Source organism: Monodelphis domestica, chromosome 6 (genome assembly GCF_027887165.1).
Source record: "Monodelphis domestica isolate mMonDom1 chromosome 6, mMonDom1.pri, whole genome shotgun sequence".
NCBI classification, from domain to species: domain Eukaryota; kingdom Metazoa; phylum Chordata; class Mammalia; order Didelphimorphia; family Didelphidae; genus Monodelphis; species Monodelphis domestica.
Genome location: NC_077232.1, coordinates 17511207 through 17581438, shown reverse-complemented (window position 1 = coordinate 17581438; position 70232 = coordinate 17511207). Strand labels below are relative to the sequence as shown.

The 70232-nt window shown below is 46.8% G+C and overlaps 3 protein-coding genes across 5 annotated transcripts in view; 2 read left to right on the top strand and 1 right to left on the bottom strand.

Annotated features, from left to right (window-relative positions):
* Window positions 1-26, top strand: part of LOC100027382 (FAM111 trypsin like peptidase A) — a 2560-nt gene extending 2534 nt beyond the window's left edge. Inside the window, 1 exon segment of the mRNA XM_007497524.3 lies at window positions 1-26. This exon segment is cut by the window's left edge and continues 1636 nt beyond it. The gene's annotated coding sequence lies outside the window, so the exon portion shown is untranslated.
* A 21032-nt stretch (window positions 27-21058) lies between these two features.
* DTX4 (deltex E3 ubiquitin ligase 4) lies at window positions 21059-46965 on the top strand. Its single transcript, XM_056801694.1, has 9 exons — window positions 21059-21584; window positions 28872-29589; window positions 33328-33389; window positions 34595-34756; window positions 35508-35569; window positions 36418-36570; window positions 38012-38173; window positions 39427-39516; window positions 43146-46965. Exons 1-9 carry the CDS (start codon window positions 21368-21370, stop codon window positions 43377-43379), a joined length of 1860 nt encoding a protein of 619 aa, XP_056657672.1. The 5' UTR covers window positions 21059-21367; the 3' UTR covers window positions 43380-46965.
* A 1367-nt stretch (window positions 46966-48332) lies between these two features.
* On the bottom strand, window positions 48333-59665 carry MPEG1 (macrophage expressed 1). Of its 3 annotated transcripts, none has more exons than XM_056801692.1 (4): window positions 59379-59665; window positions 54757-54899; window positions 51546-52233; window positions 48333-51311 (listed from the first exon to the last, which is right to left on the bottom strand). In XM_056801692.1, exon 4 carries the CDS (start codon window positions 51192-51194, stop codon window positions 49014-49016), a length of 2181 nt encoding a protein of 726 aa, XP_056657670.1. In that variant the 5' UTR covers window positions 51195-51311; window positions 51546-52233; window positions 54757-54899; window positions 59379-59665; the 3' UTR covers window positions 48333-49013. The 3 variants fall into 3 exon arrangements, with proteins under 3 accessions (XP_056657670.1, XP_001377766.2, XP_056657671.1); XM_001377729.5 differs by having other exon boundaries at window positions 51546-51726; XM_056801693.1 differs by lacking the exon at window positions 54757-54899 and having other exon boundaries at window positions 51546-51726.
* Window positions 59666-70232: the final 10567 nt, after the last annotated feature.

Sequence of the window (70232 nt, the reverse complement as noted above, 5' to 3'; positions counted from 1 at the left end):
CTATCAATAAAGCATATCATATCCCACACCTGTTTCCAGACATTTTTGGTTAGTAGCAAAAAAATTTTTGATTCTTAATGTTATCCCCAAAAGAAGGGCATCAGGAAGTGCTTACAGGGTCATTATAGGACTATGCCAAGGGCAGGGAATGGGAATTTCCCATCATCAGATGGTGGAGTCATGGCACAGGGAGAAATTCACCAAGCCACAGAATCAACCAATCAAAAAGCATCGATCAAGTGCCAGGCAAGGTGCTAGGTGATGGGGATGCAGATACAAATGATCTCTCATCCCAAGGAGATCCCAGCTTCATGGCGGACAGAGTAAGCCCATGCGTGGGCTTTCACACCCATGCACATGTATACATCCCTTTGCAGAAATATATGATTCTGTATAACATAAAGTAAATAAATGCAAGTAGTTTGGGGAAGGGGACAAGCTTCAATTAGGCACCTACGATGTGCCAGTCACTGTGCTAAGCACTTTACAAATATCTCATTTGATAAGCCCGAGTGCTTTTTGGTGTAGATACTACTATTATCCTCATTTTACAGATGAGGAACATAAAGCAGAGATTAAATAAATGACTCACCCAAGGTCACAGTGATGAGATGTCTGCTGCAGGATTTGAACTCAGGCCTTTCTGACCCCAAATCGAGCCCTAAGATAACTGTTGGGATAGTAGGCAACAGTTTACAACATTTTAAGAAAGAACTGAGTCTTGAATTCTCTCCTTCCCCACTGAGAGAGTAAGCATTCTCATACAGATTTTACATGTGCATTAACATAAAACCTTTTTCCATATTAATCTACCTTACAGCTCCCCTTACAGATGAGGAAACTGAGGCAAACAGGGCTAAGGCTGCCCAGGGCCACATAGACAGTGAAGGTCTGAGGCCAGATCTGAACTCAGGAAGATGAGTTTCCAGACTCCAGGCCCAGCACCCCATCTAGCTACCGGATCACCCAGCTGCCCCAAGAAGTACAAGTATCCGGCAGGTAGCAGAAGTATCTGTGTGGCTGATAAAATGTCTTTTTCACAGAATTGATCCCACATGTAAAATCTCCCTAAATAACCAAGACTTTAAAATATAAAATATTAAAATTAAAAATATTATAAATAACATAAAAGATGTCTAAAGAGAAGATAAGAGTTTAAGGGAAAAACGTCATCATCATGAGCTGCTTCTGTTGAATAGTGCCCATTCCATGTCCCAGGTCTCTCAAGGCATAATTCAGTTTAATCAATAATAGTAATAGTGACAAGAATAGCTACATTCGTATAAGCTGGGCTGAGGGCCAGGCTAAGTGCTTTACAATGATTTTCTCATTTGATCCTCGTAGCCACTCTAGGTGGGTGTTATTGTTACCCCCATTTTACAGATGAGGAAACTGAAGCACAGTGTAGACATACTCTGAGGAACAACACACTTTGTGGTTTTGTAGGGCAGCAGGCAGCAGGGATATCATAGATCAGCATATCCTTGTCCACTCTGCACAATTAGTGGATGGTCCTCAATGAGCTCTGACAGCCCTTCCAGCTTAAGATTCAAACCTAGTTGTTGGAATGTCGTCCCTCCCATTAGACTGAACTCCTTGAAGGCAAATGCTGTTTTTTCCCTTGGCTCCCATGAAAAATATCACAAGGTGGTAAGGGGTGTAAACCTTATGAATGTGTCCTGGGTCATTCCCTTCAACCCAACAGCCAGTGGCATGGTGCTCTTACTTGGTTTCTTCCCCATTGGTATGACAGAGTGGGCAGGATCAGCCAGATCCTGCTTTGACCATCTCTCAGTTACAGCTAGGAATTGGTCTCACGTTATTGTTGGGCTCTGATTTCTCTGCTGGGCATTTAGTTGTGGAGTTTCTCTCTGAAACAGCTTCCAGCTTCAGCTGGAAACCTCAGCAGAGGGGCTGCCTCTTTGCCCAAAGAGGAAGGGCACCCTCTTTTCACTTAGACCCTGATCTCTCAAATTCAGGTTTCTTAGGGAGGCTGAGCCTTCACCCACCCAGAGGATTTGACTTGGAAAACCTCGGAGCTGCTCTTCTTCCTATAAAGAGAATCTCTCTGCTGCTTTGGTTTGTAATATGCCTTTTTCCCTCTAGAAGGAGAATCTTTACCACCAGAGGCCATATTCTTTTGGAACATAGAGTACAAGCCCCATACGTAGCGCCCAAAGACATTTAATCTGTCTGTGAGCCTCTTCCTCTTGCTCACTAGAGCAATCAAATGAAAAAAGCTAATAAGCATTTATTTATTCATTCATTTATCCATTTATTTATGTATTTACTTATCTATCTATCCATCTATATCTATCCATCTAACTCTCCATCTCTCCATTTATATTTATCCATCCATCCATCTATCTATATCTATCCATCCATCTATATCTATCTCTCCATCTCTCTATCTATCTATCCATCTATCTCTATCTGTTCATCCATCCATCTATCTATCTATCTATCTATCTATCTATCTATCTATCTATCTATCTATCTATCTATCTATCTATCTCCCTTCTCTTCCTCCTTAGAATCAATACTGTGTATTGGTTCCAAGGCAGAAGAGCAGTAAGAGTTAGGCAACAGGGTTAAATGACTTGCCCAGGGTCACCTGGCTAGGAAGTATCTGAGGCCAGATGTGAATCCCGTTTCTAGACTTGACTCTTAGTCCACTGGGCCACCTAGCTGCTGCCCCTTCCTTTATTTATTCATAAGCTTTTACTATGTGCTAGGCAGAGTAGGTCTGTAAGGATGGATTGCAAAAGGGAAGATGGAACTTTGAATGAAGAACTGGTTAACAGCAAGTACTGTTGGGAGCAGAGGATGCTGGGAGAGAAGAACAGACGTAGAGGAGCTCCGTGAAGAATTCTGGGCTTTGGAATGGAGATCTCAAAGAGGCATTTTCCTTGCTAGCGATCTTGCCAAGAGCCATTGGTGGACTCAACCTGTGTTTGCCCTGTGCCTACTCTTACAAAGCTATTTCAACAACACAGCTCCTCTGAAAGCATCTTACCAGTGTCAAGACTCTTCAGAGAGGGTCGTGGACTCTGCTGGAGGGCCAGCTCTCTGTCCTTAACCTTTTGCACCTGCTCTGACCATTTCTTTGGCCCAGTAGTATTATAACAGGAGTGACTGAGATAGAGGGGAAGGGAAGGAGAAAGTCTGGTTGGCTTGACAGCTGTGCGAGTGCCAGACCTTTTAGGACCTAATTCAGGGACCCCGATTCTCCCATCCCAACTCCCCAACTTTCCTTATAGCCCATTAAACCTTTTATCTCGCAGTCAGGTACTTTTCAAGTGACTCCTTTTAGGAGCTAAGGAAGGTAATTTGCTGAGGCTATAGTTCAGCCTTAGCAGAGACCCCTCCCCTGCTGAGTCAAAGGACTGGGGGGAGTCTTGACTCCTTGGCCTCCTCCCCCAGGGAATCCGGGGGTACTCATTACTTCACCCAACAGGGGAGACCTTCCTTCAACTCCCCTTCACCCTCACATAACTGGGGATCCCCTAATTCCCCAGTAGCACCCCTTGACAGCATCACCCAGGAGGAGTGTGAGAGGGAGACTAGGAGCCAGCCCATCAAGGTTCCTATCACTCCACATTGACTCCCTTCACAACAAGCTCCTGTTTAGATCATCATTTATCATCTCTAAAGTAACACCAAAGTCAAGTTCATTAATAATCCTCACAGGTCTTAGAAATACTGTCTCTGTCCTCCAGGCGCTTATATACTTCTATCACAAGATCTCCGACCTGGGCTTTTAGCTGAATTTGCTTTTCAAAAAATCCTGCTCCTTATTGCTTAATTTCCAATTGTCAAATTACACTCTGTCCGAATCATTTTATTTATTTATTTATTTTTAAACCCTCACCTTCCATTGTGGAGTCAATACTGTGTATTGTTTCCAAGTCAGAAGAGTAGTAAGGGCTAGGCTATGGGAGTCAAGTGACTTGCCCAGGCTCACATAGCTGGGAAGTGTCTGAGGCCAGATTTGAACCCAGGACCTCCCGTCTCTAGGCCTGGCTCTCAATCCACTGAGCTCCCCCCCCCCCAAATCATTTTAGGGATATGTTTTTAACCAATGACCAAGGAATGGCTGAGCCTATGATGAGCCCCTTCCTCCCCACCTTATCTTCTAAACTGTGAGACCCTCCTGGTGTCCACTACACATTATAAGAGGAGGATCATAGAAAGATAAACTTAGATAAGGTTAAGTTTTAGAATATCAGATGCTGTCTCCAGAGCTAGCATGAGTTCATTCCAAGAATTCTGGAAGGGATCTTGGAATGTCCAGGAAGCTGGAGGAAGCTGTTTGAGTGAGCAACTGTCACTTCCTGTCCCTAGTTGGGAGAGGAAGGCTGCTCTCTTCTGAGTCTTCCCTACCTTAACCTTTTGTGGATGAAGAAACTTGTAAACTGCCTTTGGAGGTTCCTTTGTCACCGGAGAGAACTTCTCCCAGAAGATCTATCCATACCCGCTGTTTTTACCACCACTTCCTGAGAGAAAGTTTACCTGAAGATCCTGCTTGTGGGGCTCTGGGGGATTTCCTCAGAGCCAAACTCAGCTCTGAGTGAACTCAGCCATCTTGGGTTCATTCTTAGTAAATTTGGAGACAACTTCTGAGCTAACTAACTAAGCCAACAACTGAGGATTGTAGTCAGGTGGATTAGAAAGATTTTGGTGGGAAACTAGTCAGTCAGGAAGAATTAGAGTGGCCGGAAGACCTAAAGAGTCCATCGTGAGACGGATGTTGTCAAACAGAAAAAACGCAGAACTATTAAATAGTCAAAATCACTCTTTAATCAAGGGAAAAGGGGTTAGCGCTGCTACTACGACAACAGAGCTGCTCCCCGAGACTGCAGAGTCTGGATGCTCTGGCCACTGACCCTTGGGAGTGCCACCGCCTCAGGATGGGCTCCAAGGAACAAAAGAATTTGGGGAACCTATATATATATACCATTTGGGGAGTCCAGGGACAGGGAAAGATGATTGACATCACCATAGCTACAAGGAAATGGGAGAGTTCAAACTACACAGACAGGAAACAGTCAAGCTTGGGAAAGGAATCATAGCTAGAGGCTAGGGTGTAAGAGAAGGGGCTACTTACAATGGATACTGAAGGATGGTTCCTGCTCCAGTGTGGATCTTCTTGGGAAAGGTTCTAATACAATAGGGGAGACTACCCAAAACAAAGAGGGTCCTTAGCATATGCTTAGTCTCACCCAGCCAGGATCGTCATTTCCCTGAGGGTCTCCTACCCAGTCTAAAACTGCTAGCTTGGAATTCCCTTCAGGGTAGATTCCCATGGGAACAGGGAACAAGTACAAGTTTTGGGGTCTCCAATCTACAAGCTAAATCTAAAATTGGGGTTCATCAGATCTCACTAGGCCACAAGTTTGGGATTCCTAAATTCCATGTTGACAGTAGGTAGCTCCTTCCCTGACACCCCAGGCTCTGATTAGGATTCCTTTCCCAAGCTTGATTATATCCTGTCAGTATAGTTTGAACACTCCCATTTCCTTGTAGCCATGGTCATGTCAATCATCTTTCCCAGCCCCTGGATCTCCCCAAATGGGTCCCCCAAATTCTTTTGTTCCTTGGAGTCATCAATCTAGCATAGGTGGCTCTCCCAGGGCTGAGTGACCAGAGCATCCAGAGTTCAATCTTCGGACTCTGCGTGGACATGTGGCGCACAGCTCATGCAGCACTGTAACCCCTTTCCTTAATTAAAGAGTGGTTTTTCTGACGATTTCACAGTTCTGTGTTTTTTCCCAGTCAACAAAAAATAAAGATATTTTTTATACAATTTAGTCTCCAAGGCTTATGTGCGCTGGTCCAGTGAAGGAAGGCTCACTTTGCTTTCCCTTCACAAAAGGGAACTGAGATTCTTACACACAGCCAATCTAATCCAGCGTCCTATTGTGGATGTCACCATCTCTCTACATTATTTCTTCAACATGAAAAAGGAGTGAGAAGGATAAAGAGCAAAATGCTCCTTCCCCAAAAGGCTGCCAGAAGACCCTGCCCACCACCTCTTCAGTCCCTTTCCTCCTCAGCCCTGCCTTTGCTCTGCAACAAGCTCCCCTGTGTAAGGTTGGCAAAGGGTTTTCCATAGACCCCCCAGTGGGGCGAGTAGTGGGTCATTCCCACTTACAAATGATGAGGAAATGGAGGATCTGGTCGATTATGACTTGTGTAGTCACCCAGCTGGTAATGAATCCTTTAAGGACAAGGACAAAACCAGGGCACTGACTCCAGGACCAGCACACTAGTCATTCCCCAGTCTGGCCATAAAGACTTGAATGTTTTTGCTACCAGTGGTCTGGGTGGTGGTGAGAGCAACAGCTTATGATTCCCCTCAGAATTCACAAATCACTTTCCGGACAGCCACCCTGTGAGTGAGGCAGTGTGGATATTCTTAGCTCCCTTTTATGGAGGAGAAGATGGAAAAAGGTCACATAAAGCTCCCAGAGCCATTAACAAGTATCTGAGCCAGGATGCCAGGCTGTGGCTCCTTCCATCATATGCCACATTTTGTCCTGCCAAATGAAAAGTGGCACCACAAACGTTCTGAGCAATGGGATGAGGGAAGAAAGGAGTCCTACTGGCCATTTCTCCATGATGGCAGGTGAATCAGAGGGCTGCTCAAGAATTTCTCCTTCGTATTTGCTTGGGGGACATCTTAATGGTAAAAAAGTAGAACAGATTGTCCTAGGTTCTTGAAGACCAGTATGTCCAGACAGAGAAGCACTGGTATATCTTTTTTATTTTATTTTATTTTCTCTTGAATTCCATGTAAAAACAACTTTTAACACTCATCTTTTCAATTTTTTTAGTCCCCTATTCTTTCCCTTCCCATCCCTGAGCTGGTAAAGCAATCTGATAGAGATTTAAAATGTGAGATCATGTAAACCACTTTCCTATATTAGCCTTTTTTTGGGGAAAAAAACCAACCCTCCACTCCCCCAAATGAAGAAAGTGAAAAATAGTAGGCTTTGGGTTCAGACTCCATCAGTTCTTTCTCTGGAGGCAGACAGCAATTTTCATCATGAGTTTTTTGGGATTGTCTTGGATCATTGATTTATTGAGAATAATTAAGTCATTTACAGTTGCTCATCACACAATAGTGCTATTCTGGTGTACAGTGCTCTCTTGGTTCTGCTCACTGCACACTGCATCAGTTCATGCAGGTCTTTCGAGGTTTTTCTGGAATCATCCTGCTCATGATTTTTTATAGCACAATAATATTCCTTCAAAAGCATATACCACAACTTGTTCAGCCATTCCCTAGTTGATGGGCATCCACTCAACTTTCCAGTTCTTTGCCACCACAAAAAGAGCTGCTATAAATATTCCTGTACATATAAGTCCTCTTCCTTTTTTTTTTTAAACCTCTTTGGGATACAGACCTGGTCATTATATTGCCTATTTGTTATAGAGATAGAAGTACTTCTGAGAGATGGAGATAGAGAGATGCTGCTAGAGAGGTTGCTCTGGGATGCCTATTGATCACTAATAGATCAAACTATTTCCTACCCTTCCTCCTCTCTTCACCTCCCAGTTTTCCACCCAAAGCCCTCCTGCTTCCCTTTCCCCTACCCTGGTCTTAGTCAGTCACCTTTCCATATAACTCAAAGGTGAACTGTGAGATTTAGAGAAGATACTCTTGTTCTCTTTCTCAGGTAAGGAGGTTTACTGGGAAAGATAGGACAGGATGGAAATTGAAGGTGAGTGGGATAGGTGTGTCCCTAGTCTACAAGGAGAATTAGGAGGGTGTGGGAAATGTCAGTCCAGTCACAGCTGTGACTCAGGGACAATCAGAGAGTTTGGTGGACAAGTATCTTTCTTCCTTTCTTCTTTCTTTAGTCAGATAATCTCTGCTTGAGTAATTCAAGTCCAGACTCTGTCAAAAGCCACAAAGGTTTCTTTCTCTGCCTATTAGGAAAAGCCAGTCTCTCTCTTTTGGTCAGAAAACCCAAAGAGCCCAAATATCCTCAGTTCATCTCCCCTGGCCAGGCTATAACTGACTCTCCTGGGAACATTCCATTTGGAATCTTCACCTTGATTTGCAGATCAGGTCCCCAGCTTTGTTTCTTGCGTGCTTGTCTTGTCTTTTAAGTCCTTTTTTTCTTCATGCCTTTTCCACACACCCTAATTATCTGCCTCTTTCTTCTTTCATCCTGCCCACCCTCTTTTTTGGCCACTACTCCCCCCAATTTGCATTCCTTTCTATCACCCCCACTCCCTTCTTTTACTTATCACCCCTTCGAACTGTCCCAATAATGATAACATTCTTAAGATTTACAAATATCTTCTTGGGTAGGGAGGTAAATATTTTAACATTATTGAATCTCTTATGATTTCTCTTTCCTGTTTTCCTTTTTATGCTTCTCTTGAGTCTTATATTTGAGAATTATATTTTCTTTTCAGCTCTGTTCTTTTTATTAAGAATGCTTGAAAACCCTCTATTTCATTGAGTGCCCATTTTTCCCCCCTGAAGGACCGTACTCAGTTTTGCTGGGTAGGTGATTCTTGGTTGCATTCCTAGCCCCTTTGTCCTCCAGAATATCATGTTCCAGGTCCTTCAATTATTTATTTTTACAAATAAAACCCTTACCTTCCATCTTGGAATCAATACTGTGTATTGGCTCCAAGGCAGAAGAGTGGTAAGGGCTAGGCAATGGGGGTTAAGTGACTTGCCCAGGGTCACACATCTGGGAAGTGCCTGAGACCATATTTGAACCTAGAACCTCCCATATCTAGGCCTGGCTTTCAATCCACTGAATTATCCAGCTGCCCCCCTTTAATTCTTTAATGTAGAAATTGCTAATTCTTTTGTTATCATTACTGTGGCACCACAAAACTTGAATTGTTTCTTTTTGATAACTTGTAATATATTCTTCTTGACCTCAGAGTTCTGGAATTTGGCTATAATATTCCTGGGAGTTTTCATTTTGGGATCTTTCAGAAGTAATCAATGGATTCTTTCAATTTCTATTTTACCCTTTGGTTCTAGAATATCAGAATAGTTTCTAGGTTCTAGGTTCTAGAATATCAGAATAGATCACTCCCTGACAGATGAAGTGTAGGGTCTTTCTTTGATTCCAGTCTTCAAGTAGTCCAGTAATTCTTGACTAGCCCTTACCACTCTTCTGCCTCAGAGCCACTACACAGTATTGATTCCAAGATGGAAGGTAAGTGTTTAAAAAAAAATAAAGAATTAAAGGGCCTGGAACATGATATTCTGGAGGGCAAAGGGGCTAGGAATACAACCAAGAATCACCTACCCAGCAAAACTGAGTATAGTCCTTCAGAGGAAGTCACTTTGCAACTCTGGAACTCATATGTGACCATGTCAGACAGCGTGGGCTTGATGGCTTCCCACAAATGATCTCTCCTGAATCTATTTTCTAGCTAGGCTGCTTTTCTTTTTTTTTTTTTAATATATTTTATTTGATCATTTCCAAGCATTATTCGTTAAAGACATAGATCATTTTCTTTTCCTCCCCCCACCCCCCATATAGGCTGCTTTTCTAATGAGATATTTCACATTTTCTTCTGGTTTTTTCATTCTTTTTATTTTGTCTTGTTTCTTTTTTATTGGATTTTATTTTTATCAATTACACGTAGCAACCATTTTTGACAATCCTGACATTTTGAGATTCATATTCTCTCCTTCCCTCCCCCACATCCATTCCCAAAGCAGAAATAGTATGATATGGGTTATATCAGTGCTTTAATGCAATACATATTTCCATATCCTCCATGTTGTGACTGAAGAAATATATCATATATACAATAAAAATTTCATGAAGGAAATAAAGTGGAAGATGGCATATTTTGATTTGCAATCAGATTTGAACAGTTCCTTCTTCAGCTGTGGATGGCATTTTTTAAAAATTATGAATGCCTTGGGGTTATCATGGAACCTTGTTTTGCTCATAATAATGTAATTCTTCACAATAGGTCATCATTTAACATTTCTGTTACTGTATGCAGCGTTCTCTAGTTCTGTTCACTACACTTTGCCTCAATTCATATCTTTCCAGTTTTTTTGAACTCATCTTCATCATTTCTTATGGTGCAATAGTTTTCCATTACAACCATAGAGCACAACTTGTTCAGCTATTCCTTGAACGATGGATACTGCCTCAGTTTCCAATTATTTGCCACTACAAAAAGAACTGCTAAAATATTTCTGTACGACTAGGTCCTTTTCCCCTATCTCTGATCTTTTTGAGATACAGACTCAGTAATGGTATTGTTGGGTCAAAAGATATGAATAGTTTTATGGTCCTATGTGCATGGTTCCATATTGCTTTCCAAAATGGTTGAATCAGTTCACAGTTCCCATTAGTGTCTCAATTTTCCCACATGCGCTTCAATATTTTTCATTTTATTTTTTGTTATGTAAGTCTGATGGACATGAGATGGTATCCTAGAGGTGTTTTTAATTTGCATTTCTCTAATCAATAGTGATTTGGGGTATTTCCTCATCTGATGATAGTTTTAGTTTTATCATCTGAGCCTGTGTGTCAAATGCTTTATATTCTTTTAAATTTGATTCGGTTCTCTATATAGTTGAGAAATGAGGCCTTTGTCAGAGATTTACTATAAAATTTTCCCCAAAATTTGTTGTTTCCCTTCTTATCTATTTGCATGGGTTTTATTCATACAGAAACTTTTAAATTTAATATAATCCAAATCATTCATTTAATTTTTCATAATGTTCTCTATATCCTATATGGTCATAAATTCTTCTTTTATAAATGTCAGACAGGTAAATTCTTCCATATTCCCCTAATTTTTTTTATGGTATCACTTTATTCCTAGGTCAAGCATCCACTTTCACTTTGTCTTGGCAGATGACGTGAGATTTTAACCTTTCCTGACTTTCTGCCATATTGTTTTCCAGTTCTTCCAGAAGTTTTTTGTCAAATACTGAATTCTTCTCCCAATAATTTAAATCTTTGGATTTATTCAACACTATGTTACTGTGGACATTAACTACTGTGTGCTGATTTCCTAACATATTCAATTGATCCACTATTCTGTTTCTTAGCCAGTACTACATTGTTTTAATGATTGCCACTTTATAATGTAATTTGAGATATGGTTCAATGGGGCCTCCTTTCTTTATTTTTTTTTTCATTAATTCCCTTGATAATTTTGGCCATTTCTTCTTTCAAATGAATTTGTTATTTTTTCTAGAACTAGAAAATCATTTTTGGGTAATGTGATTGTTATGGGACTGAATGGGTAATTAATTTAGGTAGGATTGCCATTTTTATTATATTGACTCATCCTACCCATTGTGAATCTTAAAATTTCTCAGACTCTACTTCAGAAGATTTGATTAAGTTATTCCTTATTTTAAACAATGGAGGTACTTGATCAGGAATGTATTGGGAACTTTAAAATTACTTCACCCATACTTAGGCATACCTTAAGGGAAGATAAAGTTGTAAAACTCCTTACTGAACAATGAAAAAGTACTTAACCCATACTTAGAGTGAGGCAAAAGCCCTTCAGCTATATCTATTTTTAGATCTAATACAAAAGGGTGCTAAGTACCTATGAAGGTCAAATTAATCACTAAAAGGTCAAGCAAGCTTAGCAAGAGGTGTGAAGTTTTAGTCTACCGAGAGAAGGTGATAACAAGTGTGAATTAAGAATGGTCAGTCCTGTGAAAACATCTACTGTGATTAGTAGATGTGAAAATTTAGGGGAGGTGACATAAGAGAGAATTCTCTTTAAAAGGAGGTCAGGAACTGAGAGCTGGGATCTCTCTTGGTGAGGTCTCTCGGTGGTTGAACTTAGTTGAGCTCAGGAGCTGAACTGGAGGGTTTCTCTGAAGACTAGAGTTTTGCTTGGAAAGATCTTGTGGTGAGTGATTAAAGACTGACTTAGTTTCTCTCTTAAAGAGAAAGGCCTAGGCCCTAACCTTTTCCTATTTCCTCTTACTCTGTCTCTTTCCCTTTCCTTAATTCCTTCATTTATATTAATTAAAATCTCCATAAAACCCAGCTGACTTGGGTATTTCATTTTTGGGAATTTTTCCCATGGCGACCACTTATTTTTGATATAAAATCAAGACACTAAAAATTATCTTTACAGTTTGGGCAATTCACAGTCTTGAAATCCACATTTTCACAGTCGCAGTTTATGGCAACCACTCTTTTAACTGTTACACCATAAGGAATTATTATTTTCTATCTAATAGTTTAGGTCTGACTTTATTTGTGTGAAAAATGTTTTGCAACTGTGTTCATATAGTTGCTGGGTTTGTTTTGGTCAGTATATTCTTAGGTATTTTATATTTGTTATGATTATTTTAAATGGAATTTCCTTTTCTATCTCTTGCTGTTGCACTTTGTTGGCGGTAAATAGAAATGCTGAAGATTTATATTGGTTTATTTTGTATCCTGCAACTATATTAAAGTTTTTAACTTTTTTGATTAGTTTTTTGGTTGATTCTCTGGGATTCTCTATGTATACTATCATATCATCTGCAAAGAGGGGTTGTTTTGTTTTCTTAATGCCTATTCTAATTCCCTTGAATTTTTTCCTGCTCTTGTTACTATTGCTAGCATTTCTAGCATAATATTAAATAGTAGTGATAATGAGCAATCTTTGTTTCATCCCATATCTTATTGGTAAGGATTCTATTATTATTTTATTATAATGTTATTATATTATACCCCATTACAGATAATGCTTCCTGGTAGCTTTATATAGATGCCCTTTATCAAGTTAAGAAAACCTCCATTCATTCCAGTGTTTTCTAATGTTTTTGGAAGGATTGGGTGTTATATTTTGTCCCAGACTTTCTTTGCATTTATTGAAATAATCACATGGTTTCTGTTGCTTTTGTTATTGATAAGGTCATGTAAGCTAATCATTTTCCTAATATTGAACTATCCCTGCATTTCTGGTATAAAATCTACCTGGTCATGGTATATAATCTTTATGATATAATGCTGTACTTTCCTTGCTAGTATTTTATTTAAGGTTTTGCATTAATATTCATTAGGGAGATTTGGTCTATAGTTTTCTTTCTCTGTTTTAGCTCTTCTTGGTTTTGGTATCAATACCATATTTGTATCATAAAAGAAATATGGAAGAAGTCCTTCTTTCCCTCTTTTTCCCCCTATAGTTTATGTGGTATTTGAGTTAATTGCCCTTTGAATACTTGATAGAGTTCTCTTGTGAATACATCAGGCCCCGGGAATTTTTTCTTAGGAGTCCATTGATGGTTTGTTCAATTTCTTTTACTTAGATGGGATTGTTTAAATCTTCTATTTCCTCTTTTGTTAATTTGAGAAGTTTATTTTTTTTATTTATTTAATTAGACAATTTAGAACATTTTTCCTTGGTAACAAGAATCATATTCTTTCCCTCCCCTATCCCCACTCCTTCTCATAGCTGATGTGCAATTCCACTGGGTTTTACATGTGTCCTTGATCAAAACCGATTTCCATGTTGTTGGTGTTTGCACTAGGTTGAACATTTAGAGTTGACATCCCCAATCCTATCCCCATTGAACCATGTGATCAAGCAGCTATTTTTCTTCTGTGTTTCTATTCCCACAGTTCTTCCTCTGAACGTGGATAGCATTCTTTCTCATAAATCCCTCAGAATTGTCCTGGATCATTGTATTGCTGCTAGTAGAGAAGTTCATTATGTTCGATTTTACCACAGTGTATCAGTTCTCCTGGTTCAGCTCCTTTCATTCTGCATCAATTCCTGGAGGTCCTTCCAGTTCCCATGGAATTCCTCCAGTTCATTATTCCTTTCAGCATAATAGTATTCCATCACCAACAGATACCACAATTTGTTCAGCCATTCCCCAATTGAAGGGCATCACCTCATTTTTCAATTTTTTGCCACCACAAAGAGCGAGATTATGAATATTCTTGTACAAGTCTATTTCCTTATTATCTCTTTGGGGTACAAACCCAGCAGTGCTGACTGGATCAAAGGGCAGACAGTCTTTTAGCATCCTTTGGGCATAGTTCCAAATTGCCCTCCAGAATGGTTGGATCAATTCACAAATCCACCAGCAATCCATTAATGTTCCAACTTTGCCACATCCCCTTTAGCATTCATTACTTTCCTATGCTGTCATGTTAGCCAGTCTGCTGGGTGTGAGGTGATACCTCAGAGTTGTTTTGATTTGCATCTCTCTGATTATAAGAGATTTAGAATGCTTTTTCATGTGCTTATTAGTACTTTTGACTTCTTTAATTGAAAATTGCCTATTCATGTCCCTTGTCCATTTATCAATTGGAGAATGGCTTGATTTTTTGTACAATTGACTTAGCTCTTTATAAATTTGAATAATTAGACCTTTGTCAGAGGTTTTTGTTATGAAGATTTCCCCCCCAATTTGTTGCTTTCCTTCTAATTTTGGTTGCATTGGTTATGGTTGTAAAAAAACTTTTCAATCTAATGTAATCAAAATTATGTATTTTACATTTTGTAATTTTTTCTAACTCTTGCTTGGTCTTAAAATCTTTCATTTTCCAAAGATCTGGAAAGTATACTATTCTGTGTTCATCTAATTTACTTATAGTTTCCTTCTTTATATTCAAGTTATTCACCCATTCTGAGTTTATCTTGGTGTAGGATGTGAGATGTTGATCCAAACCCAATCTCTCCCATACTGTCTTCTAATTTTCCCAGCAGTTTTTATCTAATAGTGGATTTTTGTCCCCAAAGCTGGGATCTTTGGGTTTATCATAGACTGTCTCGCTGAAGTCTATTCCACTGATCCTCCTTTCTTTCTCTTAGCCAGTACCATATTGTTTTGATGACCACTGCTTTATAGTATAGTTTGAGATCTGGTACTTCTAGGCTACCTATCTTCACATTTTTTTTTCATTATTTCCCTGAATATCCTCGATCCTTTGTTCTTCCAAACGAACTTTGTCAAAATTTTTTCTAATTCAGTAAAAAGGTTTTTTGGTAGTTTGATGGCTATGGCACTAAATAAGTAAATTAGTTTGGGTAAGATTGTCATTTTTATGTGAGCTCATCCTACCCATAAGCAATTAATGTTTTTCCAATTATTTAGATCTAGTTTTAATTGTGTGGAGAGTGTTTTATAGTTGTGCTCATATAGTTCCTGTGTTTGTCTCAGCTGAGAGATTCCTAAGTATTTTATATTGTCTAGGGTGATTTAAAATGGAGTTTATCTTTCTAATTCTTGCTGCTGAGATGTGTTGGAAATATATAGAAATGCTGATGACTTATGTGGGTTTATTTTGTATCCTGCAACTTTGCTAAAGTTGTTGATTATTTCTACTAGCTTTTTAGTTAATTCCCTAGGATTCTTTAAGTCAACCATCATATCATCTGCAAAGAGTGACAGCTTGATCTCCTCATTGCCTATTTTAATACCTTCAATTTCTTTTTCTTCTCTAATTGCTACTGCTAGTGTTTCTAGTACAATGTTAAATAATAGAGATGATAATGGGCATCTTTGTTTCACTCCTGATCTTGTTGGGAATGCATTTAATTTATCCCCATTGCAGAAGATGTTTGCTGATGGTTTTAGATAGATACTGTTTATTATTTTTAGGAAAAGCCCTTCTATTCCTATACTTTCTAATGTTTTCAATAGGAATGAGTTTTGTATCTTATCAAAGGTGAGAAGTTTATATTTTTGTACACATTCATCTATTTCACTTAGATCATCATGTTTATTGACATATAGTTGGGCAAAATAACTCCCAATAATTGTTGTAATATTTTCTTCATTGGTTTAGATTTCACCTATTAAGTTTTTTATACTGGTTATTTGGTTTTCTTCTTTCTTTTTTTAAATCAAATTTACCAATGGGTTACTATTTTTAGTGATTTTCTTTTCATAAAACCAGCCCCTTATCTTATTTATTAGATCAATAGTTGTCTTTTTTTTTTTAATAATCTTCTCCTTTGATTTTCAGGATTTCTAATGATGTGTTTAATTTGGGGATTTTTAATTCATTCCTTTTCTATTTTTTTAGTTGCATGCCTAATTCATTGCTTTGCCCTTTATTTTATTAGTGTAAGCATTTTTATATATACATATATACATACATATATATATTTTACCCCAAAGACTAGTTTTGATTGTATCCCATTCATTTTTGTTTGTTGTCTCTCTATTGTCATTCTCTTAAATGATATTGATTATTTCTATGATTATTTCTTTGACTATTCATTCTTTAGGATAATATTATTTAGCTCTTTTATTGTTTCTTGATGTTTCATAGAGTCATTAGCTTCCACTAGTCCATCTTTGATTTTAAGAAATTATTTTCTTCAGTGAATTTTTGTACATACTTTCCTTTTGACCAAATTGACTTTTTAAAAAGTTCTTTTCTACAGTGAATTTTTGCACATCTTGTTCCATGTGGCCAATTCTGCTTCTTAAAAGGTTTTCTCGTCAGTGGATTTTTGTGCTTCTTTGACTTGTTGACCCATTCTGTTTTTTAATATTTTTTTTTCAAGCCTCTTTTATCAAACTGTCAACTCTTTTTTCATGATTTTCCTTCATAACTCTCATTTATTTTCCCACTTGTTCTTGTGCCTCCCATTTGATTTTTAAAATCCTTTTTGAATTCCTCCAGGAATTTCTGGGGTGGCTTGGGCTCACATATTTCTTTGAGGCTTAAGATGCAGCATTATTGACTTTTTTGTTTTCTTCTGAGTTTATGTTTTTATATTCCCTGTTACCAAAACAATTTTCTATTTTCAGACACCTTTTTTGTCCTTTGCTCATTTTCCAGTTTTTTTCTTGACTTTTAATTTAGAAAAAAACCTGTTAAAGTTGGACTCTATTCCTGTCATGAAGGGAGTATTGTCCCAAGCTGCAGGTCCTTTGTGCAGCTGCTTTCAGAGCTACCTCAAGGGATCTCTAAGTTTTCAGTTCTTCCAAGGACTAAAGATCTAAGGAGAGCTGTGTTTAATACTCTCCTGGCTGGTTCTCTGGTTTGTGAGGGACAATAAACCCTCTTTTCTGCCCCAAAACTAACTACAGTCCTCTGCTTCCCTGTGGTCACCAGTGCTATGTGCTAGTGCTTCTCCTCACCCTAGGACCATGACCTTGGACTGCAACCTGGACCTTTATATGGGTAAAGCAACAGAATCCTGTACCCAGAGCCAGCAAAGGGTCCCCCATCATCTCCTTCTGCCCAATTGTCTGACTCACCATCCAATGCAGCTGATTTAGCCTGTGATAGCTTGCTAAGGTGGGGCCTGCCTTAATGGCTCAGTCCAAGCACCATTCCCACCACACGGGATGGACCATTTGTGTAGACCTTCTAAGTTGTCTTCGGCTGAGAAACTGTTTCATTTTGAGGTGTTATATCAAAATTGTTTGGAGAGTAATTTGGGAAAGATCAGGAGAGCTCTGTTTCTTTTCCACCATTTTTGCTCAGCATCTTGAGACAATGCTCCAAGAAGTTTGTCTCTCATCCTAGGATCATACATCCCCAGCTAGTCACAGGATCATTGATTTTTATAGCTGTAAGAGATTTTTAAAAGTCATAATCCAGCCTCCTCATTTCACAACAGAGCAAACAGATTTTAAGAAATCAAGTGACCAACTAATAATCATAGATAGCATTTTTATAGTGCTTCACCTGCAAAAAAAAATTGCCTCATATTATCCTCACCACAATCCTGCAAGGTAGATTATAGTAATATTCCCATTTTAGAGACAGGGAAACTAAGGCAGACAGAGTGACTTGCCTAGGGAGTTATACAGCTAGTTTCTGAGGCTGGAAACTCAGGTCTTTCTGACTCCAAGTCCAGCATTCTGTTCATCCAGCTGCAACTAAAGCCCTACAGGTGGTTAGTTTCCAATTCATTTCCAGAATTAGTTTCCTTGACTCCAAAACCATTATTCTTTCTACTGTATTCTGTTGTCCTATATAGTCCTTAATTAAGTCAGTAAGCCTCAGGATCTCAAATAGATGGAGTGTTGGACATGGAATAAGAAAAATCTGAGCTCAAATCTTGCCTTAGGTAGTTTACTATTTGTATGAGGATTGGGCGAAGCTTGCAGGGAGAAGTAGTCCCTCTAGTGTGAGGGTTTGCTGAGTCCTTTTCGGAGCTGCTGGTCCACCTTTGCTGTCCACTTGCCATTGCTCCAAGAATTGGCCACATCCTGGCCAAACTGTCTCAGCAGGCAGGTTAACTAGGCTCAGGGTAACTGATGGGCCTCAAGATCATCGATGAGTCAGAGGATGTCTACCCCAAGCATATGAAGACTTCCCCCAGTGGAATGGGTGGATGAGAACAGTCTGGTCCAATGGCCATGAAAGCATCTAAAGCAGGTGCTATGGAGTGTTCAGACACTGAAGAAGCCAAGATTTTCCACTGTGTCTCCGGCCATCACCAGTCATCCTCACCTTTGTTTTGCCAGTAGATTTCAGTGGCTCTGGAAAAGAGGATAAGGCTGATGACTCTGTGAGAGTCTGAGTCACTTAAATTCAATTCATCCAAGTTATCACCAGTGATGTCAATGATTCTCTTCAAAAACAAAGGAGGAACTACATCTGCGTGAAAGTGGCTAAATGGCTTCATTAATCTACAAAATGGACTTGATGACCCTTAAAGTCCTTTCTAGCTTGAAATCAATGATTTAATTATTAATTGTCAGAGGCTTTGGAATCTGAGAAGCTGGGTTTGAATTCAGATTCTCCTGATTACATATGTGACCTTGAACCTCTCTCCATCCAAGATGAGGCTCCATCTTCTGCATGTAAACCTTTCCTAACCGCTGGCACCCTCCTTCTGCAGCCCTTGCATTCATGAACTTCCTATTTATGCCATCTGTAGTTTTATATGCACTTGTCTCCTCATTAGACCACGGGCTCATTCAAGTAGGGATCCTGTCCTCCGTTGTATTCCATGCCCAGAGTGAGGCATTTGACAGATATCGGTGGTGGATTGATAGTTGTTGGATCTCTGGGCTTGCCTCCTCGCCTGCAAAGCCAGCCGGAGATGATGATCTTTATGGGTCCTTGTAGAGCTAGAGAGCTCCCTGAAGTCTGGGAATTTGATGAAGGCGAGCTGCATTCAGGGGCCAGCACACATCCATCTGGCTGGATTTCGGAAAGGCAGGGATGTGAAATTAGCTCAGAAAGTCCTAGAGAGAGACTTCAAGTGCCAGAGGAAAAGCCTGTGTTTTATCTTTGATGCCACAGAGAGACATGGAAGGTTCTGGAGGACGGCAACTAGATAGTCAAAGGCTCTCAGTGGTAGCCATTGTATAAAACGAGTCTGTTGGGCAAAGTCTCTGACCCACGGACTGGCAGCCTGTACCATTTGGGTACAGGAAGCTTCATTTCATTCATTAGGTACAGGAAGTTCTCCGATCCCATCAATAGGAAAGGCATTTCTGCTCTGCTCCCAGGACGTCCGTTTCCCTGCCTGATGTTAGGTTTGGAGTCGATCCTCTCTAGGGTCCCCTCAGACCTAAATCATGACCCTCGGGGGGACCTGCCAAGCCTCCACTTTCTTTCCTATCCTAAAGCAAGAGCAGTGAAAGCTTGTACTTGTAGCTCGGCGCCTGGAGCATCAGCCCTGCTTGATGGACGTTTAGCAACCAGAAGTCCTGGTTTTGAGCTCTGAGGTCCTTGAGAAAGTGCTCTCTCCTCTGGCCTCAGTTTCCCCGGGCAGGAAATGAAGGATTCGGATACAGTTAATTAACTTCGACCAATATGTAGGCACCCTTAAAGGCAGGCTAGCCCAGTAGATGGAATGACTATTTTGGAATCAGGAACTTGGGTTCAAATTCTGCTTCTGACATATACTAGCTCTGTGACCAAAAACTCGCCTCTCAGGTCCCCCAAGCAACTAAGACCGGGAATGACAGACGAGCAGTGCATACGGAGGTCTCTTCTGTGCAGCTGCTCCGGACTGAAAGACAAACTGAGAATCCCCTTAAAAGCACTTGCCTCAAGGCCCTAGAATTGTCCCCTCGACAGGGCGCAGGTAGGGATAGAGATGGGGCAGAAGAAAATGCCCCGAGCCTCTCCCATCTCCGAAACTCACGCCGGGAGCCCTCGGGAGAGTCCTTACTTTGCCTGATACCCTCCCTGAGCGCTACGTTGGCCGGGAACCCACCTGGTTGTGGCCCGCCTGCTGCTCCGGCCTGTCCATTCCTCCGTGGACTTGCTGCTGGGTCTGTTTCATGCTGGCGCATGGCCGACGCTTAACTCCTGGCTCGTCCCCAGGGCAGATCAGCTCCTTCTCTGCCCTCCAGAACCCAAGAGTTGCCCGGAGCCCCGCGGGGTGAAGGGACTTGCTCAGTCACACAGCCAGGTTGGGTTACACAGCAGGGCTTGAAAGTAATTGTTCTAGGCTCGGAGGCCAGCTCTCCTCGTCTCTCATCTCTCCTATACCTCGAGTCATCCCTGGTCAAGTTCCGGTGAAGAAGGAGGCGCCGGTAATTCTGGAAGGGATCACGAAGCCATTCCAGCGACCTGGCGAGGAGAGCCATCCCTCCCTGGCACACTCCGACTCTTGACTCTCGGGCCGGGCAAGGGCCAGGTGTTGAGGTCCCGGGGCCGACCTGTCGGGTCCCTCCCTCAGGCGCCAGCAGGGGGCGGTGGGGCTCCGGGGAGACGGCAGGGGGCGGGACGTGGCCTCGGGCCTCTTGACGGACAGCTGGCTCCCGGGCTGGGCTGAGGGCCGGGCATGAGGTAATAGAGACGGCTGGAGGGGGGGGCGTGCGCGCGCCCGTTCCCGCTTGTGTCTGGGAACGTGTGCGCGCTCGCGCGCTCACGAGCTGCAGCCCCCGCAACCCCGAGAGCTCGGGGAGCTCCCGCCCATGTCCGTGCATGGTTGTCAATGCGTTTTTTAAAAAGCGAGAGATGTGTCTCGTATTGGGGAGGAGGGGGTCGCGGGGTGGGGTGGACGCCCAGCCCCTTTCCCCGGCTTTGGCCCCGAGCCCGAGGGGGGGGGGTTCAGGGGGCCGGGGAGCGAGCGCGGCGCGGGCCCTGGGGAGGGGGCGGGACCGCGGTTGCGGCTGGGGGAGGGGACCGCGGGGGAGGGGCGGCCAGCCCCCACCCCGCCCCGGCCGCCGGAGCATGCAGCTGGGCGCAGGCCGGCTCGCAGAGATCCCGGCGGCCGGGCATCCGCAGAGGAGGCGCAACTGGTGCCCGGGCCCGGGGGCGGCGGCCGCAGTGGCGGGCGGGCAGGCTCGGGGTGACCGGGCCAGGCGTAGCCTTTGCATGAAGCCTTGGGCCCCAGCGGAGGGCGGCGGCGGGGGCGTCCCGGGGCTCATGGCGAGCAGCTGAGGCCGGCGGCCCAGCCCAGGCGCTCCCGGGGGGCTGCGCGGAGGAGGCGGCGGCCCCCACGATCGCCAGCCATGCTGCTGGCCTCTGCCGTGGTGGTCTGGGAATGGCTGAACGAGCACGGCCGCTGGAGACCCTACAGCCCGGCCGTGAGCCACCACATCGAGGCGGTGATTCGGGCCGGGGGGCCCCGCGCAAGCGGCGGCAGCGTGGTGCTGGGCCAGGTGGATAGCCGCCTGGCGCCCTACATCATCGACCTGCAGTCCATGCACCAGTTCCGCCAGGACACCGGTGAGCTCCCCTCCCCACGGCTGGCACTGCCCATTGGGTTTACGGTACCACCCCCCCCCCCCCCCCCCCGTGCCAGCTCTCAGGTCTGGGACAAACTTGGGGCAAGAGGGAATTCCCGGGGCCGTGACTCCGTCTTCCTCCAGGGCATTACGGGACAAGGGGGTGGGCAGAAGCGGCAGGACGAAATGCCGGGGATGCCAGCCTCGGTCCTCCCTGCCCGGCTGCTGGGAGCAGATGGGGGAAGGGGCTGGGCGCAGCGGAGAAGGGATGAAGGCTAGTGAAGAATGCCAAGCCAGAGGAGCCTGTGCTCTGCCAGCTAAGGATTGGCGGCAGCAGCAGGAGGCAGATTCTTTCAGAGAAAGGTCGTCCAGAGAGTTCCTGGGCATCGCCCCCTCCTCTGCTCCCCCAGGAACATGACCCCTGACCCCTGGGACCTGGCGCACCCTCTTTGAGTGGAGAAAATGGGAGATGACAGGTTCTCTGGAGGAAAAGGCTCGGATCGGGGAAAGTAGAGAAGGAACCTTCAGCCTGGGGCAGGGAACCTGCTGAGCAGGGCTGGGGCAACTTGGAGGGTCGGTGGGGAAGCGCTGGCAGCATTCAGGGCTCCAGCGGGCTCCATGGATGGGTTTGGGTGAGGAGCTCAGCTCCAGTGTTGCTGCCTCCCTGCTGGATGTTCAATCAGAGGGCGAGGGGGTAATGCTCCCCCAGCCCCTCCTGTTAAAAAATGCTGCCCCAGGTGGAGTCCAGTGCAACTTGGGAGCCTGGGAGCCCAGCTGCTGGAGGGAGGGAGGGAGGGACGGTGATTGTGAGGGTCCCAGAGGGCCGAGGAACAGCTGTCTGCTCCCAACGTGCTTGCACTCACTGGAAAGACCCCACATCCTCTGTGCTAATTAGGGCCGTCATGGGAAGGGAATTTTCTTCCTCCTGTTTTTCCCCTGGCTTTCCCTTTGCCTGGAAGCACAGCCACAGACACACACTAGGTTTCGGGGGGAGTTTGGGGCATGCCCAGGGTCCTGACCCCCTTTCCCTGAAGGGAGAAGGACAGAGGGAGGGAGTGCCTGTGTGTGTGTCTGTCCCTGAGTGTCTTTGGGTCCGGCTGGGCCTTTAAGGGACAGGGCAGAAGACTGATGGGAGGGAAACAGGAATGTGGCAGGACTGAGCGGAGGGATTAAGAAGGGCCACCACAGCCCTGGAGCAGCTGGGACAGAGGTTACCTTGGGGGGCGGGGAGCCTAAACATTGTGTGGGGGGGGGGCTCCCCTCTCTCTGCATGTCCCCCTTGAGGGGTCGCAGAAGGCAGAGAGGGCTCTCTTTGACAGGGAATTCCAGCAGCTGAAATAAAGCTGGAGGTGGAGGATCCTGATACCCAAATAACACCTGCCTCTTGGCCTGTGCAGCTCCCTGGGCTGGGGGCTCTCTGTTCCCAGCCTAAAAGGCCTGGGGGGGGCTCCTTTTTCTGTCCTTTCGGGGATCCTGAGCTCTCTCACTGGCCAGGGGAGGGAGACAAAGGGAGAAAGACAGAAACTCCGAGGCCATGCATCCTTCCTTCACCCCAGAGCCCAGCAGCAGTTTTTTCCTGGAAGGAGCAAGGCATGATGGGGAGAGCCCACTTGGTAGCCTCAATCCTGGCTCCACCAGGAGGGGGATGTGCCGTCCTGGACGAGGGATTTCTCTTTGCTGGACAACTTCTCCGGGGGACCCTGGGGAGGTCTGATGTGCAGTCATTGTAGTATGTGTCTTGGCATCAATAAGCCCTACTACGTGCAGGGAGAGGCAGAGCAGAGCAGAGCTGTCTTTGAGGGCAGGAAAGCCCAATGTACAGATTTTCTGACTGTGAGACCCTGGACTGGTCCCTGACCTTATCCATGTCCCAGGCCACTCTCTGATCCTGAGCTGGAGAGCCAGTGTTGACTCGTTTGGGTAGAGGGAGCTCCCTGGCCACTGACAAATGAAGCCAGAGGGCCAAGGCCTGCCCCTGGGTGTGAGGAGCTCTGCCAGGCACTGGTACATCCAGAGAAAAGAACCTGCATTCACCTGGGAGGGATGTGCTGGGTACACGGATGGCTTTCTGGGTCAGCGAGGGCCCTTCCAGCACCAAATCCTGTCCTTCAGGCAAGCATTGACTGAAGGTTCTCCGGGTTCCAGCCACTAGGCCAGGGCTGGCATACACAACTGGCTGGTCCAGCTGGGTAGATCAGTGGGTAGAGAGTCAGGCCCAGAGATGGGAGGTCCTGGGTTCCAATCTGGCCTCAGACACTTCCTAGCTGTGTGATCCTGGGCAAGTCCCTTAACCCCCAATGTCTAGCCCTGACCACTCTTCTGCCTTGGCACCAATACATAGAACTGATTCTAAGATAGAAGGTCAGGGCTTAAAATAAAAAAAAAAATGGACTGTTCCCTGCCCTCAAGGACTTACTAATGTGGTGTCCATAGTTGGGAAGGACTTTGAATGACAAAGGGTTTATTTGATCCAAGAAGTGATAGGGAGCCACTGGAGTTTATTGAGAAGAGTGACAGGATCAGAACTGAGCTTTTGGAAGCAAACTGACAGATTTGGGGCCAATAGATCCACTAGCAAGCTATTTCAGTAGTTCAGGAATAAAGTGGTGAGAGGCTGCATCAAGGGAGTGAGTGTCAGGAGGAGGACAAGGTATCTGTGATAGAGATTACAGGGGCAAAATACAGGCTTTGAGGAGAGACTGGCTGTGCGAGACAGAGAGAGAGAGAAGGAGGGAAAGAGAGAGAAATATAGAGGCAGGGGGAGAGAGAGACAGAGAGGAAGAGAGAAAGAGAAAGAAAGGAAGAGAGAAAGAGGGAATAAGAAAGAGAGAAGGAGGGAAAGAGACACACAGACAGAGGGAGAGAGACAGAGAGGGAGAGACAGGAAGAGAGAAAGAGAGAGAAAGGAAGAGAGAAAGGGAATGAGAAGGAGGGAAAGAGAGAAACACAGACAGAGGGAGAGAGAGAGAGGAAGAGAGAAAGAGGGAGTAAGAAAGAGAGAAGGAGGGAAAGAGACACAGACAGGGAGAGAGACAGAGAGGGAGAGAGAATAAGAAAGAGAAGAGGGAAAGAGACAGAGGGAGAGAGAGAGAATAAGAAAGAGAAGGAGGGAAAGAGACACACAGGGAGAGAGAGACAGAGAGGAAGAGAAAGAGAGAAGGAGGGAAAGAGACAGAGGAAGAGAGAAAGAGAAGAGGGAAAGAGGAAGAGAGAAAAAGGGAATAAGAAAGAGAGAAGGGAAAGAGACACACAGACAGAGGGAAAGAGAGGAGGGAAAGAGACGGAGAGAGACAACAGATAGAGAGAATAAGAAAGAGAAGGAGGGAAAGAGACACACAGACAGAGGGAAAGAGAGGGAGAGAGAGAATAAGAAAGAGAGGAGGGAAAGAGACAGAGAGAGACAGCAGATAGAGAGAATAAGAAAGAGAAGGAGGGAGAGACAGGGAGGGAGGGAGAGATAGCAGATACAGAGAGAATAAGAAAGAAAAAGGGAAAGAGAGGGACAAAGAGAGACTGAGAGGGAGAGGGAAAGAGAAAGAGCCAGCCTGTTACTGGTCTGGAAGAAGGGGTCCATCTTTGGGGGCTGACAGAAACTCAAAGCCCAGAAAGCCTTTTAGACAGAAGAGACAGAGGGAGATTGAGGATGACACCTTGCTTGTGAGCCTGAGGGATTGAGAGAATGATTAATAGGGCAGTGGGGAAGGGGGGGAGGGCTTGGGGAAAGATAATGAGTTCCTGTATGGACATGCTGGGTTTAACATGTTTACGGGACATCCATTTAGATGGAGAAGAGGCAGGAGGAGGCTTGAGGTCGACAGGGAGGTTAGGGCTGGATAAGTTGCTGTGAGAATGAGGCGATCCATGGATCATCTGGTGAAATAAAAGGAGGGCGAAGAGAAGAAGCCCACAGTGGACAGCTCGGTATGTCTGGGCCGGCCAGCTTTCCGTTGTTGAGTCCCTCACAGGATTCCCTGCAGATGACACTGACTTCATCCTGAAGGGGAGCGAGGGATGCAATGAGGCCGAGGTGGCCTTTGTGCTAGCCTGATGATGGGTCCATCTCCAGACCTATTTCCATTTCGGTCCATCTGTAACTAAATCTCCTCATCCCCATCCTCATGTCTCGGGCATTCAGAAAGCAACAGGTAGCCGCCAGAGAGAGCAGGCTGGAGCCAGGGTTCCTGTGAACAGAGTCCCAGGAGGCCTCCCATGTGAGGCGGCCTCATTGGCAGAACCACTAAAAATAATGCCTTCCTGAGTCGGGTCCAGTGAGCTTTCACATGCAGCCTCTCCTGGGATTCTCACCATCACCCCGTGAGGTGATGGGTAGTAAAGGTGTTTTTTTTTTTTTAATCATTGGATGGATGAAGAAACTGGAGTCCAGGAGAGGCTTGAGCCCATTTGGAGTGGAAGGACCTGGGTCCGAGTCCACCCTCTAGGATGTTGCACCACCAGGCACGTAGCTTCCCTGGGCCTCAGTTTCCTTCTCTGAAAAACTAAGGGCATTTGACTCAATAGGGTGGATGGTGCCACAGCTCAGAGCTACCACGTCCACTCGCCTCCCCTTCCCCCTGGCAGACATGGAGGTTCGTTCCACCAGGCTGACCCCTGCCTTGGAGCCCTCTGGGACCGAGGCTTTATCTGGCTGAACCCCCTCTTTTTACAGATAAGTGGGGGGCCCAGGGTGATGTGAGGGCCGAGTCTCCACAGACACCACTTCTGAGATGCCAATTCAGGCCTTTCTGGCCCCCAATTTACCTCCTGCTTCCCTGGTGCCAGGGTGGGACAAAGCTAGGAGGGTGAACCCCGTACCCCATGTGCTTCTTAGGATGTTCCCTCCCCATCCCCCAGCCAGAACTTCTGGCTTTGGGGGGATCTAGAGATAACCTTCCAGAGCAACGGTGCCCACTTCTGTCCCCTCCTTCCCCCCCTTCCTCTTCGGCTTCCTCAGTCTGCTCAGAGGTGCCTTCTCCACCTGCGTGTCCCCTCTGGCCCCTGGCCCTCTCGGACCCCTCTCCAGCCCCTTTCTCTGTGGCCTCCTGACTCCAGCCTCAGGCCTGAGCTTCTTTCAGATCCCAAACCTGCTGGGCTTAGCCTGTGTCGGATCTTCCTCACCATCCCCTCTGTCGCCTACATGTGGTCTGCCGTCCAGGCAGCCAGCTTGGGGAGAAAGAGCCACAGACGTGAAGTTGGAGCACGCTAAGGGTTCGAGTTGGGCCACTTACACTGGCAGCCTCCATTTACCAATCTAAAAAATGGGAATGATAATTCTCACGCCACGGACATCGTGGGTGGCGGGATCAGGGTGAAGGACTTCTCAAATTAAATTAAATTTCTTCCCTTCTCTCCCTCCCACCCCCCAAAAGAGAGATTGGGGCAATAATTCAGTGGGAAAGGGGCAAGGAAAAATGCGCCAGTCGGGGGAAATGAAGGAGAGACCCTGACTCTGCTCTGGATCTAAATTCCTTTTTTCCTGCCGTGGAAAATGGCAAACTAGTTAGAGGAAAGCCAACAGCTAGTCCATGGGAAAGATTAGGGGTGAGCCAGACAGTCTTTCTGCATTTTCCTATTATCATTGATTACTAAGAGAATACATTTGGGGGGAACTGGGGGGCTCAGAGGATGGACAGCCAGGCTTGGAGATGGGAGGTCCTGGGTTCAAATGTGGCCTCAGATGCTGATAAGTCACATAATCCACACTGCCCAGCCCTCATCACTCCTGTCTTGGAGCCAATACACAGTTGATTCTAGGATAGAAGTCGAGGGATTAAAACAAAAACAGAGCCAGGGAGAGCGCACTGGATAGAGCGAGGACACTGATAGCTCTGCAATGGGGAGACCCAGATGCAGCCTGGCTGGGCCAGCTCCTTAGCCTTATAGCCTCAGTTTCCCCATCTCTAGTTTTCATCAGAGCATCCCTTGTGCCATTCCTGGCACCTGATCCCTCCTGGGGCTCTTATTCCTTCCCCAAAGGACCTTGTATTCTGCGTGAGAAGCATCACGTGTGGTGGATGGGGAAATGCCTTAGGAATCAAGGAGACCTCCAGGTGTCTCCTGACTGTGTGACCCTGGTGGAGTCCCTTCCTCTGGCACCAGGTGCAAAAGAGAGAGCGGTCAGCAGTGAGGGGGCCCCTTTTATCTCCTTTGATTCTATTATCCCTAGTTTACAGATGAGGAAACTGGGGCAGGCAGAGGATTAGTGACTTGCCCAGAGTCCCCCACCGGTAAGTGAGGCTGGATTTGAACTCAGGTCTTCCTGACTCCAGACTTTGTGCTCTATCCACCTCCCCACCAAGTCTCCTCATTATTAACAACAACAATGATGGCGAGGAGCCTCTGGGGTCCCGAGTTCGAATGACAGTTCTTCCCATCACTAGCCAACCTGGCAGGATGGGCAGAGCCTGTCATTAGAGGCGGGTCTGGATTTTAAAATGGGATCTCTTGCTGTGATGGGGAAGTCATTCATTTCTTCTCTCTGGGCCTCTACTTTTGTCCTAAAAAGAAGCCGGTGGATGAGATGGATCTCGAGGGCCCTCCCAGACTCCTGCCTCTGCCCGGCCTCTTTAGAACCTCTTCTGCTCCCTGTAGGGGAGGGGCCTCTCCCTTGAACTCGGGGCCTGGGATTCTGTCTGACTCTCTTCTCCCTTAGCATGGGGGTGGGGGAGGGGAGGACGGCGCCCCTCTCCCTGCTGGTCACTCAGCCATGTCGGGGACCCTCATAAATACTAAGTGGGAGGAAGGGGCCGAGGAGCCGCCCACAGCTTCATGCCGGCTCTAGCAGAGAAATTGTAAGGAGTGATTGTCCCCCCCCCCCCATCCTCTCCCCTCCCCCTCCCGGGGTCTTGGGCTGAATGGGGAATTGTTCTGCCGCTCCCAGTGGCTCCCCGTGTTGTCACTGGGGTCATTAAGGGGCTGGGAGAGGTGGGGCTGGGGGGTGACCCCGGCAGGGCCTGAATGGCCATTGTTCCCTTTCTTCCCCTCCTGAATGCCAGGCTGCAGAGTGACAGATGCTGGGATTCCTGCATCCTGGTTCAGGGCTCCCTCCTGGAATGCGCCTTCCACCTTCTGGCCCCATAATCTCAGCTGGGCCCTGAGCCTCAGTTTCTTCATGTTTATGTATGGAGCTCTGAGTCAGGAAGTGCCCAGTTCAAGTCCAGCCCCTGAGCTTTCCCGACTGTAACCGTAGGCAGGTCCCGTAAGGCCTGCTGCCTCAGTTTCCTCAGCTGTACAATGGGCCGCTGGGGAGTGGGGATCTGGCCGGCCCTGACGCTCTCCTCTCCCTCGGCAGGGACCCTCCGGCCTGTGCGGAGGAGCTTCTACGACCCGGCCTCGGCGCCCGGGAAGGGCGTGGTGTGGGAGTGGGAGAACGACGGCGGCTCGTGGACGCCCTACGACATGGAGGTGGCCATCACGCTCCAGCACGCCTTCGAGAAGCAGCAGCCCTGGATCGACCTCACCCCCATCGGCTTCTGCTACGTCATCGACTTCGGCACCATGAGTCAGATCAACCGGCAGACCCAGCGCAAGCGGCGCGTGCGGCACCGGCTCGACCTGGTCTACCCGCTGGTGGCGGGCGCGCTGCCCAAGGCGCAGTCGTGGCCCGCCAGCCCGGGCCCGGCCAGCTCGCCCCCAGGCCCCCCGTGCTCCTGCCCCCAGTGCCTCCTGGTGATGAGCGTCAAGGCCGCCGCGGGGGCCAACGGGGGGCTGCTGCCACCCCTGGTCATCCGGAAGAGTGGGCCGCCCCCCGCGGGGACCAGATTGCTGCCGCCTCCGGGCACCGGCCTCAAGCCTCTGGATGGGGCAGGCCTCCGGGGCCCCGGGAAGACGGCAGCCTCCCAGGCCTCCCGGAGGCAGGCCTCCGGCGTGCCTGCCCTGACCTCCTCTGCCTCCCAGGCCAGCCCCCCTGGGGCTGCGGGCAAGAACGGGCGTGTGGCGCTGGCCACCCTGAACCGCACCAATCTGCAGCGCCTTGCCATCGCCCAGTCCAGGGTACTGATCGCTTCCGGGTAGGTGCCGCCTCTCCCAGGCTCTCTGGCCTATCTGAGGCCTGTAGGGTGGGGCGGGGCAGAGCAAGATGGCGGCTGGCCCACCCCCATTCCCCCTCTCCCAGGAATTCTCCTGGCCTAGAACGCAGCTGAAAGGGGATTGAAGGGGCCCCTCAGTGGAGAGGGAGAGGGTTCCAGTGTGGCCCCAGCCCCCTCTGCCTCGGATCCAATAGACAACATTGAGTCTGGGAGGGAAGATCAGGGCCCGAAAGGAAAAGCCAGCAGCTGGGCCCAGTGGCTCCTAGAAAGAGCTTTGGATTTGGGGTCAGAGTTCCCCGCATGGCTGGGGTTCAAATCCTGCCTCAGTGATCGGGGTGACTAGGAAGCCTCCCTAGATGATGGAGGCTCCTTTCCGTCCCAAGTCTGTCCGGCCCAGCAAGTTGTTTCTTCTGGCCGGGTGGCCTCAGGGTAAATAAGGCCTTCATGAGGTGTCCTCACTGACTCTCTTCTTCCTAGGACCCCCCACCCCCAGCCGCTCTTTCCTTTGGGGGAGCCCCAGATCTGTCCATGGGAGTTTCTAGGACCTGCAGTGGGCTGAGCCGGGGGAAACAAGGCTGAAAATGCCCTGGAGGAGAGACCTGAGGATGGCATGGGGCCTAGTCTGCCCTCTCCAAGGGCTGCGCTCTGCAGGGCCAAGACCACTCCGGGCTCCCTCAGCCCCAGAGCCCCTAGAGGAGGGCCCCGTGGTGGCAGCATAGGTGGGGGAGGGGAGCCAGGAGAATGGGAGGCAGGGGCAGGGGTGGAGGGGCGGGTAGCTGGGCCTCAAAAGGCCCATAGAAAGGAATCTCTCTCCCTCTTCACTCTGTTGCCAGGACAAGAGAGGCCTCTTCCTCCCCTCCTCTATCTCCCAGGCTTTTCCTCTTTCATTCTTCCTCCGCTCTCCCCCCAGCCCCCAGTCCCAGCCCATCTTCTGGGGGCCCTTTCTTGGCCACTTAATTAGCGTGTTATCCCCCTTTGTGTGACTCTGCCATGGGCCTTCTGTCGGCGCTCGCCCCCTTTCCCCTCCCCTCTGCCCGTGACCTCTTGGAACCGCTTTCCCACGGCAGAAGGAGGGGATGGGCCGGAGGAAGGGACCCGAGAAGGTTGGGGGGCGGGGGGGGGGGCACAAAGGACCCTGTGAATTATTCAGCGAGACAGCACGTAGGCCGGGAGGGCGGGAATCGCCCTTCTGTGTGTCTCCTCTAGATTAGTGATTTCTCCATCCCTGGGAGGCCGGGCCGCAGTTACCGTAGTGACAGACCATTGTCCGGCCTGGGGATTCCTGGGCCGCTCTGTTTATCTCCCTGAAAACCGGCTCCTCACTATGGTTTCTACAGCGATATCCCCCGCCCCTGGCCAGGCCTTTTCATTCCCTCCTTTGGGCCGCCAAGGCGCCCTCCCCCAGTTTAGAGGGAAGCAGCCTGGAAGGCCTCTTCTGATTGGCCACCGGGGCCAGGGCAGGCGGGCGGCCTGGTGGTTGCCTGGAGGCCGTGATGGATGATGGCGCCTTCCTAGCAAGCTGGCGGGCCGCAGCCTCTTCTCAAAGGGATGGCCAGCATGGACTTTGGCACCCCGGCCCGGCCTCCTCGGGGCTCGGGACTCGGCAGTTTGGTCCGGAGCAGAGCAGATCGGACGGTTCTCATTCCCACCCCGGCTGCGCTCTGGGCCCCAGGCCCTCGCCTCGTAGCTTTTCCTGGTTCTTTAGTCTTGGGCAACAAACCTCCCCCCGTTAGGCCTCTTTCAGCCTTGAAGGGGCACCGAAAGGAAGGGCAGCAGAAGGCCGACGGCGCCTCCTCTTGCCGCCTCCACCCTCTCTCCTGGCACCCCGCACCTGAGAACTTAGATGAGTCTGCTCTCTGATGTTCTCCTGCTCCAGTGGGTCTCGCTCCCCAGACAGGCCTGCTGGGGGCCTCTCTGCTGGTATTTCCTGTTTTCCTGGGTCAGGTTGGGAAACCTGCCAGGCCAGTTTGTGGGAACAAAGGTGGCTTTTGTCACCCAAATCACAGCAACCCATCAGCCAGGATGGGGACTCGGGAGAGCACCCAGGAAGCACGGGGCACCCGAGAACAGGGGCCCTTTACAGAATCCCCATCGGTCTGGTGAGCCCCTGCCAGGCCTCTGAGCCGGGTTCCCCCGTGGAGAGAACGCCCACAGGGGCAGTCGCTGATTTTAGTTAGAAGGGATCTGAGAAATGGCCTCACCCACCCCCTTACCTTAGATAGGTAAACTGAGGCCCAGAGAAGGAATAGCTTGGCCGGTAGAGGTCGTCCAGGCTGTAGGGGGTCTCATGGCCACTCCCCCGCCTCTGTGTGGCTCAGGGTACTTCTTGCCCTGATCCCTGACTCTTCACTTACTTTGTGGCCAAATGGTAGCAGCCCATCCCTTCTCCTTTTCTGGAATCCCCCAAACCAGGGGCCCCCTCTTCTGTGTGACCTCGCACAACTCTTACTCCTCTCCTTTTTGAGCTCAGTGGAAGTGGGCCTGGGGTGGCTCTTGTGCCTGGTTTCTCTTTTCCTTAAGGATCTCTCAATTCTAGAGTGAACTGTGACCTTTTTCATTGCCCCCCCCCCCCAGTCGACATCCATTCTCTCAGGCCCAGACTCCTAAATTCAGAATGGGGGGGCATTCTAGCACCCGCTGAAGGCCGCTTATTTTTAGAGGTGACGACACCAGGGTGAGAGCACTGGACCCTGGCCCAGGGTCAGGCCACTGGTGTCTGCGCCTGTGTCTTCCTGGGTCCGAAGCCCTCGTCCATAGGCCCAGGGCTGGCTTACCAGCAGGGTTGGGAGGATCCCCCTCCCCCATAAGCATCCATCCCCTCTATGATCCCCAGGGAATGGGGAGCAGCTCTTTGGGGATGGATGGCAGAGAGCTCACTTTTCCTTTCGGCCTCTTATCTGGGGAAGGAGAGCCGGCTTCCAAGATGGCTCCGGTCTTGTTGGACAAAACCTGCCAGCGTGTGGCGCTTGTTTGTGGACCCAGCCTGGCATTTCATGGCCGGGGACTTCCTCCGAGAGAGCTGAGCCTTCTCCACATCCTGGAAGCAGCGGCCCAGGGCCGAGAATGGCGCAGATGCCCCAGCCAGGGTCTGTTGGATGAGTGGCCCGGGCCCTACGCAAAGACCTTCCCGATTTGGGGATGATTTGGGGGCTCAGAGAATCATAGAGCTCCCTTGTGCCAACCAGCATTTCTTTTTTTTTTTAAACCCTCACTTTCCATTATTGGCTCCAAGGCAGAAGAGCAGTAAGGGCTAGGCAATGGCGGTTAAATGACTTGCCCAGGGTCACGCAGCTGGGTCTGAGACCAGATTTGAACCATCTTCAGGCCTGGCTCTCAATCCCCTGAGCCACCCAGTTGCCCCCCTCTAATCAGCATTTCTAAAGTTGGGCAACTGTTCGGGTTCAGGAGTACGACAATGAAAATGGAAGCAGTCCCTTGGCTAGAGGGGGAGCATTCTCCCTAGAGATCGAAGAAGGGCTTTGACATCGATTCCTCTCTTAGCTCCTGGGGCCGTGCAGAAGCTTAGAGCAGGCCTCCCCGGGGCCAGTAGGCCCCCCACGGGGGAAGTCTGGTGCGAGGTCACCCAGGCAGGAAGTGAGAGATCTAGGAAGCCAGGGAGCAGAAAAGGGAGTTCCTCTTGGGTGGGAGATTCTGGATCGGGCCCCCCACCCCACCGCTCACACACAGAGCAGGGAGTAACGTCATTTGTTCTTTCCTTAGTGTCCCCACAGTCCCCGTGAAGAATCTGAATGGGTCCAGCCCTGTGAATCCGGCCTTGGCAGGTAAGAGGGGCCCTTGGCTCTGCCCCCAACTGGCTAGAATGCGGCTCGGGGCCCAGAGCTGGCTACTGGAAGGGACACTTTGGTACCACAATTTTCCCCCTTTTACGTCCAAGTTTTACTCCTGCCTTTAGGTTTTATAACAGATATTCCCATATTTAACTCTTTTTCACTCCCAAATCACACATACAACAAACACAGAGCCTTCTCTCTCTCTAAAAAAAAAATATAAACTCTTCCCTTCCATCTTAAAATCAATACTGTGTTTGGTTCTAAAGCAGAAGAATGGTAAGGGGCGACCAGATTGGAACCCAGGACCTCCCCCCTCTGGGCCTGGTTTTCCATCCACTGAGGCTTCTCATTGTTGCCCGGGGTACGAGACCTTCCAGGGAAGGAGAAGGAAGCATCTCCTCATTTCTTCTCCAGGACCAAATCTGGCCACTACGAGGATACCGCCTCCATTTTCCTTTGGTTCCTGTTTTGTTCCTTCCGGTTTACACGTGTCCTTGCTATGCCGTTCTCTTCCTGCGCTCTGTGTCCCTCTTCCCCATATTCTGCGTGTCCCTGCCTCGCTCTTGTTGATTATTTCTCGTGGCCCCGTCACGTTTCTTCCCGATAATGTACCGCTGCGTGCTCGGCTTCCCCGATGGATGGGCGCTCACCGTGTTTCCGGTTATTTGCGCCCACAAAAGGTGTCACACAGATGATTGGGGCATCAATGGGACCTTTCTGACTTTGGCCTCCTTGGGCCGTATAATCCCCTTTGCTATGACTTTATAAATGCACATTTTCTAAATGCTAGAAAACGGGGCCTCTCCACGGTCTGTGGCCATTTGTTTTGTGATCATTCAAGGCCCATGTGTTGGAGGGCTTAAAGGCTCCCCGAACAATGCCCTGGGAGAGATACGATTGTCCCCCTCGGCCTAGGAAGCAGACACGGCTTGCTCTGGCTCTGTTTGAGCGTGGCAGGTGGGACTTAGGGCCGGGAAAGAAAGGGGAAGGTTTCTTTGTCGGGGAGAAGGGATTTGAATGTCCTTTGGCAACAAAGGGGGGTTTGAGGAGGCAGGGATGGGCCGGATGATGCTTGAGAGAATCCAGAAGGAGGGGAGTCAAGGTTGGGGTCAGGGAGCATCCCTGAATCTTAGGAGGCCCGGGGAAAGAGGATGGGACATAATTCATCCATTTTCCTTTCCCTGCTCCCCTTTTAGGAATCACAGGGATCCTCATGAGTGCCGCAGGACTGCCCGTGTGCCTCACCCGGCCACCTAAACTGGTCCTGCATCCTCCTCCAGTCAGCAAGAGCGAAATCAAGTCTATCCCAGGGGTCTCCAACACAAGCCGCAAGACCACCAAAAAACAAGCCAAGAAAGGTATTCCCTTCTCAGCTTCCCTTGGACCTGGGGGGTCAGGAGAGCTGGGTTCGAGGGCCGTCTGCCGTGCGCACGTTGTGTGCCCCTTGGGCAACTGGCTGCCTCTCTGGGGCTCAGGTTCCTCATTGGAAAAATGTGGCATGAGGCCGGATGGCCCGGTTCTCCCCTGCCACCGGCATCTTTTATTCCAGAGATCTGTTCCAACCTGGCCTTTTCTGCTGTACGGTCCTTCCTGACTCGGGCCCTCCTGGGTCTGGCATTTTTGTTGGAAGAGCCCTACCCGCTCTGACAGTTCTTGTTCTAGATTCCCTCCCAGGCTGACAGTTCTAGGTTCCCTCCCAGCTCTGGTGTCACATAGTCTAGGTTCCCCTCCTAGCACTGTCAGGCCTCTCCTGTGCTTGGGAACTATGGCCAGCCTTTCCTTGCCGGCCGGGAGCCCCCGAAAGCGCCGGGCATCACTGCCTTGCTCCTTCCCAGCCCCTCCATCACTGCCCTTTCCCTGGCCTTCCAGTCAGCCCAGCCTTCTCTCTGGCTCTCCATCGCCCCTCGCTTTTCCTCCTCGGCTCCCTGAGCATCCTGGCCTGGGAGAGGGAGGCTGGATTTGTCCTCTTGGTCTCTGAGTTCCCCTTCCTGCCGGTGCTGGGGAAGCCCGGGCCCGTTTCTCCCCTGAGAGCTCCCCGAGGGCCCTTCATCAGCGCGGGCACATTGTCCTGCCTCTCCGGGGGTCCCCCTCACCTCGCTGTCTCCGCAGGGAAGACGCCAGAAGAAGTGCTGAAGAAGTACCTGCAGAAGGTGCGCCACCCCCCGGACGAGGTGAGATCCTCCCCAGGCCGGGACTTCCCCATCTTTTTCACATCAGGACCCCCTTTGATGAGCTAATGATGTCTAGGAACCTTTTCTCAGAAAAAGTGTTTTAGGAACAAAAAATACAGTCGGTAGGATGACAAGGAAAACCCATCATGTTGAAACAGTTTTCAAAATAAATACATGTATGTTACAGGAATATGTACACAGCAAACATGTACATACACACACATGCACACACAGACAAAGCCAGACGACCCTAGTCTGTCACTGAAGGCTCTTCCGCAATCCGGATCCAGTCTGAGCTCTGCTCCTTTCAGTCTGTCCTTCCTGCAGCTGGGGGTGAAGGGGGGACAGTCCCCTCACCTCCTTGGCCTTCAGATTCCCCGTCTAGAAATCGGGGTTGGGCCTTTCCACTCGGAAACGTCACAAGCCTTTCTGGGAGTCCGTGCCTTGTCCTGAGGAGTCGGCGGCCTCCGCTCGGGCCGGTTTCCGTTTCCTTGTCTGGGAGAAGGGGCAGAGTGGATGCTCTGCGAGGTTCCCGAGTCCTCCCTGGCCTCGGACTGTGGTTCTGGGATTCTGTGTTCCGAGGCCGTCCCACCACTCTCTCTTAGGCCCCCTCTCCTTCCAGAGCTCTGGGCTTCCTTCAAGCCCATCCTCTGACTTCTCTGATCTCTGGTTCCTTTGTACCAGAGGAATTCCGTCACCGTCTCGGGGCCTTCACGGAAGCTGTGGTAGAAGCTGGGTTTCCCATAGTATGCTGAGTCCGAGGGTGCCTCGCAGGTGGCATGTCTGTGGGGGCGCTCGTGCCCCTGAGGCCCGCGATCTGAGGACGCCCCCCTTTCATTCACCCCCAGGACTGTACCATCTGCATGGAACGCCTTGCAGCGCCCTCGGGCTACAAGGGCCCCCAGCCCACGGTCAAGCCAGACCTGGTGGGGAAGCTGTCCAAGTGCGGCCACATCTACCACCTTCATTGCCTGGTCGCCATGTATAACAATGGCAACAAGGTAGGTGTCGGGATTAGCTTGGCCGGGGGGGCCCCAGCCTGGTCTGGTCCCTCCTAGGAAGAAGGGGAAGTGGGTTCACCTAGGCCACGTTGTTCATTTCTGAATACCGCCTGGTAAAAGGGGCGCCGAAAAGCTGGGGGGCGTCCAGAGGAGGATAGCCAGGATGGGGACGGGCCGCAAGGCCGTGTCCTACGAGATCCGCTGAAGGGTATTTAACCTGGAGGAAAGCAGACTCCGAGGCAGAGAGAGGATGGCTTCCTTGATGGATTTACTCTCTACGTGGCTGCAGAGGCAGAACCAGGAGCCGTGGCTGGAAGTGAAAAGAAGCAAATTAAGGTTTGGTGTCAGGAAAAACCTCCCAACCATGAGCAATCCCAAAGGGGAGCCCTGAAGAGTGAGTGAATGTGCCCTCTGCAGAAGGAGTCCGTCAAAGGCTGGTGACTTGCTTGGGCTTTTTGTAGGGAAGTTTTGGGGTGCGTGCAGGCTTGACTCGATGGCAGCTGAGGTCCCTCGTGACCTGGAGATTTAGTGATCGTCTGATGTCTGAAAAAGAAGAATCAGCGTGGGCCGAAGTCATCTCTAGGGGCTTCAGAGGAGAGGTGGGCCTTGGGCCGCTTCCGTGGCCACAAGTCCAGGAGCTCGCATGGCCCTAAGCAACACCAGCCTAGCCTAGGATGGGCAGAACGGTTGAGCCAGCCCATGCTGGCATGAGCCGCTTTCTCTTTGGGCTTTTGAACTCTGTTACACCTGCCCGTGTTCCTCTTATTTCCTTGAATTGTCTTCCCACAATGCCACTCGCACAGCTCACAACAGCTGGCACCGGGTGAGGCTCATCAGGACCAAAACCAGCCTGGGCAGAGTTCACAGGGCCGGGCACTACGCCGGAGGGAGGGCCTTCCTTCAGGCAGTCCCAGGACGTTGGTAGTTTATCATAGGTGAGGACGCAGGTTCAGAGAGAAGTCATTGCTCCTTGGGCACATCCTAAAGGCTGGGCTGGAGACTTGCACTTGAGGCTCTTTTACAGACTCCAGGAATAACTGAGCCACAAGAGGCCTTAGAGTATAGAATGTCAGAACCAGAGGAAGGGGCCTTAGAGCATAGATTGTTGGGCCTGGAAGCGGCTTCAGCACATACGATGTTAAAGGTGTAAGGGAGCATCGGCACTCAGAGGAGCCTTCAAGGTAATGGAATCCATTGCTGTTATTTTGCAATTGAAGTCAATGAGGCCTCAGAAGGACAAATGACCCCATGGCTGGTGAGCACTAGAACCCAGCTCTATCCTGACCACTTTGCAGGGTTCTTTCCACTACATCCTCTTGGGCTGGCTTCAGGAAGAATGGGAGTAGGGGAGAGCTAAGAGGTCTGTTCTGAGCTTAAACTGCCTCCAGGTCTTCCTCTTCCTCCTTTTTTCAGCAGTTTCTGTTCTTTGCCTCTTTTACAGGATGGAAGTTTGCAGTGTCCAACCTGCAAAACCATTTATGGTGTCAAGACAGGGACCCAGCCCCCTGGGAAGATGGAGTATCACCTCATCCCCCATTCCCTGCCTGGGCACCCAGACTGTAAAACCATCCGGATAATCTACAATATCCCCCCGGGGATTCAGGTGAGCATAGCTGGAACCATGACCCCCAAGGGGGAGCTTTGGGAGGCGTCTAAGTCTTGTTGGTGGTGGTTTGTTTTGAAAAACGATCGGGTGCTAGTGGGAAGCCTTTCTCCAATAATATACTAGCAAGCGAAACCCATTTCTATAGTGTTTCCTTTTCATCCGTGAAGAGGATTTTCTTCACAATAGCCCTGGAAGGTATCGAGTCCCAAACCTATTAATATCATTTCACAGGAGAAACCAAGGTTTGAAGAAGGGAACTCTCTCCTTGCCCAATTTTATTTCATTTCATTTATTTATTTTCTTTTAAAATTTTTATTTAGAATATTTTTTCATGGTTACATGATTTATGATCCCCTCCACTACCACCCTCCCCCTCACTCTCTCCTCCCCCCATCCAAAGCTGGCAAGCATTTCCACTGGGTTATACATGTTTCATTGTTCAAACCTATTTCCATGTTATTCATATTTGCAGTAGAGAGATCCTTTAACATCAAAACCTGAATCATATCCCTATTGTACTATGTGGTCAATCATATGATTTTCTTCTGTGTTTCCGCTCCCACAGTTCTTTCTCTGGATGTGGATAACATTCTTTCTCATAAGTCCCTCAGAATTGTCCTGGATCATTGCATTGCTGCTAGTAGCAAGTCTATTACATTCGATTGTGCCACAGTGTATCCGTCCCTGTGTACACTGTTCTCCTGGTTCTGCTCCTTTCACTCTACATCACTACTTGGAAGTTTTTCCAGTTCACATGGAATTCCTCCAGTTCATTATTCCTTTCATCACAATAGTATTCCAACACCAACAGATACCACAATTTGTTCAGCCATTCCCCAATTGAAGGGCATCCCCTCATCTTCCAATTTTTGCCACCACAGAGTGCAACTATGAATATTCTTGTACAAGTCCTTTTCCTTATAATCTCTTTTCCTTGCCCGGTTTTAAACAACTAATAAGCATCAGACCTGGGATTTGATAAGATATACTTAACAGGGGCAGCTGGGTAGCTCAGTGGATTGAGAACCAGCCCTAGAGATGGGAGGTCCTGGGTTCAAATCTGGCCTCAGACACTTCCCAGCTGTGTGACCCTGGACAAGTCACTTCACCCCCATTGACTAGCCCTTTCTATTCTTCTGCCTTGGAACCAATACACAGAATTGATTCTAAGATGAGAGATAAGAGTTTCAAAAATAAAATGAAATATAATGGTTTGAAAAACTCTTTTTGTATTTCTTTTATTCCATCAGGGACCAGAACACCCGAATCCTGGGAAGAGTTTCACCGCCCGGGGTTTCCCTCGACATTGTTACCTCCCAGATAGTGAGAAAGGGAGGAAGGTGAGAGCTTTATCTTAGGGTCAAAGACTTTGTTTCTAACTTGGAATCCTGAGCTTTGTTTCTTACCAGAAGGGAACAGAGGCCTGGGGTCATCCCTGGCCTATTCCCATTTGGGCAAGAAGTGATGCTGACCTAAAAACAGTAGCCAGAGCAGTCCTTTGGCCAGAGAGTGTGTTTCTCCATCGTCAGTCTGGAGTTTGATAGGAGTTGGACCCCTACTCTCCTCTGGGGCTTCCTAGGCAGTGTCTTGCTCTACGAGGGCATGTTTCATCCCTTTTCTTTGGCTGAAATATGCTTTCTTATCCATTGTATTATAGTTAGTCTTAAACAGGCATTCTTAACCTGGGATCTGTGACTCTGTAAACCCAATCTTTCTTTCTCTTTCTTCCTTACTCCCTCCTATTCTTTCCTTTGTTCTTCTCTCTCTTCCTCCCTTCCTCCCTTCCTTTCTTTCCTCTTTTGATAACTGTATTTCAATAATAGATTTCCTTTGAAACTCTATCTATTTTAAAAACATAATTCTGAGAAGGGATTCCTAGGCTTCCCCAGACAGTCAAAGGAGTCTGGGTCATGAAAAAAGATGAAGAACCCTCCCTCTAAAGAGAGAAGGAGAATGTGCTGATGTTCAGAAGGGCAGCCTAACCAGCAGTCAGTCCCAAGCTTCATCTCACTTGCTGAGTCCCTTCCCCCAGCCCAAGACAAGTCCTTTTGCCTTCGTAAATGGCCTCAGTTTCTCATGTCAAATGGGGATAATAACACCTGTCGTATTATCTCACTGGGTTGTGTGAGGATTAAATACAGTAATTAATGTGGGAATGATTTGGAAACCATAGCACATTACCCAGGGGAGCTGTTATTAAATAAATGAAAAGCGGTGGGTCTGGTTAGGTTGTGGCTAAGTTAATTGTGTGGAGGCGTAGCTGTCCACGTGAGCATGACTGCACTCTTCAGGACACCCTTCCATTATAAGCCTATTAAGGTCTCTGATCATGTCGGATCTTCAATAATAATAATAATAATGACAATAGCAGCCTGCACTTATAGAAACTTTCAAAAAGAGCTTTCATACCTATTATCTCATTTAATTTTCACAACAGCCCTGGAAGGTAGGGAGTGTGTTTCCTTATCCTTGTTTTCTAGACGGAGGCAGCTTCTTCCATATTTTTTGCAAAGGAGGAGACTGAGGCTTGTGAAATGAAGGGTCTTCACTGAGATCTTAATGCCAATAGATGGCCACAGACTTGAGACTTCAGTTCAGGTCTTTCTAACTCTTCAATCTGGAACTGTCCATCTGTATGGGGGCCACGGTGATGTGGGAGACTCCGGCGTCTAGATCCCACCCCACCGGCTCCCTCATCATCCTGTCCTTTGTAGTCTTCTTTAGGGTTTGTAAGCTCATTCTTTTTTTAAATTAATTTGTTCAGTTGTGGGTAGAAATAATTTTTGATGACTGTTTTCTGACATTTCAGAATTCAGATTTTTCTCCCTCCACAACTCCCTGCAGTGGCAAATGATCTGATGTAGGTTATTCCAGTGCTTTCATGCACTACATATTTCCATGTATCACACATACCATAAAAAATTCAAGAAGGAAAGGAAGATGGCATGCTTTGATTGACAGTTCCTTTGCTGGCTGTGGAGAGCATGAGTGTGTCCCTTATGGGTAGCTTGGACTTAGTACTCTTCTTGAATCACACATGATTGAGCCTGGAGATACTTCTGAAGAAGGAAAGTGAATGAATGAATGAATGAATAAATGAATGAATGAATGAATGAATGGATGGATGAATGAATGAGTGAATGAACGAATGAATGAATGAATGGAAAGCATTTATTAAACTCTTATTATGTGCCAGGCTCAAGATACAAAGAATTAATTCAGACCCTCAAGGAGATATCCTTCTGTGCTATGTAGAGGAGTGTGGTAGGGAATTTTGGGCTAGGAAAGGGATACCACATGGTATAAGAACAGTCAGTTGGCATACCTGCCACAGGCAAGGTCTAGTCTCACTCATGATTCCAGGGTTTCCCGACAAGTGGCAAAAGATCAGTCAAGAAAATAACAAATGGAAGACAGCTGTATATTTTACAGCCATGGGCATGCTTTGGACCTGATAGCTGCTCTGCCATCCCCAAGCCTGATGTTTATTTTTATACCCATTTTTTGGGCATACAGATACATTACCTAACACACATGTCTAAATAGAAATAATTGGAAAAATGATACATCAACTTTTTACAAATCACTTAATTAACATTCTATATTCTTGTTTCACACAAGATAGATGATTTCATCACAGGTGGCTTAATTTTCTCATCACCCTGTGAGGAATTTTGAGCTTATAAACAGTCAAGGAAATTTACTTATTACTTTTAATAAAAATAAATAATCAATAAGAAGCTCTTAAAGACAATTCAACAATCATATCATTGAGGTTAAGGGGTACTGGGAACACAATTCATATTTAATATTAGACTGATCATTTTTCAGGGTTTATTAGGGAGTTTCTCAAGGGGAAGAATCAAGTCACTGAGGCATGATGAAGCTTGGTTTACCTGCACATTTTGTATGGGCCTTTATGATAGATTTGTGTGCTGGCTTCATGAGAATAAGTTTCTGTGAATGGGAAAGTTGTGGTCTTGGCTTGTAGCTGTGGTTTTACTGGGAATTAGGTACCTAAGTAAAAGTTGGGTTTGAGGGTCTGATCTTTTGGTGATGTTTTGGGGAATTAGGGAACAGGTATTTTGCTCTTAAGTAGTAATCATGTCAATTCCATAGGGAAGAGATGTTAATGAGAGAGGTCATGCAAAGGGGACTGAGTGGGCCATCACATCTTGTCAAGGGCCACTCTTGGCCTCCTTAGTTACCACAAGTGACTTTATCAAGACATCGTGGCCTGATGATTTCATTATTGTGGAAAGTCAGGGAAAGGGAGTTAAAGGAGGTCCATGTTAGTGTCAGGACAGATGGCAAGGTGGCCCAGCTAGTAATTTTCAGTAATTTTCCCTCCCCAAGTCTCATTTTCCTCATCTGTTAAATGGATGGGCTAGATCAATGGAAAGATCTCTGATGTCCTTTTCAGCTTACAAAGTCTATATTCCAAGGCCCCTTCTCTCTGTTCTGGCATTCCTTGTTCTAAAGCCAAGCTCACTCTGATGTTATGTGGTATGTGTTCAGAGGCAGCTAGTGGGCCTGGAATCAGGAAGATGGGAGTTCAGCTCCATCCACAAACCCTTCCAGCTGTCTGACCCTGGACAAATCACTTAACCTTCTTCTGCATCAGTTTTCTCATCTGTAAATTGGGGATAATGATGGTACCTACTTCTCCAGGTTGAGGATTGAATGAGATGACATTATTAAAGCTTACAGTAGTCCCTGGCACACAGCAGGCATTCGTTGTGTTTGTTGACTTCTCTTCCCTGAGATTCATTTGTGACTGTGGGTCTGCACAGGAGGTGTTCCGGGTGGGATTAAAGAGAAGGGGAGGGAGGCAAGGGGAGCCCTGGAGGGTTTTGTGATCAGGAGAGAGAGGGACCAGAGCTGAATGTAATGACTCTTTATACCGGGGAGGAACCATGCAGACCCCCACGTCTTGGCCTGAATGTCCGTCCCTGTTTCCCTTCCCCAGGTGCTGAAGTTGCTGCTGGTAGCCTGGGACCGGCGACTGATCTTTGCCGTGGGCACCTCCAGCACCACCGGCGAGTCTGACACAGTCATCTGGAATGAGGTCCACCATAAGACGGAGTTTGGCTCCAATCTCACAGGCCATGGCTACCCAGACGCCAATTACCTGGACAATGTGCTGGCAGAGCTGGCTGCCCAGGGCATCGCCGAGGACAGCGCTGCCCTGGAGAAGGACTGAGGCATGAAGGCGGCACGAGAGGAGGGCTGACCGCCGCCGGGGCACCAAGTTGAGGAAGCAGCTCTCTTTGCTCCTCCTTCTGCCCCTGCAGGTGACAGCCCGCTCTAGAGGCTCTGTCTGTCATTCATAAACCTCATCAGATACAGGAGGGGACATGGGACGGGCAATCCCGCTCGCCATGTTCTCCATGACACTACAGCCCTAGGGGGCAAGGAGTCCCCTCGTGGGGAGCTTGGCCACCCCCTGGCCATCACTCACCCCCTGGGCCTTGTGAAGCTGGAGGCGTCGTCCTCTGGAGCCTTCCTTGGTGTTTACTCTCTGCTTTGCTCGCAGAGTTTCAGTTCCCTCTCCTCTTCAGGGAAGGGAGCAGGGCCCTCACTGTGCAGGGTGGGGGGGAACCGGTTAACTTGCTGTGACATTGAATGCCTTGGCCAATGTGGGGTCAGAGGGAGGCTTTTGGAAAGGCCTCTGGGAGCATCATCACCATTGCCTGCTCCCTCTGCCTTCTCAGATGAGGCCACTGTTCTTTGTTGCTGATGGCCCCTGAGGTTTCTTCTCTTGGGTCCATCACTTCAGTTGGAATTGAGCCTGAGTCTGCTCTGCCTAGAGTTATTCAGGTTTCCACCCGGGACCCTCCATTCTCTTGCCCTCCTCCAGGTCCGTCCTAGCCAGCATCTGAGCTGTGCTCAGGGACAGAAGGCCTTGAACCTTTTTTCCCTGCTGACTCACGTCAGCCCAGCCAAAAAGAGACCTGGTTCCCTTAAGTTCATGTATTCACTGTGAGTTGAGTCCATGCCAGACTCTGTCCTATCTGTGTACGTGCCATAGGGCCTATCCCTTATCTCCCCATCTCATCCATCAGTGCCCCCCCCCCCCCCCCGATTCTGTTATATTTGGAGCTGGAATCCCAGGTTTCCTGTGTGCTGGGATCCAAGCAGAACCAACTCACGTACCCTTGTTTTCCGTCTGCTCTTATGCAGCTCACAGTAAAGCTGGAGGATGATTTGTTCCAGGCCTTGTGGCAAGAGAGAGGTTAGGGGAGAAGCCCAGGAGTGCCAGGATCTCTTGGAACACTTGTCAGATATGATCTGTCCCCTCCTACCTAGAAGAGATTTAGAACTAGAAGAGGCCATGGAGGCAGCCTAGTCTAGTCTACTCCCCTCTTTTACAGATGAGAATATCGAGGCCCAGAGCACTAGAGGGACTTGCTTAAGGTCCCACAGGTAGAATTAGAATGAAGAATTGAACCCAAGGCCTCTGCTTCAAATGTATATTTTCTATACACCAGGCTGCCGCCATTATGATTATGCCTGGCTGTGGAGAAGAGGAGGCCCTCATCTCCTGATCTAGTTCAGCCTAGGTTGGAATCCAGTTGGGTTCCTAACTTATTCCTAAATGGGACAAAATGCCATCCCACCCCCATCTGGCCTAGTCTATGCCCAAGCTGTGTCCCTGGGGGAGGGGAGGTTCCCTTGGCCCAAACTTCTCTCTTGCTATCTGCTCCCAGTGGGGGATGAATTGGGGTTCAGAAGAGAGAGGGGGGAACTTTGTTTCCCTTTGAAAGAAGGTGGGTTCTTTGAACTGTGTGTAAGGGGGAGATTCTCCCGGATATGGATTTGAATTTATATGCCTCATGTTTTGGGGGCCTGACGTATATATGTACATATATTTCATAATGTTTGGAAGGTTTTTGATGGTACTTCAGTGAGGACTGGAGGCCAGCCCTATGGGCTGCTTGTTTGTGGAGAACCCATTTTTGAAGTGATGGTAGTCAAGGGCTCTATGATCCAAGTTCCACGCAATCTAGAAAGAAAAAGCTGGTGCTGAGATCTAGGATCCATTCAAAATGGCTGCCAGCAGGGGAAGGGAGTTGGGAAACAACCAGTGACTTCCTCTAGAGGGAACACTGATAGGAATTTCTAGTTCCTCCCTGGAACAATCTGCCATTTTATTTTGGATTGTTTCAATTCTTCCTTTGAAAGGTTCATCAGCTCTTACCAATGGTCTGGAGATCACTCCCTGCAGACTTTGAAATTCCTCCCACTTTCTCCCTTTTCGCCCCTCCTCTGGGCCAGGTCATACCATTCCCTTTCTCCCTGCGGTGTTGGGAAAGGAAGAGGTAGGCCAGCCTTTCCTTGGGACATCTTGGCCCTGGGGCTTTTCAGTGGCACTTGGTTACAACCACCACATGTCTCAAACCACAAATGGAAACTCTTGGCGTGGCAGAGGACACTCCTCAGCAGATAACTTTAGTTTTCCCAGCAAAGGCTGTTGCTGCTTGCCACACACCTGGCACCAGCCAACCCTGGTCAGTTCTCTGGGCTTGTCAATACTGGAGACCAGCAAAGTTGGGATGGATGAAGGGACTGAAAGGAGTAGAAGTTGAAGGGAAGCAGTTGTGGGTAGCAAAGAGTAATAGAACAAGTGGTTTGGTTGAAGGTTAGGATGGGGGGAGCATGGATAGCCCAGGGAATTCATCAGGGTTGGTCAGCTTACTACGGTTAGTTAGGGTTCAAGCCAGCCTCCTTTCCAGTAAGATGTCCAATCTGTGTTTCTGCCTCATTTTCTGCCGTTTGGGGGATGTTAAGGGGCCTCTTTATCTACCCTAGCTCGCCTCCTTCAGCTTATAGCATTCAGAGAGATCTTTGGGCCTAACTGGTCTTAGGAGCACAGGTTTTGAACTGGAAGGGACTTTGTCCAGAGGTAAGATTACTTCCCCAAGGTTTCCTAGATAGTAAGTGGCAGAATCCCCACCCAGGACCATCCCAGCACCCCTTCTTTACTGTGCCAGCTGAGGCTGGGGGCATTTCTCTGCCCCTTCCCTTTGCCAAGGCTCTAACCGTGTAGCCTGAGACTAGGATCCACATGTTGTCGGTGGGCAAACCCCCACTGGCATAGGGAGGAGCCTTTGGAAGCCCCTTCCTTGAACCTGGTCATGATGCTCAGGAGCCTCCTGATTGTACTCTGCAAAAGCTAATGAGGAAACTCCAAGATCTCTGGCCCTGCCAGGGCCTGTCTGTAGGCTCGCTCCCAGGCAGAGCTCTCCTTCCCCGGAGGCCCTGCTGCATATCCATTGCCTCCCCAGGAGAGAGCTCTCATCCTGCCCCTCACCATCCCAGCACCAGCAAGGACCCGGGTCCTGCCTTCAATCCGAGACCTCCTCTAGGCCTGGAGACGGGCCCCCCAAGCCCGTCCCCGTGGGTCTGTGGAGGTGTGTGTGTGGGTGTGCGCGCGAATGTGTGTCCGTGTCTCTTCTTTTCCTTTTCGGTATCCTCTGGAGTTGTCTGTGTTTTTATACTCGGTCAGGAACCTGTGGCACCCTGAGGTCCCGCTGGCGACGAGCATGGGGTGGACGGGAAGGGTCCTGCCTTCTTCCTAGCCGTGGTTGTTGCAATTGATTTGGGGTTTTGGGCGGGGGGGAGGGAGTGGGCGAATGTCCTGGTGAATCATTGATTTGTTCTTGAAAAAGCGTTGGGGTTTCCTTTGGGGTTGCTTTGGCTGTCTGCTGTACTTCCCTGCTGGAAGATAGCGACACCTAGTGCCCATCGGGTTTGTGTGCAGAACAATAAAGGAAGACTTAATGTTCCTTCTGGGGTCCTCTTGGTTGTGTTGGGCTCTGGGTGGTTTGGGTGCTTCCCTCTAGGGGCCTCTTGAGTGGTTAGCAGGGATCTCTTTCTTGGAGGTCTGAGTTACCCCGCCATTAAAGAACTGGTAACAGAAGGAAGCAAATTGCCTTTTCCTCCCAATTCTCTTCTTCCTTTGGGGGTCCCAGATTTGTTCATTTAAGAATTATTTATCAAGAGAGCAGCTGGGTAGCTCAATGGATGGAGAGCCAGGCCTAGAGACAGGAGGTCCTGGGTTCAAATTTGACCTCAGATACTTCCTAGCTGTGTGACCCTGGGCAAGTCACTTGACCCCTATTGCCTAGTCCTTTACCATGTTTCTGCCTTGGAACCAATACACAGTATTGATTCCAAGATGGAAGGTGAGAGTTAAAAAAAAAAAGAAAAGGTCAAGGGGGCAGCTGGATAACTCAGTGGATTGAGAGTTCAAATCTGGCCTCAGATACTTACCAGCTGTGTGACCCTGGGCAAGTCACTTGACCCCCATTGCCTAGCCCTTATCACTCTTCTGCCTTGGAACCAATACACAGTATTGACTCCAAGATGGAAGGTAAGGGTTTTTAAAAAAAGAATGAATTCTAATAGGATAAGAGTCAAAAAACAAAAATGGAGTGGTGGTTGTGGATGATGGCAGCAACATATCTCCAGTCAATCCATCTTCTTTCCCCTCCCACTGCTCTCAGGATGTCTTTGGAGATTTTGTACCACAAAATACATCTGAGAGCTTTATGGCCCTGATGGAAGGACCACCATTAGTCTAAACCAGGTAATCATTGGAGGGGAGCTGGGGAGGGGAAGAAGGATACTCTAAGATGGCCCATGGCCCCTGTTGGTAGGGCCTGTCGCATCATAGTGAAGTGATTCCCCCCTCCCCCACGCTAGAGACCAAGACATTCAATTTCTTGCTCTTCTGCCCATCATTCACCCTGTTTCCTTACCCAGAATCCTCCCTCCCCACCCCGAAGCAGCCCCCTTTCCACCAACTCATCTTTTTAAGTGAAATTGGTTTCCAGAAGCCTGAAATTAAGCCTAATTTTATTATTTTTATTTTATTTTTATTATTTTATTATTATTTAAAAGCTGGTTTGAAAGGGCAAAGCTTCATGTCCGTGATCATATTGGGAATGACTGGAGATAGGACGGGTAATTTCTTCCCTGCCTCCCCAACAGTTTCTCGGGCTATAAGGCAACATTTCAAGAGCCTTCCTGACTTGCCATCCCCTGTTAGCTTTGGTGTCTGCAGGTGGTGGCTGTCAGCCTCTAATTTTTAGTAATCCGCCGCCCCTTTCTTCCTTCCTCCTCCCCATGCCCAAGTGCTCAGAAAGGCAGGTTTGTTGAATGACGTCTTAAATTTTATTTTTCAGTTACAAGCATTTCTTTTCTCTTCCTCCTTCTTCCCCTTCATATAAGCTAAGCTGATTTCACATAGACTGTCCATGCTGAGAGGGGCCCCAAAATGCCAACAGCCCCCTTAACCCTATGTTCTGTTCTGACATTCGATAGCCCAATAGTCTACATTCCAAAGTCTCTTCTGGATGGACACTCTCTGTTCTGAGCCTGGCGGGGATGTAGAATGTTAATGAGAGACATTAGACCATGAAATCTTGAAATCAGCTTCCCATCCTAAGATCCTTCCCCCATCTTTAAGACTGAAAACATAAAATGTAAATCCGGGCCCTTGAGGGGGCCATATAAAATGAGTCATTCACAGTACCTAGACATGAGAAAACTGTAGCACCTAGATGGCACTATAGTCCAATCCAGCCCTCTCCAGGAGCCAGGGAGAAACTGAGGCTCAGAAAGATTAAGGAGAATCAAAGCAGTAACTCCATGCCTCTCCTTAAGCCACCCATAGAGAAAAGATGGTCCCAGGCATATTTGTTATTTGCTTTCTTATTTCCCGAGACAGCAAGGGCAGCCAACTAACTAGAATGGGAGAGGAGAAGTCAGAGTAGAGGAAGAACTTTGAGGTCTGGACTGGGATTAGGTCAAATGATTCTCAGGCAGAAATTTAGACTGGAGAAGGGCACCCCTCTTGGCTTAGCTCACGTGGGACTCCCACTTCTTTGGATACCCTATATTCATCAGCAGCCTCCATCAGACTTCTATTCTCTTCTCCTACTTCTTCATATTCCCGTTTCTTATACCTACGGGTGCCATAGATGGCCAGGGTGATCAGGGCTGCCAGGACAACTGTCACGCCAGCTGTGATCCCAGCTGTTGCCCCACCAGATAAAGTACCTTCAGTCCCATGGATGAGCTTTATGGTCCTTCGGACCTCAGAAGGATCTGCCAGTTTCCACAGATGGGTGCTGGAATCCTTGATCCAGGACTTCTCACTCTCGTTGTTGATAACCATCACAGTATTGGTGGCAGCTTGGCTCATGAGAGGTGGTCTGGAGAAGGGAGGCAGTCTTGCAGGAGGCAGAGAGTCCCCGGTAAAGAGCCCCGCTTTGACACAGTAGGATACTTGGCAGCCATCGCTGATCAGAGCAAGGTGCTGGCTGAAACCTGCCGGACACTTTTTCACGTAAGGTCCACCTTGATTGTTGGTATGGGACGAGTTCACCAAAGGATTCCCCACATCACAACTGAAGAAACCACCAAAGGGCACAGCGAACTTGTAGCCCAGCTCGTAGTCTTGGCTGATGCAAACCTTGAGACCGTCTAAGAGTCTCAATGGCAAATAACTAGCTGGGCATGACTGGGCATTGGTCACAGGATTGATGCTCCTGCCACTAAAGAGACCACCAAAAAGAAAGCCTGAATTCTCCGGCACCTGGCCATTTGCGACACACCAGAAACCTCTGAATTCAGCCCTTGCCACTCGGAACACATCCTCACACTCTTTTTTACAGAAAACCCACAGGCTGCATTTTCGGTGGCATTCCAGGAAGTTGTAGCCTTCCTCTTTAAAATGGGAATGTAATAGGACTGGGGAGTAGTTTTCTGGGCAGGAGAATTCCCCGGTGAGTGGATTTTTCTGCTCCAGTTCTGAGCACAGAAGCACAGCCTCCATCCCCGAAAGCTGGGTGCACTCCTGGTAAACTCCCCCAAAGGTGAAGTTGGTCATTTTCCCTTCACACGACCCATCGTCTGTATTGGCTTGGAAGTTGAAGTTGGGGGAATCTTTGTTGGTGCAGCCAGGGTAGGTATTGAAGGTATAGTAACGCCTCACTGCAGCTTCCACAGTTTTGGAAAGCTTCTTCACCAAGGGGGCTGGCAAATCGGGCAAAGTGTCAGAGTTGACGAAGAAATACAGCGGCAAACCAGAGCGGTCTATGGCAACCAAGTGGTTTTTAATGGTCTTTTGCCAGCCCTCTAGGGTGATGCCTGGGTAAAAAGGGACCCCACCAATGCTTGCAACCCTAGAGTTGGTTCGGTTGGAGAGGTAGTTCTTGACGAAGGCATCTTGGGAGACATGGCTATCTTCTGCTTTGAAGTTGATGATATTGTGGAATGCTACCCCAGCAGACGCCGTAATGCTGCTACGGGTAGACTGGCTGTCTTCTAAGAAGGAAGACTTAATGTGATCTTCTTGTACTAGGATGGCCCCGGCATCCACGCTAGTGATGACATGAGTTCCATAGCTGAGGACCAGGAGTTCTGCCATGAAGTTAGCCATCCGAGTCTGGTTGTTCTCTAGTCGATCAGAAATATCCATGAGCTCTTTCTTGAATCCCCTGCTTAGCTGTGAAATGGGGTTGATTTTGGCTGTGTAGACCAGGTTTCTCACCTGGACCCTGGTAGTCACAGCTTGTTGCTTCACCTGATGGGTCTTCATCTTCTGGAACTCAATGGAGAACTTGCCATTGGCCATGGAGAAAAGGGAGATCTCTGTGTTGATGGAGGAGGAGGTGGTGCTTTGGTAATTCATCCAGGACTCTATGATTTCAGAGTTCAACTCCAAGTTGCTCTGTTTCCGGGGAATTGTCAAGATTTCATCTGGGATGATATACTGTCCATCTTCTGTGGTCTGGCAATTGCTGTAAACCAAGTCCAGCACCCTTCCCATGTCTACATTCCTCAGATTATCCCAGCCCCCACCAGGTAATACTTCCAGAACTGAGAGGTTCAAGGATTTCCTGCATTCCTGCCATCCAAACTGGTGGGGCTTCTCCAGGGGAGCATCTTTCTCTTTCCCCAACACAAGGACTGTCCAGAAGAGAAGGACACCTTTCAAACAGTTCATGATTCCAGTAAATCCAGAACTCACAGAGAGATCTAATCACCGGCAAAAGAGCTTGAGAAATGAAGCAGCAGACCAGCCCCTGCTGAGGCAGTAAAGTGAGCAGTTCCTCTTTCCATTCTGATATTGTTGCAAAATAGAGAAATGAGAGATGATGAGAAAACAAAGTCTGACAATGGGCATAGAAGAAAGACTCACCCTTGGGACAAAAATATCTCTCCTCCCCGCCTCCCAAATTCCAAATAAGATGATTCACCCATTAAGAGAGCATTTGTAGGGGGCAGTGTGGTGATCTGGAAAGAGTCCTAGATGGTGGGAGGAAGGGGGAGGTCAGAAAATGTGGGCAGAACTCACCGAATGCCCTTGAATATATCACTTCAGCTTCATGGGCCTCAGTTTTCTCATAGATAATTAAATTGGCTTGGATCTTCGGAGGTCCTGTGTTCTAAACTCCCTTCCAAGGCTTGTATGGTCTAAGGATCCAGGCCTGGTATTCTATGTTGTAAAGTCCGTTTCGTCTTTGTGCTGAAAAAGACTGGCCATCCAAACTATCAATTAGAAGTTATCGACCTTGGATCACAGCTTTGTCAAGCTAATCATGCCTCTCTTCCAAGTTAATTTGGAAAAAAAAAAGAGTAAGCCCATTGCTCTGTGTAGGTATGACCAAGAACTCTTGACATTTGTAGGAATCTGGACAAATGACCAACTCATCAGAGGTGTTGGTAGAGGGGATTCCCTCTCAGGAAGGGACTGGCCTGTTATATGGGAAAGATGAGTTAGGTTTGCAGAACACAGTGGCATGAGACTAGCAGAAGAGAGAATTCTGGAATCTTGGAAAAGGGGGTTAAGCTGGAAAAACCTCAGGGATGGCTAGACTGGCTGGCTCTCTCTGGATTTGATCCTGGAGGGTGTGGTGGCCAAGTCCTGGGAGTTTGAGCCAATCCTCTGTTACTGCTGTGTGCTGTGTGTCCTGAAGATCTGAGGAAGCTGTCTCTGGTCTATGTCATCTGAAGCTGGTTGTAAGCTGAGGTCCAAGTAAAAACTGTAAGAGGGAAGGGGAGTCGGGGATGTGAAGGGATACATTTTGGGCCAATATCAGACTGATAACTGTGATTTGGGAAGGCCAACAGAAACCCTGAGACCAGTACACAGAGACAACAACCACTAAAGTAACACACAATCTAATGCCTTTGCATGAAGGATCTTCTTAGAGTTAAGTTTCTACACTATCTCCCTGACATGCTAAGCTGTAAACCCAGTCCCTGTACCCATATTCTGCCCTAACCCTCAGTATTAAGGGAGATACTGGCAAATACCATATCAGGCAGGGATCCAGGGGAAGATCCTGAGTCCAAAAGGCATGGAGAAAATGCAGAGGAATTCTTGCAATTTGAAGCAATGTCTAATCGAATCCCAGAGAACCTCCTGCAAACTTGGGTGGGCTCACTTATTCCTCCCTTTTCATGGACTCTGCAATCAAGACTGTGTCCTCAAGGCACCCAAACATCTGGGCTACATTAGAAAACTTAGCCAACCATCCAGATGTTTTGAAATTGATGCCGTGAGTGAATCATTCATTTCCTCCTTGCCCTGACATTGGATGAAAAAACCTTTGGACCATGAGAGAGGCCTTTGCCAGTATCATTCTGTGAGGCAGATGCAGAGTTGAGATGGAGCGAACATGCCCCACTCTTGCCCAGTTCCTAGGCATAACTCAACCTAATCCTTTTCCATTCAATCAATCAATCGTTTATGAAGTATCTACTACACACGAGGCATCATGATAGATGTGGGGATGCAAAGGGAGACATGAGAGCCCCTGACCTCAAGGAACTTACATTCTCTTCTTCAAAAATTAGATTTTTAATGATATCTTTGGTTGCAAATTATCTTTCTCCCTTCTCTCCACAGAGAACGTTCTCTTATAATGGAATTATTTTTTTAAATAAAAGAGGAAGAAAAGAGTCAGCAAAACCAATCCAAACTTTGGCATGGAAGAGGTTGGCCTATGGGTAATATTAAAATCTATTTATTTAATATTTTAGTTTCTAGGTTAATATTTTGATATAATATTTTAATAGAAAAGAATTGTCCTTCTGGTATCCAAGATAAATTCCAGAGATTTGGGGGAGATGGGAGTAGTGGCAGCTGGTAGGGTTAGGAAAGATGACACACTGGTGGGGGCACTTGAGCTGAATATTGAAGAAAACCAGGGACTCCAAGGGGTGACGATGGGGAGTCAGTGTAGCCCAGGCATTGGAATGGTCTATGCAAAGAAGTAGAAATGGGAGATGGAGACTCCTGTGTTAGAACAAGTCAGAAGGCCAATATAGCTGGATTGCAAAGTACATGGAGGAGAGATATTTGGTTGCCACCAGATCGTCAATGCCTTTAAATGCTAAACAGGATTTCATTCTTGATTCTACAGGTAATAGGGAGCCACTGGAAATAATTGAGAACAGGAGTTACATGAAGAGACATGTGCCCTTGGAAAATCATTTCAGTGGCTAAGTGAAGTATATACTGGAGAAAAGAGAGATTTGGGGCACAAAGGCCAATTAGAAGGTGAATGGAATTGTCCCAAGTGAAAGAGAGTAAGAACTTGAATTAGGATGGTGGCTATGTGGGCAAAGAGACAGGGACACTCAATTTCCTTGATATGGAATAATTTTTTTTTCAACCCTTACCTTCTCTCTTAGCATTGATACCAAGTATAGGTTCCAAGGTAAAAGAGCAAGCAGTAAGGGCTAAGTAATGGGGGTTAAGTGACTTGCCCAAGGTCACACAACTAGGATGCATCTGAGTCCAGATTTGAACCCCGGACCTCCCTTCTTTAGGCCTAGCTCTCAGTCCACTAAATCATCCAACTAGCCATGGATTATGTGATTATATAGGCACCATCTGGAAGGGAGAGCGAGCACAGGAAGAGCTCAAAGAGTTGTCTGCTCTCATTACACTCTCTAATCTTTGAGGGGAGCAAAATTGGCTATACCATTCAGGGAGCACAATGGGACTTCTGGGGCCCAGTGGGAATACTGGGGAAAGCCCAAACATGGAGTTCTGTTGGTGGATTGAAGCCATCAGACTAATTTGGGACTGTTCAAGCTGCTTGTACCTGAATAGATTTGCCAGCTGCTTTCAGACTAGACTAATTAGCCAGTGATTTGGGTATTGAGCTGGAAGATTGGCTCCCAAAGCCTGGGGAAGCCCTTGGTGCTGAACCATTTGTAATCTACTATAATAAGCCGCTTTAAACCTTCCTCTTCCAGCAGAAATTCCCTTCATATAAACTGAGCCCTCCCAGATGGCGGCATTCCATCCATCATCAGCATCTTCGGCATTTTTCGTCTCTTATCCCATCTCCTCTTCTATAGATTGGAAGCTCCTTGAGGGCAGGGGCTATTCTGTTGTTGTAACCTCAGAACCTACTGCAGTGCCTGGTACTTAGAAGGCACTTTATAAGTGCTCATGCATAGGATCATAGCTTTAGAGGAGGAAAGAACCTCAGCAGTTATCCAGTCTAGGGATCTTAGTTAAGGAGTCCCAGGAACGTGAAGTAACTTACTCAAGGTTGTACAGGAAGTATGCATCAGAGACAGGATTCGAACTGAGGATCCTTGCCTTCAGAACCAGTGCTTTTCCCAAATCCAAGCTGACAATCACTCTTCTTGTTTTCACCATTATCATCACCAGATCATCAATTTAGAGCTGGAATATAATCCAACAAGGATTTATTAATAGTCTGGGGTAGTTGGGTGATGCAGTGGATTAAGTGCCAAGTCTAGAGTTGGGAAGACTCATTTTCCTGAGTTCTAATCTGGCCTCAGAAATGTCCTAGCTGTGTGACATTGGGCAAGTCATTTTACCTTGTCTGCCTTAGTTTCCCCATCTGTAAAACGAACTAGAGAAGGAAATGACCAACTACTCCAATATCTTTTACCAAGAAGATTCCAAATAGGGTCCCAAAGGATCAGACATGACTGAAAATGACTGAACAACAAAGATTCTAGCCAATCCTCACCCTCCGGGAGCTTACAGTCTAAAAGGGAGACCTTGTAAGTCCCTCTGTCAGGGACTTTAAGATATAGTCCAACCTCCTGAGGATCCTAGGGGGAAGTGACTTTTCTAAGTATACATGAGCAGTAACAGAAGGTGGAAGTGTGGGGCTTCACCATCACCACCATCACCATTTCTCAGACATTCCAGATATGAATCAAATGTGACCCGACTGTTGAACAATTTCTCTCTTTGAAGTCATGTGATAATAAAGGAGAAGAAGAAAAAATTTTCTTCAACTAAAATTTGCATGTCACGCTTGAAAAAGAAGAGTCTAGCAGCGATGACTAATCAGCACACAACGGTATGTTTAGCCCACATCCCAGATCTAGTTTTTGTCATGCCTCCTCAACTGTCATTGTGCCATGGGCACCCAAGAGTTCCAAACCCAGCCCTTGGTCAATAACGACCATAGGGTTGTGTGTCTGTTTTGCTCACAGGCCTTGATAGTTCCATTTCTTCCTGAAAAGAAAGGTTTTGTTCATTGAAAAGAGGGAAGCCAAAGGGTTACTTTCTCAAACTCTGTTGGGGGGCCCATCCAGTCCCTGCTCCTTCCCTTCTTTGTACCAATCTGGACCACAGGCTCATGTGGCCTGGGCAGGAAGGAGCGGTTATTTTCCCTTGGGTTCTGCATTTCAGTTATTGCCCAAGGTGGTGATGAAACCTCCCCAGATATAGCCTTGCCTGTTCTCACCCTTGTGACTGCTACAGCAGGAGGAGAACTGAGTCTGAGGCCACAGGTCCTGGCTTCAGATTCTGTGAGGAATTAAGGGCTGACTCTCTGTTGGACTTTGGACAAGTCGTTGGGCCTCACCAAGTCAAAATGATTCATCTACATGGCCTTCCAGCTCCGATGATGGTTTTACCCAATTATTACTGAGGTTTCCCTAGACTTTCTTCCAACTCTATTCCAGAAATTCTGGTCAACTAGACAACACGGTGCTATTTATGGCTCCTGGATTCATAGAACCATAGAATGTAAGAGTTGGAGGCTACCTTATGACTGTGACTATAATGCTCAAATTCTGCCCTGAAGAAGGGGTGAAAAAAGGACCCTCGCCCCATCCTTCTCTTCTGTGCAGAGGTAGCCACCCACTGTGGCTGCAGAACAATGCCTGTGCCAGGAGCTCAGGCCACGTGTTTGTTACTTTTCCTGAACTGCCTTTTCCCCCCAAATAATTCTCTATCTTGAAAGATGGCTCTTCAAGAAGAGGGAGAGGGAGGGGATATATCTGAAAATCCAAGTGGTGTGAAAACAAGATCTATCCGTATAAATTAAAAAAGGAAAAACTAGAACGTCCAAGTTGGAAGAGACCTAGGAGTCTAGAACTGTCAGAGCTAGAGGGCCAGATGAGAAATGTCAGAGCTAAAAGTAGTGTTAACGTGGAGAATATTAGGCCAGCCATAAACCATAGATTCTTGGCCTTCTTTGTGTCATGGACTCCATTGGCAATTCACGGAAACATATCGACTCCTTTTCAGGACACCATCTTTAAGGGATAAAATTAAGTGCACAGCGTTACAGAGAAAACCAATTGCATTAAAATAGATCTATATCTATTCATCGATTTTTCTATCAATTTTTCAATTCATGGGTCTTAAGTTAAAAATTCATGTCATACGTAGGCAGTGGCTGGCACAGGTTAGGTTCTAACGGAATATTTATGGAATTTCATTGAATTAAACTGAAGTAGAGAGACCTGGATAGTACATTGGACTGCAGAACACAGAACGTTCAAGTTGGAATGGATGTTAGAATGGTGCATTTTAAAATATAAAGATTACTGGAGTTGGAATAAGTGAATGAATGAATGGAGTTGGAATGATAGAGCTAGAATGGACCTTAGAATGATGAATGCGAGAATAATTGTTGGGGTTCAAATGACTCTAGAATGAAGAACTTAGAACGTGATGATGGAAATAAGTTTAGAATGGAGGACAGAGAATGCTAGAAATGGAAGGGACCTTAGAATATAGAACACAGAAGGCTAGAACTGAAAGGAACCTTTAGAACCGAGGTCCCAGAACATCAGATCTGGAAGGGACAGTAACAGAGCAGCATCCAATAAGTATTTATTCAAAGATAACTGGAGACTATCTGAGCTGAAAAGAATCTCATAACAATAGTGGCAGCTCCAGAAGGGACCTTGAACGTCATCCAGACATCCATAGCTCTTCTTAAATAGTTGTTTTGAGGATTCCCTGCTGGTGTTTTTACTTCAGAAATGGATCACCCCAATGGGGACTTTTTTTCTCCTTGACAAGAAAGAGAACCCAGGCAGATCTGTCCAATCCTAAAGGTAAAAGGAGAAGCAGCCTGTGAAATGCTGGACTTCAGTGTCTGAAAGTAGCCCAGTGGAACAGAAATGAAGACCCGTGGTTGTGTCTGGGATAACTGGGTGGCACTTCACTGCTCTCTTACACGCCTTCTATCATTTTATTTCCCCTCCCTTCTCTTCTCCCAAGAGAGATCTGATAACATTTAGTGACTTGCCCAAGCCATTAGGTTAATAAATAACATAACTCTGAGGGTCAAAGTGAGCCCAAGTCTCTCCCGTGTCCTGATTTTTCAAACTTAATCACTTCTTGTCTCTAATCTCACTTCCTCTTCTGAAGGGAGTTTAGATAGAGGAAGTGTCTGGTTGTTTTTGCCATATAGGAACTAGCCAGTGTGTGTGCATGTGTGTGTGCACGTGTGTATATATGTATGTTGGGAGTGTATCTGCTAGTGTGTGCTTATGTGTATCTGTGTGTTGTGTGTACATGTGTGTATCTGTCCATACAAACTCCTCTAAGGCAGGGTTTTCCCCTTTTCTTTCGGCCTCTAGTGCCTTTGGTACCTTCATAATACTGGATTGACTGAATGACATTTAGAGAATAAATGAGATCTGGTGGATAAAAGGTCAGCCCTTTAGTCTGAAGATACTGGATTCAAATCCTGCTAGCTGTATGACCCTGGGCAAGTCAGTTAATATCTCACAGTACTTTTTTTTTTTAAACCCTGACCTTCCATCTTGGACTCAATACTGTGATATTGGCTCCAAGGCAGAAGAGTTGTAAGGGCTAGGCAATGAGGGTTAAGTGACTTGCCCAGGGTCACACAGCTGGGAAGTGCCTGAGGTCAAATTTGAACCCAGGACCTCCCGTCTCTAGGCCTGGCTCTCAATCCACTGAGCCACCCAGCTGCCCCCTCTCATAGTACTCTTAGTAATTGTAAATGAGTTAAGTGGCTGATTTGCTCTGGTGGAAGGAGTTTCCATACTAGGAGTGCTAGCAACAATGACATTAGAGGTCTGGACCTCCACTTCTAACCCCAGAAAAATCAATAACATGTACCTAGATGAGGATAATTTAAGGTCGAGAGTGATGAAGGACAAAGGAAAGATTCCTTGAACAACCAAAAAAGAAAGAAAAATCCAGATAAAGTGTTCATGTCATTTTCAAGGGGAGAGAACCCTTTCAACTGAGGGCATTGGGGGAGCCAGGCAGGGTCCAAGAGGTTGTCTAGTCCAACTCCTCCTCTCTCTCCTCATCATCCCATTCTATAATATCCTTTGAGAGCAGCCATTCAGCCTCTAGTGATGAAGAATCATCCACAGTCAGTGAAGGTTATAGAGGAAGAAATGAATGGGATCAAGGCTGGGCTTTAAGACGGCGACTAGGAGGCAGTGCAGAAGGGATTAAAGAGAGAGGTTGTGGAGAGGGAAACTGGTCAGGAGACCTTTTGATAGATTAGTTATGAGAGAAGGAGAGGGCAGCAAGGTGGTATAATGGGTTTGATCCCTCATGACTCATCTTCCTGAGTTCAAAACTGGCCTCAAACATTTACTAGCTGTGTGACCTTGGGCAAATCATTTCACCCTGCTTACCTCCGTTTCCTCATCTATAAAATGAGCTGGAGAAGGAAATGGACAACCACTCCAATACCTTTGCCAAGAAAACTCAAATGGAGTCATGAAAAATCAACTGGCATGACCCAGCCACAAAAAGAGAGAACAGGGCAGTGGTCTTGGCAGCCCAAAGCTATCTATGCACAGGGATCAGAGTGCTAGAGCCACAATGAGGCTATCTCTTGGGGGTCGGGGTGGTGACCTGTACATCAAAGACTACTTTTGAGGGAAGGACACATACCTGGGGAATCTTGGTGGTTCCTCGGACTTAACGGCAATCTCAGCCCCAGTTGGAGTGACAGAACTGGCACTGGAAATGTCTGGGCAGATCTGAGCCCCTTTCTGGTTTCCTGCATGAGCTTTGGGTGGAAGAGGTTGAGCCAGCTGAAGTGGGGGTGGATTTCTCTTTCCCCTGGCTTTCTGGGAAGGGGCAGGAGAATCCTAGAGCCCACTAGGGAGTATTTAAATGAAATCCATTCAGACGAAGGGCTGGGTGTGAGGGAGAGAGGTTGGGGTGAAGGTTGGCTCTTGTCGGGATACTTCAGGCTAAATAACAAATTTAGTGGCTTCAGGAAAGTTGGGAGAAAGGCTTGTTCCCTGGTGCAGCCTTCTTTGTAGATAAGGAATATGGCAACATTTCAGGGATGACTGAGGGTGTTGGCCATCTTTCAGCTGGAATAGACAGCAAGGGGCAGACACACACACACACAAAAGGAACAAATGTTGATCACACAGAATTGATAGCCAGCTTTGAAAGATAAGAGGAAGTTGGAAAGTGGGGGAAGTCTTGGAATGTACCATAGTAACCTTAGGGCTTCCTGTGCCTGTGTGGTGGAGGGAGGAAACATTGTGGGAGATGCCTTCAGGCTTTGGGGAGTAGGAGAGACTGGAGGAAAAAATGCCCACGTGAAACAGGAACGGAGGGCACAAGATGGACTCTGTATCCCAAGTTAATAGGAGACTTAGCAGGCATAACTGTGCATTGTTGACATCCTGGTCAACCAGATGTCTCCAACATTGTAAGAAAATCTGCTTCAGCCTTCCAGTGGAATCTCTGTTCAGTTTAAAACCTAACAAGGCTAGGACTTGACCAGGTTATATTCTTTTCTAGAGATGAGAAAGAGTCAAAGAATAAAGGAGGGCCTCCTAAATCCCTAGTGGGCCAGTCTGATGGGGAAGAGCCTTAAGATCATGCCATCAGAGGACCAGCTGAGGAAATTGGAAGCATTGGCCTCCAGATGGATTGACCTGAGCCCTTTGGGCAAGATGAGTGTAAAAGCACTTTTCAGGACATTGATGGGGAGTTCCTGAGACCCCAGAGAACCTTCTTGTTGATGGTTTTAGTCTCCTTGTCTAGATCTTTCTGCCTAGAGAACTCCTTTTACCTAGAAATATTTGAATATATATATTTTATTACATGAATTGTTTGCTTGGACCCCTGGGCGTGGAAAGATCCATTGGGAGAATAATCACCCAAACAATGGCCCTAAGATCATGGCGACTGACTCTAAGAATTCAAGGGTCTCTTACCTAGAAGAGGGATTGACCCCTCATTTTGTTTGGCCCCAGAGGGCAGAACCAAAAGCTTTAGATAGCAGGAATAGAATTTGAGTTTGATAGAAATAAAAACACGAGATCTCTCCAAGAGTGAAATGGGCTGCTTCAGGAGATGTTAGACTCTAAGATCTCACTGGAGGTCTCTATGCAAAAGTTGAACAAATATTTATACATGAGTTCTGGGCCTGGAATCAGGGAGGATGATCTTCCTCAGTTCAAATCTGGCCTCAGACATAGATGTGTCCCTGAGCAAGTGACTTTACCCTGTTGTCCTCAGTTTCCTTATCTGTAAAATCAGCTGGAGAAAGAAATGGCAGACAACTCCAGTGTCTTAGCTGTATGACCCTGGGCAAGTGACTTCACTCTGTGGTTCTCAGTTTCCTCATCTGTAAAATCAGCTGGAGAAATAAATGGCAGACCACTCCAGTATCTTAGCTGTATGACCCTGGGCAAGTGACCTAACCCTGTTGTCCTCAGTTTCTTCATCTGTAAAATCAACTGGAGAGGGAAATAGCAGACCACTCCAACAGCTTTGCCTAGAAAACCCCAAAAGGGGGTTCACAAAGAATTAGAAATGACTGAACACCAACAAGTAGGCTACATTTCCAGCAATTGGCCCAGTTGTTATTCCTTATAGACAAGGCTCCATCTCCCACCTCCACACCTTTCATTCCCTGCCTGAAATGCTCTCTCCTTACCTCCCCTCTTTTAGAATCCTTGGTTTACCTCAATCCTCAGCTCCAATTCCACCTTCTGTAGTAGATTTCTCCCTGACTCCTCTCTGAGGTTGCTGATATGCATGTATATATCTTATCTTTACTTATGTACAAGTTGTATCTCCCATTAGAATGGGGGCTCCTTTGAGGACAGAGATTATTTCCCCCTTTTCTTTGTATCTGGAGCCCTTATTGCTGTCTCTTGCTCACAGTAAGTACTTCATTTTTAAGTCTGTAGAACTGAAATGAGGGAAAAAGGGAAGTGGGAAAATCCTAGCTCCTACAAGGATTATTTGCATCTTTTAAGTTTTCATTAACTCTGGGAGGGGAAACAAGAGAGACAGAAGGGGAAGTTAGCCCAAGGTTAAAAGGTGAGTCTATAAGGCAAATAATTCATATTCAGATAAGGAAGAATTGGGGGTTATTGCTGGGTTATAGAGGCTGTTGCTTTGCACCAGAATGCTAGGCAGAGTTCTCCTGTTAACAATCCTCCTCCTCCCCTCCCCCCCCCAGAAAAATCAGTGTCAGGGAGCCTAAACTGATAGGACTGCTCCTTCCATCAGCTCCTCCATCAGCTCCTCTCTCAAGGAGCCTTCCCAGATTACCTAGTCAGAAATTCTTTCTCCATCCTTCCCCGAGCACACTCCTTCATTCCGCTCAATCCAGCATTATTCAGTGTACCTATCTGTAAAATGAAGGGCTTGAGCTGAATGACCTCTAAGGTCTTTTTTTTTTTTCTCAATTGAAAATTTTTATTTAATTAATTAATTTAGAATATTTTTTCCATGGTTACATGAATAATGTTCTTTCCCTCCTTTCCTCCTACCCCTCCACCCCTCCCCCATAGTCAAGAGCAGTTCCACTGGGTTTTACATGTGTCATTGATCAAGACCCATTTCCATATTATATTTACACTAGGGTGATCATTTAGCGTCTGCATCCCCAATCACATCCCCACCGACCCATGTGATCAAGCAGTTGTTTTTCTTCTGCATTTCTACTCCCACAGTTCTTTCTCATGAGTCCCTCTGAATTTTCCTGGATCATTGCATTGCTGCTAGTGGTAGTAGTCTCTCAGTAACCTAGGATGACTATTGTCTTTGTGTGTATTTGTGCACAAAGACACCTGTGCATGAAGATTTAAGTGGAAAAGTCGATGCACAGAGACAGTCCCACTCTCTCGGCATTGGAAGCCTGGGTCCAGTGGCACGAAAAGTTGTTACATCTGGAGACTTCCTCAGCTGCATTGGATGGCCATGTTGTCTGTTGTGCTCCAACACGCCCTAAGCACTCCACAGTGCCTTGCTGCGTCGCCATCTCAGCCGTTGAACCTTCTTGTTGGTTTCTTCCACCTGTTCCACCAAAGCAGTCTTCACATGCTGGGTGAGCAAAGCCCTGGTTCACCAGGGGTCCACGACGACCCAATGGCTACCCTCACAAGGTTTAGCCGGCCTGTTGAAGCCGTTGCCCGGGGTGTGGCTGCTGCCGCATGCTAGCAGCTACTAGGAGCCACAAGTGAGAGCTGGGTTGCAGGTGAGGGTCATAGGCTGGAGAGCTGCCCTAGGAGGGCACGACAAACCCTCCATACCAAAGATATTACTCCTCCCTGAGCACCCCATACACCCCAATTGCTGCTAGTAGAGAAGAATATTATATTCAATTGTGCTACAATGTATCAGTCCTTGTGTACAATATTCTCCTGGTTCTGCTCAATTCACTCTGCATCAGTTTCTGGAGATCTTCCCAGTTCACATGGAATTCCTCCACTTTACTATTCCTTTGAGCACAATAGTATTCCATCACCAACAGATACCATAATTTCTTTACTCATTCCCCAATTGAAGGGCATCCCCTCATTTTCCAATTTTTGGCCACCACAAAGAGCGCAGATATGAATGTTCTTGTACAAGTCTTTTTCCTTATGATCTCTTTGGGGTACAAACCCAGCAGTTGTATGGCTGGATTAAAGGGCAGACAATCTTTTAGCGCCCTTTGTCTAAAGTCTTCTAAAGAAGGGAAGGCACTAGTAGCTGGGAGTCTGGGAGAGTTCTACCTCAGAAGATGGAATTGGAGCTAAGGATTGAGAGAAACCAAGGATTCTAAAAGGAGAGGGAAGGAGAGAGCATTCTAGCCATGGAATATTGACCTGAATGAAAAGGCATGGAAGTGGGAGATGGAGTGTATAGGAATAACAATTGGGCCAATTGCCTGGAATATTGCATTTCTGATTCTTTGTGAGCCCCATTTTGGGGTTTTCTTGGCAAAGGCATTGGAATGATCTGATTTTTCTTTCTCCAGCTGATTTTACAGATGAGAAAACTGAGGACAACAGGGTAAAGTAACTTGCCCAGGGGCACAGCAATGTCCGAGGCCAGATTTGAACTGAAGAAGGTGAGCCTCCCTGACTCCAGGCCCAGCGCTCTGTCTGCCACTCAGGCTAGCTGCTGTGGCATTTGCAAAGGGGAGAATGATGTATAATCAGTCTGGAAAGAAAAACTGAGGGCAAAGTATGAAGAGCAGGTCATGGCACCAACTCCCAACTCTCTCTCCTGTCTTTCTTTTCTCATCTGTTGAGTGAGTCACACTGGTAGGAAGAAGTGGTTTTCCAGAAGAGGGACCCTTTGGCTACCACCCACTTTTGAAGTAACCCTGCGTGTAATTCTGGTGCTAGAGGAGACCAGAGTCTCCCACCCGTGACTAATCCTGAGCAACCATCTATGTGCCTCCCTTTTAACAAATCATCCAAGCTGACTCAGTTAGCTATGAATCATGAAGCATTTACTTACAGAAACTGAAACAAAACAAGTTGCCCTCAGCCACACCAGTGCACACAGTGTCCACAGGAAAGAGTGGACCATAACTTGTAATCAATCAATAAACATTTATTAAGCGCCTATGACATACCAGAAACTGTGGTGAGGGTATGAAGCATCGAGCAAACCTAGACAGGTTGCTGCTCTGGAGGGCAGGGCTCATTCTCAGTGTCTTTAGAGAATAGTCTGCACCACATGCCATCTATTGGGTAGAACCGGACCTCTTCTGGGCCTCTGTGGGCTCCTCCTGAAAGAATTTGCTCCTCTGCTGAAATCACATTGGATGAGGATGACGTGTGAGGATATTCCAAAGACGTGTCCTACTCTAGAATCAGTTTGGGACTGTGCATCGGTCTTGTTGGTTTTGCTTGTGTTGTGGTTTGGTCTAGACTTGTGATTTCACCAGTGTGCTGAGTTCTTGGTGTGGAAGCTTTGCACTGATGAAGATTAGGGAGCTGCCTATAACATATACTCTTTGGAAGCAGCCTGGGGAAACTGAGGTACAAGCGACTTACCCAGGGTTTTAACCCAGGTCTTTCTGATTCTGAGGCCATCTTTCTTCCCACTACTCTAAAGTACCTCTCAGTAAACCCAAATAATCCAGAACTGACTTAGTGTGTCCTGAGTTTGGATAGAGGAAAATCCAGTAGCTGGATTGGCCTCAGAATGGAGCCTTGCTGCTAGTGAGTCACCCCAGCTAGCTGCATGGGGTATCTTGCTTTCCAGCTGGCAGGAAGGAGGTGCTCATCTGGGGAAAGGCACAGAAGGAGGGGAACCAGTTGTTTCACTTTCCATTTCTTCAGACCAGCCAGCTCATTTGCAGCTGTTCTGCTCATGGTGGGGACAGAACATGGCGGCATACAACCACCAGGTCCAGGAGGCAGTCGGTGTGGTTCTAAGTCTGTTCATTTTAGGCAATAACAGCATGAGTTTGCTTCCCTTGCCTCATTGGGTCTTCACAAGTACCCTATGAAGTGGCTAACTAGAGGCAAAATTGCCTAGTGGCCAGAGCACCTGGAGTCAGGACATGTGAGTTTGGATCCTTCTTCAGATATGAATGAGACACTTTACTTAATAAGAGGCAGGATAGAATAGTGGAAAGGATGGTGGTTGGAGAGTCAGAAGGCTTGGATTGGAATCTCCATTCTTCCTCTATTAGCTGAAATCTCTTTTCTTTCCTCAATTTCCTCCTCTGTAAATGGAGGAGCTTGGGCTTGATGATCTCTTTTAATTTTCATAAGAAAATTACCAAAGGATGGTGATAGAGAAGTGAGGAAAAGGTAATCAAGGAAGGAAAAAAGGAGGACAAATGAGGAGAGAGTACATGATATATAACTTTCGTCTGGATGTCAGGAAGACATGAGTTAATTTCTTACCTTGGATACTTACTAGCTGTATTACCTTAATCAAGTCACTCAATCTCTCTGGGCTTCATTTTCCTCATCTGTAAGTTTGGACTAAACTTCAACTCAAAATCCAAAATCCTATGAATTTATAGCATTGGAACTGCAACTTGTTATGGAAATCTAATGAAATGAAATGGACCAGGATATAGAAGGAAATGTAGTGAGAAGAGGGTATGAGAGTAAGAAGTATACTTAAAGAGTGCAACCGGAGAAGTAGAAAATAAGATATTGTTCAGACTCCTGTAGTACTGTCCCTGATCAGATCCTTGAGTTAACTCAATACTTGAATATTGGGATCCTATTGGCCATGATATAGGTTTTCATTTTGTTTAGTGCCTTCTAAATTCCTGGCCTTACACTAGCCAAAGTTTTATTGTTCATTAATAAATTGGCTTTCTGGTCTTGATGTTAACCTCTTATGAACTTGGGTGGCATGGATCTATTTTTATTGGGCTCAAATCATCCCCTAGAAGTCTAGATCTGCACTTGATCTTAGCCAAAAGGCTGAGAAACAATAAGTCTAGAACTGAGAGTACAAGCTTGCTAAAAGCCTGGCATCAAACTTGCAAGAAGCTCCAGATTGATATGGTATGCCCTCTCTTTCTAAAGCTATAAATAGGGGGCAGCTGGGTGGCTCAGTGGATTGAGAGTAAGGCCTAGAGATGGGAGATCCTGGGTTCAAATCTGACCTCAGACACTTCCCAGCTGTGTGACCCTAGGAAAGTCACTTAACCCCCATTGCCTACCCTTACCACTCTTCTCCCTTGGAACCAATACACAGTATTGACTCCAAGACGGAAGGTAAGGGTTTAAAAAAAAAACTATAAATATAAGTCAGTGGGTAGAATTAGGATGGAAAAAGGGACAGTCACAAAGCTTGGTCATACCTAACCAAACCTTCCTCAAGTCTCTATACCTTTCTCCTGCAGGGGAAGTGAGATATAGGAAGAATGGAAACAGAAAACAGAACAGGGAGCTGAGAGGGGAAGGAGCAAGGCATGTTTCAGGAAGGATTTTTACATTCTCAGAAGTTCAGGATGCAAAAAAAAAGAAAAGAAAAAGAAAAAAATCTCACCAAGATATAGGTTACATTAAAAAACCATCCCACCACAGGTTAGGATTTCTTCCTTTTATGGCTGTTTCTATTCCCCTTCCTACCTAGGAATTCCTTTAGTCTTTTCTGTAATTTCCCAGTCATTGAAATGACTCCATAAACTCTAGTTTATTCTAGCGCAGCATTCTCTTTCTCCTCTGTATCTCTTTTTTTCCCCTTCTCTTTGTTTCCATATCTCTATGCCTCCCTTTGCCTCTTTTTCTCTTTCTTTCCTCTCTCTCTCTCCTTCTTTCCTGTGACCCTCTGTTTTTTCTTTCTCTTTTCATTTTCTGGATTTCTTTCCCACCACTTCCTAAACACACTAAAAATTTTATATTTTCCCCTTTTGCATACTGTGAACCTTAAAAATTCCCAGACCCTACTTCATAAGATTGGATTAAGACCATTCCCCATTTGGGCAGTGAACTCTACTTAGATCAGGAATGTGAGAACTCTACTTCACCTACTTAAGTCTGCCCTAGGGGAAGATAAAATTGTAAACTATTTTCTGAGCAATGAAAAGTACTCAAACCCATACTTATAATAAGGCAAAAAGTTCTTAAGCTAAGTACCTATAAAGGTCAAGCAACTTGTGAATTTACAAGGAACAAAGAACTGGAAAACTTACTCAGAGCTTTCCTGGTGTGAATTACTCAAAAGTTCATACCTTCTTAGGTGTGAACTAAGAATGGTCTGACCTTTGAAAAATGTCTACTGTGATTGGTAGATGGAAGAATTCAGGGGAGGTGACATAGGAGAAAATTCCCTTTATAAGAAGATGACAGTCTCCTAAGGAAGGAACAGTCTCTAAGGAGGCTGTTGGGAGAGAGCTCTGGAAACAGGCTCTTGGGACAGTCTCTTGAAGTCAGTCAGAAGAATCCCTCTCTGGAGAAGGATGGCTGGCTGAACTGGTGTCTGAATCCTTGCTTGAACAGATCTTATGGTGAGTGATTAAGGACTGACTGATCTTTCTTTTAAGACTCAGGTCTAGGCCATGTTGGCTTAAGGCCCTTCATACTTATTCCTTTCTTACTCTTTCTCTCTTTCTTTAATTCCTCATTGTAATTAATTAAATCTCTATGAAACCCAGTTGACTTGGGTATATTCATAATTGGGAATATTTCCCTGGCGACCACCTTATATTTGATTTAAAACAAGACACTGTCTTAAAAACATATTTTCTGTGGTCACAATTTACTCATACACTCTTTATCTACCACAATTTAACAATCCATTCTTTTAATCACTACAGTTTAAGCCAACCAACCATTTTAATTACTACAATACAGAAACAATTTTTAACATTCATTTTCTGATATTTTGTGAACCAAATTCTCTTCGTCCTGCTCCTTCCCACCCCATACAATATTTTCTTTAACTCTCCTTCTTATTATATTATTATGTTCCCAATGCAGAAATGAGTTCGAGGATTGGAGAAAGATTCCTTTCCCATCCTCTCCCAAACTTCTACCACATTCTAGATGCTGCCCAAAGTCCCTTTAACATTGGGATACATAAAACCATAGAACCAAATTCTTTAGGAAGGGATTTTGGAGATGATGGGTCTAACCTACCCATCATAGGGAAGAAAAAACTGAGGCAGAGAAGGAAAGGGACCAGCACAAAGATAGAGACTAGACTAGAACACAGATCAAACAACTTCTAGTTCAGGACTCTTCCCATTTGTTATGGGACAGCAGAACTAGGAAGCCTCAAGTTTACTTAATATTTGAATAGGGGGCAGCTGGGTGGCTCAGTGGATTGAGAGTCAGGCCTAGAGATGGGAGGTCCTGGGTTTAAATCTGGCCTCAGACCCTTCCTAGCTGTGTGACCCTAGGAAAGTCACTTAACCCCCATTGCCTACCCTTACCACTCTTCTCCCTTGGAACCAATGCATCTAAGATGGAAGGTAAGGATGTGTGTGTGTGTGTGTGTGTGTGTGTGTGTGTGTATGTGTGTGTGTATGTGTGTGTATAAATTTGAGCAGCATCAACTGGACCTATTAGAAGCCAAGATACTATGCAATAGACCAGGGGTGTTTGAGTTAACCTTGCCCCAGGTAGAATGCTCTGGGACACAGCTGTGCTCTTTGGGGCAAGGGATCTCGAAAGAGAATTTTAGGACTTTGATGGAGAGTTTTCAGAGACTCCTGGGAACTCCCTTTGCTGCTTTGAATCTCCTTGCCAGTAGCTCATCAGCTGTTTCCCTCCTTTATGCTGCTTTCATCTCCTTGAGGATTGCTTCTAACTGAGAGTTGTTGGATATGGTTCTATTAAAGGATTAAACAAAATTTAGGTGAACCATTGGGCTCAACGTGCTCTGTTGTACCATGTGAGCCCATGACTGGAGATGCCATTCTATTGGATCATCTGTTCCTCTACAAACAGAGATCAGAGTTAGAGAGAAATCACCAGTGGGAGAGATGTCCAGTGACTGGAATTCATAATAAAGTACAAATGTTTGATATCCAGCACCTTTCTGAGAGCTGGTTTGGAAAGGGAGTAAAAAGAGGGCAGGGGGCCTCCTGGAAGCTTATTGGGAGGAGGAAATGGGTGACTGAGGGCAAACAAGACAAATTCTACCAACTTCTGAATTTTAAGAAATAGAATGTTTGATCTAGAAAAGACCTTAAAACACAGACTATCAGGGGTAGGAGTGATATTAAAACATGGAATGTAGAATGGAGACAGAGAATTTAGAATAAAGCACATGAAGGGACCTTAAAGATCCTCTAGTCCGCTCTCCTCATTTTACATATTTGGAAACGAAGTTCCAGAGAAGAGGAAAAATAATGATAATGATAATCATATACATTTATTTAGGGAAATAGCACAAAGCAGTGTTCAGAAAATTGGACTAGGAGTCAGGAAGAACTGGGTTTAAATCCCATCTCAGACACTAATTACACGATCCTAAGCAAGTCACTTTATTTCTCTTTGTCTCAGTTTCCTCATCTGTGAAGTGAGGGGATAGGATTTAATGCCCTCTAAGGTCCCTTACAGATCTAAGTTTATGGCCCCATAATGGCATAGCTTTAGAACATCAAGAAGTCCTTGGTCAAGGTTACCCACAGCAAGTAAGTAGTAGTGAGAGGAGTAGAATGCAGCCCTCCATGTTGCTCTTTCCACTGGATGGTCCCTCCATCTAAAATGGTACCAGGAGTTACATTGTTCTTCCTTTAAATTCTATTTCCCCTGCTACCATTGCTTCCCTTTATGTCAGTCATATCTCGTTCCCAAGATAACTTCTGGGTAAATTCCCCAACAGGCGTACATTGATCTTGATTTCTCTCTGAGCAAAGAGAAGAGGACTTTGGACCGGAAAGAGGCCTTTGAAAATATTCCTGAGGCTCCTAGAGCTGGAAGGAACCTTAGAACATGGAAGAGAAAATATTAGACTTCATCTAGTCCAGTCTCTTCATTTCATAAAGGAGGAACCAGAAGGTCAAAGGGATAACATTTGTCGAGTGATTCGCACAAACCTGGCATAGAGTAGGCATTTTATAAGTAT

Coding starts and splice junctions, on each gene's coding strand:
- MPEG1 (XM_056801692.1), bottom strand. CDS start 51,194: ATGAACTGTTTGAAAGGTGTCCTTCTCTTCTGGACAGTCCTTGTGTTG.
- DTX4 (XM_056801694.1), top strand. CDS start 21,368: ATGCTGCTGGCCTCTGCCGTGGTGGTCTGGGAATGGCTGAACGAGCAC. Junction 21,585..28,871: donor CCAGTTCCGCCAGGACACCG/GTGAGCTCCCCT, acceptor CTCCCTCGGCAG/GGACCCTCCGGCCTGTGCGG. Junction 36,571..38,011: donor TGTATAACAATGGCAACAAG/GTAGGTGTCGGG, acceptor CCTCTTTTACAG/GATGGAAGTTTGCAGTGTCC.